General features: G+C 43.3%; 3 protein-coding genes across 3 annotated transcripts; 2 read left to right on the plus strand and 1 right to left on the minus strand.

Moving 5' to 3' along the window:
• Window positions 1-4,738: 4,738 nt before the first annotated feature.
• LOC116511216 (TRPM8 channel-associated factor homolog) lies at window positions 4,739-18,030 on the plus strand. Its single transcript, XM_032221084.1, has 8 exons — window positions 4,739-4,801; window positions 7,062-7,696; window positions 8,845-9,860; window positions 9,993-10,087; window positions 13,888-14,101; window positions 14,832-15,071; window positions 15,978-16,315; window positions 17,779-18,030. Exons 1-8 carry the CDS (start codon window positions 4,739-4,741, stop codon window positions 18,028-18,030), a joined length of 2,853 nt encoding a protein of 950 aa, XP_032076975.1.
• Window positions 18,031-19,435: 1,405 nt separating this feature from the next.
• On the plus strand, window positions 19,436-31,883 carry LOC116511217 (TRPM8 channel-associated factor homolog). The gene is made up of 8 exons (XM_032221086.1): window positions 19,436-19,516; window positions 23,019-23,653; window positions 24,775-25,790; window positions 25,922-26,016; window positions 29,315-29,528; window positions 29,816-30,055; window positions 30,747-31,084; window positions 31,632-31,883. The coding sequence occupies exons 1-8, from the start codon at window positions 19,436-19,438 to the stop codon at window positions 31,881-31,883; spliced, it is 2,871 nt and encodes a 956-aa protein (XP_032076977.1).
• Window positions 31,884-35,562: 3,679 nt separating this feature from the next.
• Window positions 35,563-48,724, minus strand: LOC116511417. Its single transcript, XM_032221422.1, has 6 exons — window positions 48,472-48,724; window positions 43,258-43,446; window positions 41,404-41,481; window positions 40,577-40,804; window positions 39,254-39,328; window positions 35,563-36,595 (listed from the first exon to the last, which is right to left on the minus strand). Exons 1-5 carry the CDS (start codon window positions 48,545-48,547, stop codon window positions 39,282-39,284), a joined length of 618 nt encoding a protein of 205 aa, XP_032077313.1. The 5' UTR covers window positions 48,548-48,724; the 3' UTR covers window positions 35,563-36,595; window positions 39,254-39,281.
• Window positions 48,725-71,633: the final 22,909 nt, after the last annotated feature.

The raw sequence follows: 71,633 nt of genomic DNA on the forward strand, positions 1-71,633 counted from the left end.
CCTTTCGGAATTGAGTGAATTCTGGATCTATCATGTTGCTTTACTTTTTTTACTTTTTTTTCAGTTTCTGCTCTCGTTTTGACTATGTAAGAAATCCATTTTTTAATGCTTTCTTCTTTGTGATTTTAGAAAACTTGGAAACCCTATTTTATAAAAAGGTTTAATTGTTCCAAAATGCCTCCATGGGTGGCAGCAGAGGTGGGTTGCTACCGGTTCGGCCCGTTTCAGCCGAACCAGTAGTGGAATTCAGGTCTGGGTCACAGAACCGGCTGCGACCCAGGCCGGTCACGCCCCTGAACTGGTTCCCTCGCTGCCGCCATTTTGTATTTTACCAACTGCGCACACGCAGTTCACCGTAAATTGTTCTGCGCATAGGTGAAGAACAATTTACATTGAACGGTGCAGGCGCACGAGTGTTGCGCATGGCTTGCGGGCCGGTAGTAAAACCGGTAGCAACCCACACTCTGGGTGGCAGCCCTTGAATGAACTTGTCTGGGGTCAGAAAGTAAGCAGGGTAATAAGAACATGGATGGGAGACCACCAGCAAAGCCCTGGCCTGTGCAAATCTAGTTGATAAAATGACAATTCTGGCGCATGATCTTAAAACAGAGTTTAAAAATTCAAAGGTCTAAAAGGGGAAGAAGGCAGACAGCATGTCCTCAAGCCACCAGCTCTCACCAAGGCTGAATCTCTCTCTCTCTCTCTCTCTCTCTCTCTCTCTCTCTCTCTCTCCCTCCCTCCCTCCCTCCCTCCCTCCCTCCCTCCCTCCCTCTCTCTCTCTCTCTCTCTCTCACACACACACACACACACAAAAAAAAAAATTGAAATTGGCAGCTGACTTAATTGAGTCAGAGTTCTCTGGAAGAGGAAACACTTCAGTAACCTTCGGTATGAGGAAGGAAAGCATTTTAAGCATAAGAGGCTATTCTGTGTTGAATATGTGCAACCTATGCATTAAAATCTAGTTAATTGAAAACGGGATTGGCCAACAAATTTCCCTAGAAGGCATGAGTAAAAATCCTCAAAATCTCATGGTAACTTTGAAAAAGAAGCTAGAAATAAAAGAATGAAAGTGTAGCGAGACAAATGCGGGATTTCCCACTTGTGAAATTCTATACTTGGGTCTCGGGTTGGGAGACATAGATGAGGCATATAAGAGATATTGGAATTGTGGCTGATCACATGCTGAGTCTCAGCCAGGAGAGTGATGTGACTGCTAATAAGTCAAATTCTATTGTCGGGATGGTGAACAGGTGGCACGCGGAGCCGTTTCTGAGGGCGTTGCCCTGTCAGCTCTAGCGCGCATGCGCGTGCTGGCCAGTTGATTTTCAGCCTTGATTTTCAACCGTTTTTCGCTTTCTGGAGGCTTCCCTGAAGGCTCCAGAGGTAAAAAAAAAAACTTTTGGCAGGCCTCGACAAAAGATTAGCCTAATCACTATTGAGCAGAAATACATTGTCCAAACCATTATACATTATTTTGGATTAATAGATCCTACCTCAAATGCTTTGTCTTGTCCTTAGATTCACAATCTAAGAACAATTTAGACATAGCTATCTGGATTTGGAGAGGGGCAACAAGGATGTTCAAGGAAGAGAAAGTCTTGCAGAAAAGATTAGTGGAACAGATGCAATCAGTTTTGAAGAAAATATGCTAAGGGACAATATGATTATACTCTTTATTTACATGTGTTTAACCAAGTCTCTACCCCCATTCATACTTCTGACTTGAGATTTGGTACTTTTACCACATTTTTGGTAAAATGGTATTGTCCATTCCACATTTTTGGTATTGTCCATAGAAGCGCAAACTTTTCGGGTCTATGTGCCATGTCGCAACGCACAGAGAAAAGCTTAATTTGTTTGTAAGAGCCGAGGTGGCGCAGTGGTTAGGGTGCAGTACTGCAGGCCACTTCAGCTGACTGTTATCTGCAGTTCAGCGGTTCAAACCTCACCGGCTCAAGGTTGACTCAGCCTTCCATCCTTCCGAGGTGGGTGAAATGAGGACCCAGACTGTGGTGGCAATATGCTGACTCTGTAAACCGCTTAGACTGCTATTAATTTGTCTTGCAAAGGCTCAAACGATTGATTCCTCATTTGCCCCGTCTTCCACTGGATAATACACACAAACACAGCATGAGAGGGGAGCATAATCCCCACATACCGAGGCAACACATATGCACCTATTCTAATCAGACCCTCACAGGCAAAATGTACAGGCACACTGATTAGCCCTTCAAGGGGAAGAACAGAAATGCAGACACAAAAAAGCATATGCAACAGGCAGGCACCGGTACACCATACCAGGGCATACTGCCTGCAACCTACCACTGGTGCTGAGAGAGAAAAATATCAGCCTCTATCAAGGATTGAACTCACAGCCTCCTGATTGGGAGGTAAGACCTCCACCTCTGGACCATCGCACCACCCCAGAATTCCAGTAACCCATGTTCTGCATGAATTACCTACCTTGTTTATAACCTTAAATATTTTGTGTAAGTGACACCAGGAATCATTCTAACCCCTGAACAATCGGGATATTTGCATTTGCTCAATTCAGTGTTGACTGCTAGATAGTGATAGAAAACAGGAACTTAATGAGGTCATCGTAGGCCGTGTTGTCACAAATGGCAGAAGGTTAATTATAAATGTCTCCTACAAAGGAACTTGATTTTCCTCTGACTGTTGTCTGGCTTGGGTTCATCTAGACTTCTTTACAAACAAATAACCAGAAGTGGATTCAGTTTCTGAGAGGATGGCTGATGGGACCAGCAGCATGCCCAGCCTTCTAGATTGAATTGTATAGGTAGAGACTCTCAGAAAGAGGCAGTCCATGAACTAACCTGTTCTCAAGCCATATAGGGCTGTAAAGGTGATCACAGCACCTTGAATTCCACCTGAAAACATGCCAGTAACCAATGTAGCCCATGCAATAGTGGTGATATTACGCGTGTTGTCTATTTGGCACCATTTACCACTCACGCTACTAGATTTTGCACCGGTTGAAGTTTCCGAATGCTCTTCAGGGGCAGCCTCATGTAGAGTGTGTTGCAGTAGTCTAAATGAGAGGTTACAAAACTGAGTAGAGACTCGTGGTCCAGAAAGGGGCACAACCAGAGGTGGTATTCAGCCAGTTCTGACTGGTTCTGATGTCATCAACCATGGTATCCTTCTGCGACGGCTGGAGGAGGTGGGAGTGGGAGGCAGCGTTTTATGGTGGTTCTCCTCTTACCTCTCCGACAGGTCGCAGTCGGTGTTGGTTGGAGGGCAGAGGTCGACCCCTAGGCCCCTTAATTATGGGGTGCCACAGGGGTCGGTCTTGTCCCCCCTCCTATTTAATATCTACATGAAGCCACTGGGTGAGATCATTTGCCGGCACGGGATTAAATACCACCAGTACGTGGACGACACAGTTGTATCTGTCCGCCCTGTGCCAACTCAGTGTAGCGGTGGAAGTGATGTGCCAGTGCCTGGAAGCTGTTAGGGTCTGGATGGGAGTGAACAAACTCTCACTCAAGCCTGACAAGACCAAGTGGCTGTGGATGTTGCCCCCTAAGGACAGCCCAGCTAGTCCGTCCCTAAGCCTGGGGGGGGAGAAAATTTACTCCCCTCAGAGAGGGTCCACAACTTGGGGGTCCTCCTGGATCCGCAGCTGACGTTAGAACATCACCTGTCGGCTGTGACCAGGGGGGGCCTTTGCCCAGGTTCGCCTGATGCACCAGTTGCGGCCCTATTTGGACCGGGAGGCACTGCAAACAGTCACTCACGCCCTCATCACCTCAAGACTGGATTACTGTAATGCGTTCTACATGGAGCTGCCCCTGAAAAGTGTTCGGAGACTACAATTAGTCCAGAATGCAACCACGCTAGCGATACTGGGTGTACCAAGGTACACCCACACTACACCTATCCTCTGCGAGCTGCATTGGCTCCCTATTGGTCTCCGAGCACAATTCAAGGTGCTGGTTATTACCTTTAAAACCCTACATGGCCTAGGACCCGGATATCTACGAGACCGTCTTCTGCCGCACACCTCCCTACGACCGATAAGATCGTACAGGGTGGGCCTTCTCCAGGTGCCATCAACTAGACAATATCGGCTGGCGGTGCCTCGGAGGAGGGCCTTCTCTGTTGCCACTCTGGCCCTATGGAACGAACTACCCCCAGAGATCCGGATACTACCCACTCTCATGGCCTTCCGAAAAGCTATCAAAACCTGGCTATTCTGGCAGGCCTGGGGCTGTTGACCTCTTGACCGAGGTCCAGTCCCGATTAGACTCGGTGCTTTATGTGTTTTCTTTTAATCTGCTTTCTTCTGTTTTTTTTTTTAACTTTTCTCTTAAAATTTTATTTTCTGTAAGCCGCCCGGAGTCCTTTGGGATTGGGCGGCCTATAAATTTAATAAATAGAAATAGAATAGAAACCTATAGCAGAAACTTTGAGTCATTTCAAATACTACCTCTGGCTGACTCCGCCCCAATCTATTAGCTGCTTCCTGTGTCCCAGCTGATCGGCATCCCAGTTGATTGGCTGGGTGGTCTTCTGTTGCCCTTGACAGGAGAATGGAACTGGAAAGCAGGTTAGTGGGGTGGAGAGGGAAATGGGAGTTTTGCAGTGTCCTTCCCCTGTCACGCCCACCAAGCCACACCACGCCCAGAGAACCGATAGTAAAATATTTTTGAATCCCACCACTGGGCACAACTGACACATAATATGAAGCTGTGCCAAGGCCTTTCTAACCATGGCTGCTATCTGCTCTTCGAGTCTAGGAGGATCCCCAGATTGTGCTTTGAATGTGTCCAGGGTAGCGCAATCCCATCCAGCACTAAAAATGGAAGAATCTTGTTTCTAGAGGGCCCAAATAACTACAGATATTCAGTGTTGTTGGGATCGAGTCAGAGCCCGTTTCACTCTGTCCAGTCCCCAACAGCCTCCAGATACTGGGATAGGACAGTCACATCATCACTCAAGGGGCTCCGGGTAAAGATATAAAGTTGGGTGTCATCGGTATACTGACAATATCTCATCCAAAACAACAGATCACCTCACCCAGCGGCCTCATGTAAATGTTAAATAGAAGGGGAGAGGGAATTGAACCTTACAATGTAGGGGCTGTGGGCTGGATCTCACTCCCCCAATTAACACTAAGTGGACCTGACTGTGGAGAAAGGAGGAAAACCAGCACAATAGGGTGTTGCCCGTTCCCAGTCCCGGAAGCTGGCTCAGAAAAATACCACAATCAAGAGTAAAATCAATATAATAACGGAAACTTTGCTAAGGATCAAGTCTTTCGATTTCAAAACAATTCTGTGGAAATCTGAATTCTGGCTCCTCCTTTGCACTTTAAAATTTTTTTGGATTTGCTCCAATTCATAAAATGAACATGTCATCCGCCCACAATTTCCACTCCAACAGGGTATAAATAATGTGCCCAGGAATGCTTAGCCTCACTTTACAGAGAGGCACTTGGAGGACTCCCACCTAGGTTGCAAGAGCTTCTGAAAAGGTGAGTTAAATCATTCATATTTAAATCGAAATGCAGAGCGTTGTATTCTTTTCTAACAAACTGCCTCATAATAATCTTTTTCCATAATTTTTCTTGGTATCAATGAGTTTTGTAGTTATCTGGGCCTCTGCCCTTCTGCGTTTTTGAAGATAGAAACATTTGCCTTTTGCAAGTGTAGGAAGTTATCATAGGTTTATAGGTTTTATAGGTTTTATTAGTATTTGTAGGCCGCCCTTTTCCCTGAGGGGACTCAGGGCGGCTCACACAAAAACCAGGGAGGGGGGGGATACAACATTGAGATAACAACATATAATAAAATAATAAGCACCATACATTCATCATTCGGGCGGGGTAATAATTCTTATCCCCAGGCCTGACGGGCGAGCCAGTTCTTCAAGGCTGTGCGGAAGGCTTGGACGGTGGAGAGGGTACGAATCTCCACGGGGAGCTCGTTCCAAAGGGTCGGGGCTACTGCTGAGAAGGCCCTCCTCCTTGTAGTTGCCAGCCGACACTGGCTGGCCGATGGAATGCGGAGGAGGCCTAATCTATGTGATCTTATAGGTCGGAGGGAAGTAATTGGCAGAAGGCGGTCTCTCAAGTATCCCGATCCACTGCCATGTAGGGCTTTATGGGTGATTAATAGCACCTTGAAGCGCATCCGGAGATCGACAGGTAGCCAGCGCAGCTCGCGGAGGATAGGTGTTATGCGGGTGAATCGAGGTGCACCCGCATAACACCTCTCCCAGAAAAATGAAATATCCTAGGAAATATTGAAAAGGCTGAATATTTCTCTGGATGTGAAAAGAAACATGTTTTAAAAGACAATAGTTGCCTATAGCTTTCTGCCCCTCCCCAGTTAATGGGCCATTAAGATGGCCAGGCTAGCCCACTTTACATAATAAAGACTTCTCCTCACTGCAGCTGTAGGGGGAAGGGATATTACTCAACTGACCACAAGGCAACTGAGAACTCATCACAGCCTAGAGAGTAGCCCCCTGCATGGCACCATGGGAGTCTGACAACCAGTCAGAATACATTTCTTACACAGGAACAGGAAACAGAGAGGTGGGACTGAACAGGGTATAAAAGCCTAGCAAGCCCCTCCCTCAGCCCTTCTCTTCTTCTCCATCAACATTGAAACATGTGATCACCTTTTCTGGCCAGGGCTCAAGCCATGTGGCCCTGTCCAACAATAAACCATCTTTCCAAGCATGTCTCCAGTGTCTTCTTCCCCACTTGGAGCTGAACCCAGAAGGACATTTCTTTCAACACAAGCATTGATAATCTCTGACTTCTCAACAACTATTACAAGAGACTCTAAGGTAACGTCCATCCAAATGGAAAAAAAAACCGTTGGAAACTGAGCACAGCCAGTAGTTTAGAAAATGATATAGCTGTACTATAACGTCCAGCAATACTGCAAGAAAAATCACAGCCCATCGCTTGACACCACATAGGTATCTGAATCTTTCTGTGAATGTTTGCATGTCCTGTTACCTCTTGCAGCATTATATGCAACGTAAAATATACTGAGAGAAATTTAAACTTTCTTTTTCAGATCCAGCGGCACAACGTTCCAATGAATCCCCAAAATTCTTACGATTCTTTAGTAAGGGGCATTCTGTCCATCGATGTCACGGGAGATTTCAATCCTTGTGAGCTTTTGCTCACAGGAGACCAAGCCTTCCCAGTGCTTGTAGATTCCAAGGGCCAGGTTCTCATGGCTGCATCCCAATATGGGAAAGGCCGGATGGTGGTCACTGCCCATGAATCCATGATACAGCTTCCACAGTTCTTGCCGTTCATTAAAAATGCCTTGGACTGGCTCAGGCCTTCCCCAACGGCACTCATAGGAGTCCATGGAAGTCTGCATGCCCTCTCCAAATTGCTCCTCAGTAATGGCATTAAAGTTCAACCGGACGCAACACTTGGAGACTGCAGAGTATTCTGCAGAGATGCCTACAATGATGTCCAGGCTGATGACCTTGTGCAATTTGTAAAGGGAGGTGGTGGTCTGCTCATGGGTGGCCAGGCCTGGTATTGGTCATATCAACATGGGAAGGAAGCAGTCCTGGTTCAATTTCCTGGAAACCTGGTGACCAGTGTGGCTGGAGTGTATTTCACTGCCAATATGGGAGAAAATGGTATTTTCTCTGTACCTGAAAAAATTCCCAGGATTCCCCTCATCACTGAGTAAGTATTAATCCATCTCTTTTTCTATGGTTATTAATCCTATATATAACAGTGGATTTTGGGGGGTGACCCGTGTCCCAATTATTTAAGGTTTGCAAAATGAGCTACTCCAGATTAAGCAATTGTCTCATTCCAACAATTATTTTTTGTATGCCATGTGCTTGTATGTGCTTGTACAAATACACTGGCTGCTAACTTGTATAGCAGTCTCCACGAAGAATGGGATTATTGTACTAGACTGGGAAGGGAGGAACAAACTATCATATATCTAATTTAATAATCATTAACAAGGGGATTGATTGAGAATGACATTTTAATTGTATTTTCTGTTTATGCTTTATAAGCAAAGATATTGAATACAATAAAGTCCAATGTCCCTCAAATTGAAAAGACTTTCAGTTTCATATACCGTCACTGTATACATTAGTTTCATTCACCCAGTTTGAACTGAGTCGACTGGGGAAAATGCATCCAGCCTTATGGGTTTCCTCAATTATTTGGCAGAAACAGGAGTGATGCATTTGTTTTGGAATTATTTCTACAGATACTTTAAATTCCACATATTCATATATAAAACATATTCAGAGTTAAAAGAATATTTATATTTCTTCCCTGTCAGAAATGACACTCTACAGATACGATAGGACCAATAAAACAGCAGATAGCTTCTTAAGCAGATAGCTTCTTAAGCATGGAAGATCTGAGGCTTCCATCCAATTCTTCCAATATTATTATGTCAGCAAGCATTGCCTTCAGTTTAGGGAAATAGAGATTCTTAGGCTTATACCTTACCAAAAAATTATGGTGACAAATTTGGGAAGGTTCAGCACAAAAATTTGAATAAGTGTCCATTCAGTCTGCAATACTTTTCTCATCCAGTATCCATTTAACAACAAACTAGCATCTTTCTCCTTCTGCTTCTTCTTCTTCCCCCCCCCCCTCCTCCTCCTCCTCCTCCTCCTCCTCCTCCTCCTCTTCCTTCCCTTTCTCCTTTTGTTTCCCCCTCTCCTCCTTCCTCTCCTCCTCCTCCACTCTGTAGTGCTGATGATTGATATTACAACTTAATCAAGCCATTCTTCCAATGTTAGGATTCTAGTCTGAAGACTATCATACCCATGGAAAATATAATTTTACTTTTTTTTTTTAAGACATGGATTAGATATTCAAAGGGATTTACAAACTCTTCTGAAAGGAGTGGAGAGATTCAATGTAAATGGTGATGACCTCCAGAATCAAATTGTTCCTTCTCCCTTGCTTATCCATGGAGCCTTGGCATTTCCAGTTGGCATAAGTGATACCTACGACGCCTTCCTGGCAGCTGCATACTACGGTCAAGGACGCATTGTAGTTGCCTCTCATGAAGGCTTCCTCAACATATCATCAATGAAATCTTTCCTCCTCAATGCCATCAGTTGGCTTTCTGCCGGAAAGGAAAGAAAGGTGGGCATTGGAAACAACATGCAGAAACTTTACTCCATGCTAAACCAAGCAAAGATTCCCTGTGAGCTAACCAACTTTAAGAAAAGCCTAGGCATATACTGTTGTACAGCCTATGATGCCAAAGAGATGGAAAGCATCCATGAATTTGTCTCTGAAGGAGGAGGACTCCTAATTGGGGGTCAGTCTTGGCATTGGGCTTCTGTGAATCCTGACTCCAGTGCTATTGCAGAATATCCAGGAAATAAGATCCTGAATAAGTTTGGGATTGGAATTATTCAGCACTATTTGAAAGTAGCTGGAAACAGCTGTCCTGCTGGAGAGCCCAGTGAAGTTGCTTCCACTTATCATTTCCGGAAAGCATTCTTGAAGTTCAAGGAACATATTCGAAACGAGCAGATTCTACAACCACCATATTCCTTGTGGTTCCAGAAGTTGGCGCAAGACATTGCGATATTCCTTGAGATCCCAGCTACAAACTCCCGTCCTTTCTCCTCAGTTCATGATGATGCTCTAGAGTTGGTTCAGATTAAAGGGATTCCTGAAGTCAGTGTACGTAACCCAATCCAAGCTAATTCAGTGCAAGCCATCTTACTTCAAATAGCTTCTGTGCTCTATAATGTTCTGCCAGAGTTTCAAGGCTTAGTACCCAGCCTGATGCCAAATGATCCAAATTCTTATCCTACAGCACCTCCTCAAAACATTCAAGTAAATGGAAGCAATACAGGTAAGAAATGTTCTTCTTAATTTTGAATATAGTGCTTCTTCTTTCAAGATAATGATCTGTGTGTGCTGGACATTATCTTTCATTTATGTATATAGAAATGAGCATCTGAAAAAAATTATACTTTGTTTTTAGGTGAGGAAGCTTGGAGAAGCACTGGCATGTATGCTCCCCCAGCAACAACAGTCACTTTATCATTCCCAGCCTCCGCTCTCAAAGCAAAATTACAGGTATTATTAATCCTATATTAGACATCATGATTGATGGTTAAAATTCTGCATGTCCTTAACACACTACAATAAGATCCCGTCCCCCTCTCCACCCATGCATCTTGCTCCCTCCTCCCCATCTTTGTCCATTTTAAGCTAATCGAATATTACTATTTTGCCTTGATGATTTAATGTTTCTTTTACATGATTGTAAGCCATTTAATGTCATGTCCAGGTGAGAAGGGCTTCATGGAAGTTGTATAAATAAAGAAATGAATGAATGAATGAATGAATAAATAAATATGAACTGATGTCAAATGAATGTTGAGATCTTGTTGCATCTCAGAGAAAAGGGCAAGTGCAGGAAAAGAAAAGGAGGAATATTTTTTTATTTTCCAGAAAGAAAGCTTGCAAAAACAAGTAGAGCAGAAATTAATCTCAGCAACAAAAAAATATCTATTAATATATTTTCTATAGGCTCTCACACTACAATTACACTACATTCTTTAAGTCCAACTTCTGCAATGTTTGTGTCTGTGTGTGTGTGTGTGTGTGTGTGTAATATTTTGGAGATAAGGAATATGTATGTATGTATGTATGTATGTATGTATGTATGTATGTATGTATGTATGTACGGATGGATGGATGGATAGATAGATAGATAGATAGATAGATAGATAGATAGATAGATAGATAGATATAACACACACACACACACACACATTCAATAAATATCCAAAATATTTGCTAATGGCCAATAAATATCCAAAATATTTGCTAATGGCCAAATATTTGTCTTAATTTGTCACTCGCTAAAGAATTATACTTTTTCCTATTTTGTTCACATTTTGGCTTTTTATTCACCCCTTCGTGACAGGGCTTAAAAATTGTTCCCCTCTGCCCAGTCCTGGAAAACCTTTCCCTCATGCAGCTCTGAGGGAAGGAAAAATGCATTTTCCTCCCCAGTTTCCTCAATCGCTCTTCCATTGCCACTTCTTATCAAAGCTGCCTATCTCTTAATTCGCCTGTTGATTTGACTCCCAAGCTTTGGCTTGGCTTATTCAGTCCTCACAAGGCCTGTGGTTAAGGTGACCAGACATCCGCCGCCGTTGCTTGGAAAACTCTCACAGCCTCTAGCAGGTGTCAGATGTGGGAAGTCAGGTTCTGCTCTATTCTCAACCAAAGAAACTCAACACAGTAGGTGACTTTGGTTATTCCTCTATCTTCACTTAGCTTAACTCAGAAGGTGATAAAAAATTGGAGGAGATGGCACCATGCAGGCCACCTTGAGTTGGGGGGGGGGAGCAGGATATATATTTAATTAATACATAAGGTAATAGCTTGTAATTTCATACTGACATTTCTATTTTTATAAATCTTTGCTCTGTGCATTTATTAGCCAGAGCACATTTATTCCTTTAGAGTACTATACTATTCTGTTCATTTGTCCAATTTCCTCTCCTAGCTTTCATTCAAAAGTTCCTGGTGTACATAAACTTTTATCTTCAGAATAAACCTATCTACCTATCTACCTATCTACCTACCTACCTGTCATCTATCTATTGAAAAGTAGCAACAAGTGACCCTACATTAGAACAATTGAGACTGTATATTGAAACTGCCAAGTAGGAGTGTAACAACTTTTTTATTCTATTCATATGCAGCAAACATCATCACTTTAGTGACCAAAGTTACAATGGCATTGAAAAAAGTGGCTGATGACCATTTTTCACACTTAGCGACCGTTGTGACCATTTTTCACACTTAGCGACCATTGCGGCATCCTCATGGTCGCGTGATCAAAATTTTGTTTGGCCACAGATTCGTATTTATGCTGGTTTCAGTGTCCTGGGGTGACCTTTTGACAAAATATAAAATTTTTAATCCAGCCCCCCCACCGTCAATGGTGTCCCTCTTTACCAATCTGAAAGTCTGGTCACCTTACCTGTGGTGGCAGAGCTCCAGGCAGCCATCTTGTCTTCCTTCCTCCTCACCACGTCCTTGGCCCTTCTATTTCATTGGCCCCTGGCTTCTCCTTGGCTTTGTCTTTCCTCCTTATTTACTTCTGGACTAGGCTTCCAGACTTTTCTCTTCTGAATCTTGGCTCCTTCTGAGGGAAATGGCTTGAAAAATGTTTCCTTCATGCCAGATCCTGAGGGAAGAGGGGGGAAAAAACACTCCTCTCTCCTCAGATTCCTCAGTTGCAGCCTCCTTCCTGGTTGCCTCTCCTCATCAGGGCAGTCTGTCTTTTAATTTGCCTTTTTATTTGGCTCCTGAGCTTTGGCTTTGTTTATTTGGCCTGGTCTTCATGAGTCCTTTGGCTGCAGAGCTCCCAGGCAGCCATCTTGTCTTCTTTCTCCAAAATGATTCTGTTTGATTGGTCGCCGCTGTTTGATTGGCAGCTGGGTTGTCCTGACAATGGGGGAGGGCAGAGAAGGAGCACAGGTGCTTCTCACCTGCTCAGGTATGTTGTTGTCCTTCCATAGGCCTTAAATAAATAAACTGCCCTCCATCCGAAAAGCATTTAAACTCTTTCCCAATGTTTTTCATCTCAAAAATGTCACTGGAGGTACTCAAATACTGAAGTGAGCACAGTGTAAAAAACAAGGAGACTTTTATTTATTAGAAATGTATCCATATATTTTTTATGGTTCAGATATAATGTATATTTTATATTAAAAATAGTTTTAGTATGAATATAATATACAGTTGTATTAGTGTTTGTGTGTGTGTGTGTGTGTGTATGCAGTTATCTAATATGCAGTTGTATTACGTGTGTGTGTATGTGTGTGTGTGTGTGCGTGTGTGTATACACTGGGTTTTGGGCTTAAAGTGTGTTCGGAGCTGCCGTCTTTCTATAAATCTTGGTGTGCATGTGTGTGTGGAGTGCTGGCTTTTTTTTCAGTAAATGGAATGATTGGTTGTGTGGCTGTATCATGATTGGTAGATTGATGCTGATTGGTGCTGGCTGTGTGTCTATTGTTGTTTCGTGTTGTAATGGCCTGGGTGGTGGGTGGGGCTCGTTTGTTGACTAGAGCTGCTTTCCAGATGTCTGGTAGGCGGTAGGTATCATCACATTTATACATGTTGTGGGGTGTTTCTCTATTTCAATAGCTTCCAAATAGAGAAACTCCCCCACAACATGAATAAACGTGACGATAATATTTAGTATTAATATAAAGTAAAGGTAAAAAAGTTCCCCTCGCACATATGTGCTAGTCGTTCCCAACTCTAGGGGGTGGTGCTCATCTCTGTTTCAAAGCCAAAGAGCCAGTGCTGTCCAAAGACGTCTCCATGGTCATGTGGCTGGCATGACTAGACGCCGAAGGCACATGGAACACTGTTTCCTTCCCACCAAAGGTGGTTCCTAGTTTTCTACTTGCATTTTTAGATGCAATCGAACTTCTAGTTTGGCAGAAGCTTGGACAGATAATGGGAGCTAGCTCACTCCATTATGTGGCACTCGGGATTCGAACCACCGAACTGCCAACTTTCTTAACAACAAGCTCTGCGTCTTAGCCACTGAGCCACCACGTCCCTAGTATTAATATAGTAGCATTGAATTATAAATATAAGATGTATGGATTTCAGGTCTCAGAATTTCCCTGCCAACCAGCTGAGAAATTTGGGAGGTTGAAATCCATACCTTTTAAATGCTGCCAAGATGGAGAAACACCAATTTTATACTATTTCTAATCAAAGTCAGAGTTAGTCTTCCATGTTTTAGATGTTTGAAACACACACCACCTCATTCAATGTCACCATTAAGCCATTTCTCTTTAGAGTGATTTATTCATTTCAAGGGAGGTTGTTTTCCACAGGTGCAGATTGGGTGCCACACCGATAGTTTAGTTAAACTTCAGAAATGGAAGCGTCCTCCAGTGGTGACAAGGCTGTTTCCGGTGCAGAGGGAGAAGATGGAGATCTCCAGTTTGTGGGGAGGCCTCCTGTACATCATTGTACCAAAGAATTCTTCACTGGGCTCCTTCTCCGTCACCATCCAAGGGGCCACCCAGGCGCCTTATTTCAAGCATGGTAAGACAACTCCTTCCTCAATTTATGAAGTTCAAAGTTGTTGCATAGAAATACATCCCAACAATGAATTCCAACAACAAAAAATATATCAAGAACATTTCCCAGGACAATGGATGCAGCAGAGATTTGCTAAAGAACACCAGTGGAAAATAAGGATGAAATTTCTGTACCTCTTTGCCTTTTCATGGAAGGTATCAGAGGTGGGTTCCTACCAGTTCGCACCAGTTCGGTAGAACCGGTTCGTTAAATCTACCGAACCGGTTAGAATAGATTCCACCAGAAAGCAGGCCACACCTACAGAAGAGGTTCCAAAATTTTTTGAAACCCACCACTCACAGACAGACAGACAGACAGACAGACAGACTCACACAGAGAGAGAAAGAGAAAGAAATGAAGAAATAAATAAATAAAAAAAGAAAGAAAGAAAAAGTGAGAGAGAGATGAAGGAAAAAAGGAAAAAGGGACAGAGAGACAAAAGGAAGGAAGGAGAGAGAGAGAGAGAGAAAGAGAGAGAAAGAAAACACATGGCCGGCAAGCCACTCCCACCAGGTCACATGGCCGGCAAGCCACTCCCACAAAGGAGGCCACACCCACAGAGTAGGTTCAAAAAAAATTTGAAACCCACCACTGGAAGGTATCATTGGACGCACCTATGATTTTTCCTCCTTCCACTTATTTTTCATTTAAGAAAATATTATACCCAGATGTTCTGTTTTAAATGTTTCTTCAGGTGAAACCAGCATCCAGGATTGGCAAGATACTATCCGCCACTATCCCGCTCCCTGGGCGGAACTGGAAACGGAAAGTATCATCCTCACACTGCCCTCAGTTGCTGTACGTAAACACGATGGGATCGCTCCCCTGCTCCAGACCTGGGCTCAGATGATGAGGGCCATCACCCACTTAGCAGCCATCCCTTCTATTTTTGCCCGACCAGAGAGGATTGTGGCAGATATTCAGATATCAGCAGGCAAGTATAAATAGTTTACATCACAATCTGTAGAGGAAAACCATAAAATATTATTGCTCTGCTTTCCTAGTCAAAATGTGTTATAATAGAATTATTGTACTAATGCAATTCACGTCGTTCCCCAATGCACCGTAGCAAACTTATAAGTGCATCCTGGGATGTTTTACTACTTCATAAATGAAATTATAAACCTGTGAGATCTGCATTGTCCTAGGTTGCTACAGGGCAATGCAGTTGGAAAATCATTTGTAAAATCACCAACATCATGAAAAAAATTACTGAAATACTAAGGGCATTCAGAACTGAAAACATTTGGGAACAACTCCTTCTTCTTCTTCTAGACCCGTTAGATCGCACAGGGTCGGCCTCCTCTGGGTTCTGTCTACCAGCCAATGCCATCTGGCTACCACCCGGGGGAGGGCCTTCTCTGTAGCAGCTCCGGCCCTTTGGAATGAACTCCCCGCAGAGATCCGGACCCTCACCTCTCTCCAGGCCTTCCGGAAAGCCGTGAAAACCTGGCTGTGCCGGCAGGCCTGGGGTTGATGAGTTCCCCTCCCCTCTTGACTTCTATGGTTATATAACTCTTGTGTATTTTAATTACGTATATTGTGTTTGTATCCCCTTTTCCCCTTTTGAGTTGTTCGCCGCCCTGAGTCCCTCCCGGAGAAGGGCGGCATACAAATAAACTAAATCTTAATCTTAATCTTAATCTTAATCTTAATCTTAATCTTCTTCTCCTTCTCCTTCTCCTTCTCCTTCTCCTTCTCCTCCTCCTTCTCCTCCTCCTCCTCGTCCAAAGGCCAAATCAGTTAGTTCTGGGCTAAAAGTTGTCTACCCAATCTTATTTTCTTCCCCCTCCGCAATGAAAGATCTATGTAACTGTATCTATCCCAACTTTTTCCTTAGGTTGGATGCACTCTGGCTATCCAATCATGAGTAATGTAAGGGCCCTACCTGAGATCATAGATGTACAAGCTTTCCACGCCAAAGGAACCTGGGGCCCAATCCACGAACTGGGTCATAACCAGCAGAAAAGCGGGTGGAATTTCCCACCCCATACCACAGAAGCCACCTGCAACCTCTGGTCGGTTTACGTCAATGAGACCGTACTGAGTATCTCCCGAGAAATAGCCCACCCAGACCTTCAACCGCATGCAAGAAAAGAGAGGATTGAGAAATACATTAGAAATGGAGCTAATCTGAAGGATTTTGAAGTGTTCACTGCACTTGAACCCTACTTGCAGGTAAGAAAGCTGCAAATTCAATAAATCAGTTAACAACTATGGCAAGGAAGATAATAAAATGGGGCAAAACCAGGGGTGAAATTCAGCGGTTCCACCACAAAACCGCGGTAGACAAAAGCGCGCTCGACAAAAGCGTGTATGTGACGTCATCATAGCGCGACGAAAACATCGCGCTGTGATCGATAAATGTAAAAATAAAGCGAAAACCTTACCCTAACCCCCCCAAACCTAACCCTAAACCTAACCCTAAACCCAATCCTTCACTTAACCCTAAATCTAAACCTAAACCTAACCCTTAACCTAACGCTAACCCTTAACCTAACGCTAAACGTAACCCTAACGCTCTAAACCTAACCCTAACCCTTAACCTAACCCTAACCCTAAACCTAACCCTTACCTTTATGTGAATCGGCTTGCTTTAATTTTATTTTTATTTCAATTTTTAATTTTTTTCATCCTGCTGTGATGACGTCAAATGCGCGCTTTCGTCGAGCGCGCTTTTGTGGACCGCGGTTTTGACGGGTCATGAAATTCAGCAGGTTCTGGAGAACCGGTAGTGGAAATTTTGAGTAGTTTGGAAAACTAACAAATACCACCTCTAGCTGGCCCCAGAGTGTGGTGGGAATGGAGATTTGAGAGACCGCCTACTGCCAATTACCTCCACTAGACCGATAAGATCGCATAGATTAGGCCTCCTCCGAATTCCATCAGCCAGCCAGTGTAGACTGGCAACTACCCGGAGGAGAGCCTTCTCGGTGGCTGCTCCGACCCTCTGGAACGAACTCCCCGTGGAGATTCGGACCCTCACCACCCTCCAGTCCTTCCGCGCCGCCCTTAAAATCTGGCTGTCCCGGCTGGCCTGGGGTTAACGATTCTAACCCCACTCGAATTGTATGACTGTTGTGTTCTTAAATGATGTAGTGTCTGTTGTAAATTGTTTGTCCTCCCCCCCCCTTTTGAACTGAGCCGCCCTGAGTCCCCCCAGGGAAAAGGGCGGCATACAAATAAAGTGAAAATGAAAAAAAAAATGATTTTGCAATATCCTCTCCCCAGGAGTGGGGAGGGAATGGAGATTTTGCAGTATCCTTCCCCTGCTATGCCCATCAAGCCACGCCCACAGAACCGGTAGTAAAAGAAAATGGATTTCACCACTGGGCAAAACTCACTTAACAAGTAGCTTGCTTAGCGACAGGAATTTGGGGCTCAGTTGTGGTGGTAAGTCGAAGATTACCTGACCTTAGGATGAGTAGGGTTGGGGGAATATCTTCTTCAAAGAGTGGAAGAAAATGCTGTCAGTTGAGGTCATATCTTGCAATCAGTTAAAGGTGTAGAAATGGGTTTGTTTTCCCTGTTTTTTCTACTGGTGGCCTTTGATCTAGACAGCATAAGGTCATATAATGTAAAATAATGTAACAGCTGAGATCTAGATCAAGTATCTATAAAATTACTCTATTTGTCTTCAGCTGCAGGAAGCCTTCGGTTGGGACCCCTATGTCCGCATTTTAGCGAAATACCAAACCATGAGTAACATCCCAAATGAGAAAAAGGCCAAGATGAACCTGTGGGCGGAAACCTTCTCTCGGGAAGTCAACAGAAACCTGGGTCCTTTCTTCAAAACCTGGGGGTGGCCCATTGAGGACAGTGTCTCCGAGAAGTTGGCCTCATCCTACCCTGCCTGGGCCGAGGATCCCATGATAAAATACCGGCCCTCTTGAAGGACCAGAAGCCAATATCATCCTCACTGGGGAACACTGGAATTGGGAGGATGCATTACTCAAAAGTGAGTCTGATAATATGAATGAACTTGGAAGAGTCTTCAGCTGTAGCATCAAGTCTTCTTCAGCTGTTCAATCCCCAAATTGGCATTTCCTGTATTTTTTCACAAAGAATTCTCTCTAACGATGCCACACTTTTGAAATAATGACGATTAAGCTCTTTGCTGGTCTAAATAAATATTGTGCATATTAAAAAAATATAACTGCTTGATCTTTCTCAGTGGCTTGTGCCCTCCAATTTACTTGGTCCTTTCGGAATCGAGTGAATTCTGGATCTATCATGCTGCTTTACTTTTTTTTACTTTTTTTTTCAGTTTCTGCTCTTGTTTTGACTATGTAAGAAATCCATTTTTGAATGCTTTCTTCTTTGTGATTTTAGAAAACCTGGAAACCCTATTTTATAAAAAGGTTTAATTGTTCCAAAATGCCTCCATGGGTGGCAGCAGAGGTGGGTTGCTACCGGTTTGGCCCGTTTCAGCCGAACCAGTAGTGGAATTCAGGTCTGGGTCACAGAACCGGCTGCGACCCAGGCCTGCCACGCCCCTGAACCGGTTCCCTCGCTGCCGCCATTTTGTATTTTACCAACTGCGCACACGCAGTTCATTGTAAATTGTTCTGCGCATGGGTGAAGAACAATTTACATTGAATGGTGCACGCGCACGATTGTGGGCCAGTAGTAAAACCGTTAGCAACCCACACTCTGGGTGGCAGCCCTTGAATGAACTTGTCTGGGGTCAGAAACTAAGCAGGGTAATAAGAACATGTATGGGAGACCACCAGCAAAGCCCTGGCCTGTGCAAATCTAGTCGATAAAATGACAGTTCTGGCGCATGATCTTAAAACAGAGTTTAAAAATTCAAAGGTCTAAAAGGGGAAGAAGGCAGAGGGCATGTCCTCAAGCCACCAGCTCTCACCAGGGCTGAATCACACAAACACACACACACGCACACATACACACACACATACACACACACCCCAATCCCATGTTATGGGGCTGAAATTGGCAGCTGACATTTGGGAGGCTTACTTAATTAATTGAGTCAGAGTTCTCTGGAAGAGAAAAAAGAAGAAGAAACACTTCAGTAACCTTCGGTATGAGGAAGGAAAGCATTTTAAGCAGAAGAGGCTATTCTGTTGAACATGGGCAACCTATGCATTAAATTCTAGTTAATTGAAAACGGGATTGGCCAACAAATTTCCCTAGAAGGCATGAGTAAAAATCCTCAAAATCTCTTGATAACTTTGTAAAAGAAGCTAGAAATAAAAGAATGAAAGTGTAGGGAGACAAATGCGGCATTTCCCACTTGAGAAATTCTATATTTGGGTCTCGGGTTGGGAGACATAGATGAGGCATATAAAAGATATTGGAATTGTGGCTGATCACATGCTGAGTCTCAGCCAGGAGAGTGATGTGACTGCTAATAAGGCAAATTCTATTGTCGGGATGGTGAACAGGTGGCACGCGGAGCTGTTTCTGAGGGCGTTGCCCTGTCAGCTCTAGCGCGCATGCGCATGCTGGCCAGTTGATTTTCAGCCTTGATTTTCAACCGTTTTTCGCTTTCTGGAGGCTTCCCTGAAGGCTCCAGAGGTAAAAAAAAACGCCCAATGGGCAACCAGGAAGGCAATTCCTGAACTTCCATTTCTAATGTTGGGCCTTTTTTCGCCCTCCCCAGGCTTCAGGCGGCTTTTCTGAAGTCTGAGGAGGGCATAAAATGGAGTCCAGAGGCTTTAGTGAGGCCTACCTGCATGGGCGGGGTAGCGGTGTTGTGCACACATGTGTGGGGGAGGGCATTGTATTATGGGTGTTGGCACGAACATGTGCGAACCCCCCCCCCCCCCGGCCATACTCTCCTCACTTTTGGCACACCTCGGCAAAAAGATTAGCCTAATCACTATTGAGCAGAAATACATTTTCCAAACCATTATACATTATTTTGGATTAATAGATCCTACCTCACATGCTTTGTCTTGTCCTTAGATTCACAATCTAAGAACAATTTAGACATAGCTATCTGGATTTGGAGAGGGGCAACAAGGATGTTCAAGGAAGAGAAAGTCTTGCAGAAAAGATTAATGGAACAGATGCAATCAGTTTTGAAGAAAATATGCTAAGGGACAATATGATTATACTCTTTATTCACATGTGTTTAACCAAGTCTCTACCCCCATTCATACTTCTGACTTGAGATTTGGTACTTTTACCACATTTTTGGTAAAATGGTATTGTCCATTCCACGTTTTTGGTATTGTCCATAGAAGCGCAAGCTTTTCGGGTCTATGTGCCATGTCGCAACGCCCAGAGAAAAGCTTAATTTGTCTTGCAAAGGCTCAAACGATTGATTTCCTCATTTCCTGGTCTTCCACTGGATGATACACACAAACACAGCATGAGAGGGGAGCATAATCCCCACATACCGAGGCAACACATATGCACCTACTCTGATCAGACCCTCGCAGGCAAAATGTACAAGCACACCGATTAGCCCTTCAAGGGGAAGAACAGAAACACAGAAACAAAAAAGCATATGCAACGGCGAGGCACCGGTACGCCATACCAGGGCATACTGCTTGCAACCTACCACTGGTGCTGAGAGAGAGAAATATCAGCCTCTATCGAGGATTGAACTCACAGCCTCCTGATTGTGAGGCAAGATCTCCACCTCTAGGCCACCGCACCACCCCAGAATTCAACAAGAACTTAATGAGGTCATCGTAGGCCATGTTGTCACAACTGGCAGAAGGTCAATTATAAGTGTCTCCTACAAAGGAACTTAATTTTCCTCTGACTATTGTCTGGCTTGGATTCATCTAGACTTCTTTACAAACAAATAACCAGAAGTGGATTCAGTTTCTGGGAGGATTTGTGCAAGTATTAAATATTTCATATGGTGGTTTTTAGCCAATGTCCTTTGCCCTGAGATGCCAAGGTGGATATTCCACAGGCAGGGGCTATTGCAGAATAGGCCTATCTTCAAATTCTGGCCAGTGGATACTCTTTGGCTGATGGGACTAGCAGCATGCCCAGCCTTCTAGATTGAATTGGATAGGTATAGACTCTCAGAAAGAGGCAGTCCATGAACTAACCTGTTCTCAAGCCATACAGGGCTTCAAAGGTGATCACAGCACCTTCAATTCCACCTGAAAACATGCCATGCAATAGTGGTGATATTACGCGTGTTGTCTATTTGGCACCATTTACCACTCACGCTACTCGATTTTGCACCGGTTGAAGTTTCCAAATGCTCTTCAGGGGCAGCCTCATGTAGAGTGTGTTGCAGTAGTCTAAATGAGAGATTACAAAACTGAGTAGAGACTCGTGGTCCAGAAAGGGGCACAACCAGAGGTGGTATTCAGCCAGTTCTGACCGGTTCTGATGAACCTATAGCAGAAATTTTGAATCGTTTGGAGAAGCGGCAAATACTACCTCTGGCTGGCTCCGCCCCAATCTATTCACTGCTTCCTGTGTCCCAGCTGATCGGCATCCCAGTTGATCGGCTGGGTGGTCTTCTGTTGCCCTGGACAGGAGAACGGAACTGGAAAGCAGGTTAGTGGGATGAAGAGGGAAATGGGGTTTTTGCAGTGTCCTTCCCCTGTCACGCCCACCAAGCCACACCACGCCCACAGAACCGATAGTAAAATATTTTTGAATCCCACCACTGGGCACAACTGACACATAACATGAAGCTGTGCCAAGGCCTTTCTAACCATGGCTGCTATCTGCTCTTCGAGTCTAGGAGGATCCCCAGATTGTGCTTTGAATGTGTCCAGGGTAGCGCAATCCCATCCAGCACTAAAAATGGAAGAATCTTGTTTCCTGAGGGTCCAAATAACTACAGATATTCAGTGTTGCTGGGATCGAGTCAGAGCCCGTTTCACTCTGTCCAGTCCCCAACAGCCTCCAGATACTGGGATAGGACATTCACATCATCACTCGAGGGGCCCCGGGTAAAGATATAAAGTTGGGTGTCATCGGTATACTGACAATATCTCATCCCAAACAACAGATCACCTCACCCAGCGGCCTCATGTAAATGTTAAATAGAAGGGGAGAGGGAATTGAATCTTGCAATGTAGGGGCTGTGGGCTGGATCTCACTCCCCCAATTAACACTAAGTGGACCTGACTGTGGAGAAAGGAGGAAAACCAGCACAATAGGGTGTTGCCGGTTCCCAGTCCCGGAAGGGGGCTCAGAAAAATACCACAATCAAGAGTAAAATCCATATAATAATAGAAACTTTGCTAAGGATTAAGTCTTTAGATTTCAAAACAATTCTGTGGAAATCTGAAATTCTGGTTCCTCCTTTGCACTTTAAAAAACTTTTGGATTTGCTCCAATTTATAAAATGAACATGTCATCCGCCCACAATTTCCACTTCAACAGGGTATAAATAATGTTCCCAGGAATGCTTAGCCTCACTTTACAGAGAGCCACTTGGAGGACTCCCACCTAGGTTGCAAGAGCTTCTGAAAAGGTGAGTTAAATCATTCGTATTTAAATCGAAATGCAGAGCGTTGTATTCTTTTCTAACAAACTGCCTCATAATAATCTTTTTCCATAATTTTTCTTGGTATCAATGAGTTTTGTAGTTATCTGGGCCTCTGCCCTTCTGCATTTTTGAAGATAGAAACATTTGCCTTTTGCAAGCATTGATAATCTCTGACTTCTCAACAACTATTACAAGAGACTCTAAGGTAACGTCCATCCAAATGAAAAAAAAAACTGTTGGAAACTGAGCACAGCCAGTAGTTTAGAAAATGATATAGCTGTACTATAACATCCAGCAATACTGCAAGAAAAATCACAGCCCACCGCTCGACACCACATAGGTATCTGAATCTTTCTGTGAATGTTTGCATGTCCTGTTACCTCTTGCAGCATTATATGCAACGTAAAATATACTGAGAGAAATTTAAACTTTCTTTTTCAGATCCAGCGGCACAACGTTCCAATGAATCCCCAAAATTCTTACGATTCTTTAGTAAGGGGCATTCTGTCCATCGATGTCACGGGAGATTTCAAACCTTGTGAGCTTTTGCTCACAGGAGACCAAGCCTTCCCAGTGCTTGTAGATTCCAAGGGCCGGGTTCTCATGGCTGCATCCCAATATGGGAAAGGCCGGATGGTGGTCACTGCCCATGAATCCATGATACAGCTTCCACAGTTCTTGCCGTTCATTAAAAATGCCCTGGACTGGCTCAGGCCTTCCCCAACAGCACTCATAGGAGTCCATAGAAACCTGAATGCCCTCTCCAAATTGCTCCTCAGTAATGGCATTAAAGTTCAATCAGATGCAACACTTGGAGACTGCAGAGTATTCTGTAGAGATGCCTACAATGATGTCCAGGCTGATGACCTTGTGCAATTTGTAAAGGGGGGTGGTAGTCTGCTCATGGGTGGCCAAGCCTGGCATTGGTCATATCAACATGGGAAGGAGGCAGTCCTGGTTCAATTTCCTGGAAACCAGGTGACCAGTGTGGCTGGAGTGTATTTCACTGCCAATATGGGAGAAAATGGTATTTTCTCTGTACCTGAAAAAATTCCCAGGATTCCCCTCATCACTGAGTAAGTATTAATCCATCTCTTTTTCTATGGTTATTAATCCTATATATAACAGTGGACTTTTTGGGAGTGACCTGTGTCCCAATTATTTAAGGTTTGCAAAATGAGCTACCCCAGATTAAGCAATTGTCTCATTCCAACAATTATTTTTTGTATGCCATGTGCTTGTAGAAATACACTTGGCTGCTAACTTGTATAGCAGTCTCCATGAAGAATGGGATTATTGTACTAGACTGGGAAGGGAGGAACAAACTATCATATATCTAATTTAATAATCATTAACAAGGGGATTGATTGAGAATGACATTTTAATTGTTTTATTTTCTGTTTATGCTTTAGAAGCAAAGATATTGAATACAATAAAGTCAAATGTCCCTCAAATTGAAAAGACTTTCAGTTTCATATACCGTCACTGTATACATTAGTTTCATTCACCCAGTTTGAACTGAGTCGACTGGGGAAAATGCATCCAGCTTATGGGTTTCCTCAATTATTTGGCAGAAACACGAGTGATGCATTTGTTTTGGAATTATTTCTACAGATACTTTAAATTCCACATATTCATATATAAAACATATTCAGAATTGAAAGAATATTTATATTTCTTCCCTGTCAGAAATGACACTCTACAGATGCGATAGGACCAACAAAACAGCAGATAGCTTCTTAAGCATGGAAGATCTGAGGCTTCCATCCAATTCTTCCAATAAAATTATGTCAGCAAGCATTGCCTTCAGTTTAGGGAAATAGAGATTCGTAGGCTTATACCTTACCAAAAAATTATGATGACAAATTTGGGAAGGTTCAGCACAAAAATTTGAATAAGTGTCCATTCAGTCTGCAATACTTTTCTCATCCAGTATCCATTTAACAACAAACTAGCATCTTTCTCCTTCTGCTTCTTCTTCTTCCCCTCCTCCTCCTCCTCCTCCTCCTCCTCCTCCTCTTCCTTACCTTTCTCCTTTTGTTTCCCCCTCTCCTCCTTCCTCTCCTCCTCCTCCACTCTGTAGTGCTGATGATTGATATTACAACTCAGTTTTAATCAAGCCATTCTTCCAATGTTAGGATTCTAGTCTGAAGACTATCATACCCATGGAAAATATAATTTTACTTTTTTTTTTAAGACATGGATTAGATATTCAAAGGGATTTACAAACTCTTCTGAAAGGAGTGGAGAGATTCAATGTAAATGGTGATGACCCCCAGAATCGAATGGTTCCTTCTCCCTTGCTTATCCATGGAGCCTTGGCATTTCCAGTTGGCATAAGTGATACCTACGACGCCTTCCTGGCAGCTGCATACTACGGTCGAGGACGCATTGTAGTTGCCTCTCATGAAAGCTTCCTCAAAATATCATCAATGAAATCTTTCCTCCTCAATGCCATCAGTTGGCTTTCTGACGGAAAGGAAAGAAAGGTGGGCATTGGAAACAACATGCAGAAACTTTACTCCATGCTAAACCAAGCAAAGATTCCCTGTGAGCTAACCAACTTTAAGAAAAGCCTAGGCATATACTGTTGTACAGCCTATGATGCCAAAGAGATGGAAAACATCCATGAATTTGTCTCTGAAGGAGGAGGACTCCTAATTGGGGGTCAGTCTTGGCATTGGGCTTCTGTGAATCCTGACTCCAGTGCTATTGCAGAATATCCAGGAAATAAGATCCTGAATAAGTTTGGAATTGGGATTATTCAGCACAGTTTGAAAGTAGCTGGAAACAGCTGTCCTGCTGGAGAGGCCAGTGAAGTTGCTTCCACTTATCATTTCCGGAAAGCATTCTTGAAGTTCAAGGAACATATTCGAAATGAGCAGATTCTACAACCACCGTATTCCTTGTGGTTCCAGAAGTTGGCGCAAGACTTTGCGATATTCCTTGAGATCCCGGCTACAAACTCCCGTCCTTTCTCCTCAGTTCATGATGATGCTCTAGAGTTGGTTCAGAATAAAGGGATTCCTGAGGTCAGTGTACGTAACCCAATCCAAGCTAATTCAGTGCAAGCCATCTTACTTCAAGTAGCTTCTGTGCTCTATAATGTTCTGCCAGAGTTTCAAGGCTTAGTACCCAGCCTGATGCCAAATGATCCAAATTCTTATCCTACAGCACCTCCTCAAAACATTCAAGTAAACGGAAGCAATACAGGTAAGAAATGTTGTTCTTAATTTTGAATATAGTGCTTCTTCTTTCAAGATAATGATCTCTGTGTGCAGGACATTATTTTTTGTTTATGTATATAGAAATGAACATCTGAAAAAATTATACTTTGTTTTTAGGCGAGGAAGCTTGGAGAAGCACTGGCATGTATGCTCCCCCAGCAACAACAGTCACTTTATCATTCCCAGCCTCCACTCTCAAAGCAAAATTGCAGGTATTATTAATCCTCTATTAGACATCTTGATTGATGGTTAAAATTCTGCATGTCCTTAACACACTACGATAAGATCCCGTCCCCCTCTCCACCCATGCATCTTGCTCCCTCCTCCCCATCTTTGTCCATTTTAAGCTAATCGAATATTACTATTTTACATTGATGATTTAATGTTTCTTTTACATGATTGTAAGCCATGTAATGTCATGTCCAGGTGAGAAGGGCTGCATGGAAGTTGTATAAATAAAGAAATGAATGAATGAATGAATGAATGAATACATATGACCTGATGACAAATGAATGTTGAGATCTTGTTGCATCTCAGAGAAAAGGGCAAGTGCAGGAAAAGAAAAGGAGGAATATTTTTTATTTTCCAGAAAGAAAGCTTGAAAAAGCAAGTAGAGCAGAAATTAATCTCAATAGCAAAACAAATATCTATTAATATATTTTCTATAGGCTCTTACACTACATTTACACTACATTCTTTAAAGTCCAACTTCTGCAATGTGTGTGTGTGTGTGTGTGTGTGTGTGTGTGTGTTTGTGTGTAATATTTTGGAGATAAGCAATATGTATGTATGTATGTATGTATGTATGTATGTATGTATGTATGTATGTATGTATAGATAGATAGATAGATAGATAGATAGATAGATAGATAGATAGATAGATATAGACACACACACACACACATTCAATAAATATCCAAAATATTTGCTAATGGCCAATAAATATCCAAAATATTTGCTAATGGCCAAATATTTGTCTTAATTTGTCACTCGGTAAAGAATTATACTTTTTCCTATTTTGTTCACATTTTGGCTTTTTACATAAGGTAATAGCTTGTAATTTCATACTGACATTTCTATTTTTATAAATCTTTGCTCTGTGCATTTATTAGCCAGAGCACATTTATTCCTTTAGAGTACTATACTATTCTGTTCATTTGTCCAATTTCCTCTCCTAGCTTTCATTCAAAAGTTCCTGGTGTACATAAACTTTTATCTTCAGAATAAACCTATCTACTTATCTACCTATCTACCTATCTATCTACCTACCTACCTACCTACCTACCTGTCATCTATCTATTGAAAAGTAGCAACAAGTGACCCTACATTAGAACAATTGAGGCTGTATATTGAAACTGCCAAGTAGGAGTGTAACAACTTTTTTATTCTATTCATATGCAGCAAACATCATCACTTTAGTGACCAAAGTTACAATGGCATTGAAAAAAGTGACTGATGACCATTTTTCACACTTAGCGACCATTGCGGCATCCTCATGGTCGCGTGATCAAATTTTTGTTTGGCCACAGATTCGTATTTATGCTGGTTTCAGTGTCCTGGGGTGACCTTTTGACAAAATATAAAAATTTTAATCCAGCCCCCCCACCGTCAATGGTGTCCCTCTTTACCAATCTGAAAGTCTGGTCACCTTACCTGTGGTGGCAGAGCTCCAGGCAGCCATCTTGTCTTCCTTCCTCCTCACCACGTCCTTGGCCCTTCCATTTCATTGGCCCCTGGCTTCTCCTTGGCTTTGTCTTTCCTCCTTATTTACTTCTGGACTAGGCTTCCAGACTTTTCTCTTCTGAATCTTGGCTCCTTCTGAGGGAAATGGCTTGAAAAATGTTTCCTTCATGCCAGATCCTGAGGGAAGAGGGGGGAAAAAAACACTCCTCTCTCCTCAGATTCCTCAGTTGCAGCCTCCTTCCTGGTTGCCTCTCCTCATCAGGGCAGTCTATCTTTTAATTTGCCTTTTTATTTGGCTCCTGAGCTTTGGCTTTGTTTATTTGGCCTGGTCTTCATGAGTCCTTTGGCTGCAGAGCTCCCAGGCAGCCATCTTGTCTTCTTTCTCCAAAATGATTCTGTTTGATTGGTCGCCGCTGTTTGATTGGCAGCTGGGTTGTCCTGACAATGGGGGAGGGCAGAGAAGGAGCACAGGTGCTTCTCACCTGCTCAGGTATGTTGTTGTCCTTCCATAGGCCTTAAATAAATAAACTGCCCTCCATCCGAAAAGCATTTAAACTCTTTCCCAATGTTTTTCATCTCAAAAATGTCACTGGAGGTGCTCAAATACTGAAGTGAGCACAGTGTAAAATACAAGGAGACTTTTATTTATTAGAAATGTATCCATATATTTTTTATGGTTCAGATATAATGTATATTTTATATTAAATATAGTTTTAATATGAATATAATATACAGTTGTATTAGTGTTTGTGTGTGTGTGTATGCAGTTATATAATATGCAGTTGTATTGCATGTGTGTGGGTATGTGTGTGTATGTATACACTGGGTTTGATGCTTAAAGTGTGATCGGAGCTGCCATCTTTCTGTAAATCTTGGTGTGCTTGTGTGTGTGGAGTGCTGGCTTCATTTCAGTAAGTTGAATGATTGGTTGTGTGGCTGTATCATGATTGGTAGATTGGTGCTGGTTGGGGCTGGCTGTGTTTCTGTTGTTGCTTCATGTTGTAATGGCCTGGGTGGTGGGTGGGGCTCGCTTGTTGACTAGGGCTGCTTTCCAGATGTCTGGTAGGCGGGAGGTATCATCATTTATTCATGTTGTGGGGTGTTTCTCTATTTCAATAGCTTCCAAATAGAGAAACTCCCCCACAACATGAATAAACATGACGATAATATTTAGTATTAATATAAGGTAAAGGTAAAGGTTCCCCTCGCATATATGTGCTAGTCGTTCCCAACTCTAGGGGGCAGTACTCACCTCCGTTTCGAAACCAAAGACAGCCAGCACAGTCCAAAGATGTCTCCATGGTCATGTGGCTGGCATGACTAGACGCCGAAGACACATGGAACGCTGTTTCCTTCCCACCAAAGGTGGTTCCTAGTTTTCTACTTGCATTTTTAGATGCAATTGAACTTCTAGTTTGGCAGAAGCTTGGACAGATAATGAAAGCTAGCTCACTCCATTATGTGGCACTCGGGATTCGAACCGCCGAACTGCCAACCTTTCTTAACAACAAGCTCTGCGTCTTAGCCACTGAGCCACCACGTCCCTAGTATTAATATAGTAGCATTGAATTATAAATATAAGATGTATGGATTTTAGCTCTCAGAATTTCCCTGCCAACCAGCTGAGAAATTTGGGAGGTTGAAATCCATACCTTTTAAATGCTGCCAAGATGGAGAAACACCAATTTTATACTATTTCTAATCAAAGTCAGAGTTAGTCTTCCATTTTTTAGATGTTTGAAACACACACCACCTCATTCAATGTCACCATTAAGCCATTTCTCTTTAGAGTGACTTGTTCATTTCAAGGGAGGTTGTTTTCCACAGGTGCAGATTGGGTGCCACACCGATAGTTTAGTTAAACTTCAGAAATGGAAGCGTCCTCCAGTGGTGACAAGGCTGTTTCCGGTGCAGAGGGAGAAGATGGAGATCTCCAGTTTGTGGGGAGGCCTCCTGTACATCATTGTACCAAAGAATTCTTCACTGGGCTCCTTCTCCGTCACCATCCAAGGGGCCACCCAGGCGCCTTATTTCAAGCATGGTAAGACAACTCCTTCCTCAATTTATGAAGTTCAAAGTTGTTGCATAGAAATACATCCCAACAATGAATTCCAACAACAAAAAATATATCAAGAACATTTCCCAGGACAATGGATGCAGCAGAGATTTGCTAAAGAACACCAGTGGAAAATAAGGATGAAATTTCTGTACCTCTTTGCCTTTTCATGGAAGGTATCATTGGACGCACCTATGATTTTTCCTCCTTCCACTTATTTTTCATTTAAGAAAATATTATACCCAGATGTTCTGTTTTAAATGTTTCTTCAGGTGAAACCAGCATCCAGGATTGGCAAGATACTATCCGCCACTATCCCGCTCCCTGGGCGGAACTGGAAACGGAAAATATCATCCTCACACTGCCCTCAAATGCTGTACGTGAACACGATGGGATTGATTTCCTGCTCCAGACCTGGGCTCAGATGATGAGGGCCATCACCCACTTAGCAGCCATCCCTTCTATTTTTGCCCGACCAGAGAGGATTGTGGCAGATATTCAGATATCAAAAGGCAAGTATAAATAGTTCAAATCACACTCTGTAGAGGAAAACCATAAAATATTATTGCTCTGCTTTCCTAGTTTACAGGTCAAAATGTGTTATAATAGAATTATTGTACTAATGCAATTCACTTCGTTCTCCAATGCACCGCAGCAAACTCATAAGTGCATCCTGGGATATTTTACTACTTTATAAATGAAATTATAAACCTGTGAGATCTGCATTGTGCTAGGTTGCTACAGGGCAATGCAGTTGGAAAATCGTTTGTAAAATCACCAACGTCATGAAAAAAATTACTGAAATACTAAGGGCATTCAGAACTGGAAACATTTGGGAACAACTCCTTCTTCTTCTTCTTCTTCTTCTTCTTCTTCTTCTTCTTCTTCTTCTTCTTCTTCTTCTTCTTCTTTCTTCTCCTCCTTCTCCTTCTCCTTCTCCTTCTCCTTCTCCTTCTCCTTCTCCTTCTCCTTCTCCTTCTCCTTCTCCTTCTCCTCCTCCTCCTCCTCCTCCTCCTCCTCCTCCTCCTCCTCCTCCTCCTCCTGGGGTCACTTGATCAGATTCCTGAGAAGCAAAGTGAATGGGGAGGCCAAATTCGCTTAACAACCGTGTTCTGGGCTAAAAGTTGTCTACCCAATCTTATTTTCTTCCCCCTCCGCAATGAAAGATCTATGTAACTGTATCTATCCCAACTCTTTCCTTAGGTTTGATGCATTCTGGCTATCCAATCATGAGTAATGTAAGGGCCCTACCTCAGATCATAGATGTACAAGCTTTCCACGCCAAAGGAACCTGGGGCCCAATCCACGAACTGGGTCATAACCAGCAGAAAAGCGGGTGGAATTTCCCACCCCATACCACAGAAGCCACCTGCAACCTCTGGTCGGTTTACGTCAATGAGACCGTACTGAGTATCTCCCGAGAAATAGCCCACTCAGACCTTCAACCGCATGCAAGAAAAGAGAGGATTGAGAAATACATTAGAAATGGAGCTAATCTGAAGGATTTTGAAGTGTTCACTGCACTTGAACCCTACTTGCAGGTAAGAAAGCTGTTCGTGGGCGGTCACTGGTGTAGTTCAGATAGTCCTCAACGTACGACCATTCATTTAGTTACAATGGTTTTGAAAACAACAGCTTCTGACTGTTTTTCACACTCACAGACATTGTAGCATCTCCAAGGCCACATCATTCAAATTTGGATGCTTGGCAACTGGTTCATATTTATGACAGTTCCAGTGTCCTGGGGTCACTTGATCAGATTCCTGAGAAGCAAAGTGAATGGGGAGGCCAAATTCGCTTAACAACCGTGTCACTAACTTACAAATGCTCAGTTGTGGTGGTAAGTCGAAGATTACCTGACCTTAGGATGAGTAGGGTTGGGGGAATATCTTCTTCAAAGAGTGGAAGAAAATGCTATCAGTTGAGGTCATATCTTGCAATCAGTTAAAGGTGTAGAAATTGGTTTGTTTTCCCTGTTTTTTCTACTGGTGGCCATTGATCTAGACAGCATAAGGTCATATAATGTAAAATAATGTAACAGCTGAGATCTAGATCAAGGATCTATAAAATTACTCTATTTGTCTTCAGCTGCAGGAAGCCTTCGGTTGGGACCCCTGCATCTGCATTTTAGCGAAATACCAAACCATGAATAACATCCCAAATGAGAAAAAGGCCAAGATGAACCTGTGGGCGGAAACCTTCTCTCGGGAAGTCAACAGAAACCTGGGTCCTTTCTTCAAAACCTGGGGGTGGCCTATTGAGGACAGTGTCTCCGAGAAGCTGGCCTCATCCTACCCCGCCTGGGCCGAGGATCCCATGACAAAGTACCGGCCCTCTTGAAGGACCAGAAGCCAAGATCATCCCCACCAGAGAACACTGGAATTGGTCTGCTAAAATGAATGAAGAGGGAAGAATTTTTTAATATTTAGCTTTTGCCCATGGAGGCTTTCAGCTGTACTATTTGATTTCTACTTTTTAACAAGAAATATGTTTTATATTGTCAGACACCCTGACAATTAAACAGGAAACCCTATACCATTTCTGACAAATTTTAATCATTGATTTGATATAAGGAAATGGAAGTGTGAGCTATTTGTTAGCTATATGAAGCTAAAAGTAAAGAGAATCTCGTGTTTTTATTATAATCTTTCATATTCTATTTTGATAATGGCACAGATTACTATTAAACTCTTTGCATCTCTAAATCATAGTATTTTATTTTCAGAAAAATAACTGCTTGATCTTTCTCAGTGGCTTGTGCCCTCTGATCTACTTGATCTTTTTTGAAATGTATGGATTCTGGATTCTGTCACGTTATTTTATAGCCTATCCACGACGCAGTTTCTATTGTCACTCTATGACTATAAAGAATAACATTTTAAATGCTTTCATTTCATTTCATTTATTATATTTATATGCCGCCCTTTTCCCCCGAAGGGGACTCGTCTTTCTGTGGGTTCTTAAGAAAATTTGGAAACCCTATTTTATAAAATGTGCAATTGTTCCAGAATGCCTTAGCAGATGGCAGTCCTTGGAAATCTTTGGTAGGTCTGTGGTAAGAAGAACATGGATCGGAGACCACCAGGAGATCCCAGGACTGTGTAAAAATCTAGCCTCTAAAGCAGTGTTTCTCAACCTTGGCTACTTGGAGATGTCCGGACTTCAACTCCCAGAATTCCCCAGCCAGCCATGCTGGCTGGGGAATTCTGGGAGTTGAAGTCCGGACATCTCCAAGTAGCCAAGGTTGAAAAACACTGCTCTAAAGCATTCTCTGACATTCAGAATGGGAGAATTCATTGCGGCTGACTCACCCCAGCCGACTTGCCCTGGCACCACCACAGCTGACTTGCCACAGCTAACTAACCATGGCCAACTCGCTGCAGGACAATCCAATGTGGGATAACTCCAGGGGTGGGATTCAGCCGGTTCGGATCAGTTCGGACGGTAGCTCCGACAATCAGCTGGGAGCAAACCGGTTCACTCTGACAATCAGGTGCCCCCCCCTGCGCTATACTGACCTATATCTTCTCAGCTGATTTGTGTGGCAGAACCTATTGCCGCGCCTCAGTTGTGTTACTCCTCAGCAGTAACGCAGAAGGTAAGTGTCCTTAAAACTTCACATGCACGGGGAGCGCGCAATCACCAAACCGGTTGTTAAACTGGCAGGATCCCCACCACTGGATAACTCAAGAGAGGAACAAGTGAATTGGAACCTCGCTTCGAGGACTTCCAAATTGAGAACGTTCAAACCTACAGCAAAATAAGGCTTGTTGTTTATTAGTCTTGTATGCCGCCCACTCCCGGAGGACTCCGGGCGGCTTACAATAAAAAGGGGAAGGGAATAAATAAGACAAGCAAACAATTTAAAATACAACAACATTCATAGTTACCGTGGGGCTGGATACTTCAACAGCCCCCCGCCAGCCGGAGCAGCCAGGACTTAGTGGCTTTACAGAAGGCCGGGAGGGTCGTAAGGGTCCGGATCTCCACGGGGAGCTCGTTCCAGAGGGTCGGAGCTGCAACAGAGAAGGCTCTCCCCCGGGGGGTTGCCAGCCGACATTGGCTGGCAGATGGAATCCGGAGAAGGCCTAGTCTGTGCGATCGAATGGGAGGTAATTGGCAGGAGGCGGTCTCTCAGGTACTCAGGTCCGATGCCATGAAGGGCTTCCAATTCACTTCGCTTCAAGTGAATTGCAAGCCCTTCATCTCTTGGGATGTTAAATCCATCCAAGGCAAACGGAATTCCTATCCTCTATTTTGCCCCAAGCTGACCCAGAATCTCTCTGGGTTTGGATAAATTTCTGTGCTCTCATCCATTTCATGGCCGACAAGAACCATTCATATAGATATTGGATCCGCTGAACTGATAGTGGCGGCAGCAGCGGGAGCCTCCGCCCACCTTCCTGGATGCTTCTGCGTGACTACGAGCAAACCCGTAGCGCTGGATTTTGAAACCCACCTCTGACCAGGTAGCTGTCCAACAACCTGCAATTAGAAATCCTGAATTGATCTTAGAAGATACAGTGCAGATAAAAATGGCTTCTCAGCACTTTCCAGGACCTCTGTTGGCATTAAATTGAAGTCAGAAGGGGGCAGCACCATGCCAATTAATTAAACTCACAAGCACCCTTTAAAGGTTTACTAAGAGTAGAAGAGGGAGAACAGCAGAAAAAGAATGTGAGGGAGAGGCAGAATAGAGAACAGGGAGGGAGAATGAGAGGGAGAGGACCCCCGTACAAAGGCTACACCCAAAAGCCCGAAGCAGATTCCTGGTCCTGACAAAACCCCTTTTATTAAATGAATGAGCAGCTAAGAAATCAGGTTCAACTTGGGAGTAAAGCCACAGGTGGATGGTGAATGGCCCCTCCCATAGGGAATAAAAGAGGAGCGAAAGGGGAGGGGGCTTTTGCAGGAAGCAATTTGTTTGTTTATTCGTTTCAGGAGTGTGAAGATCTGTCCGTGAATCTCAGAGACTCTGTGCCAAGACTTTCTCTTGCACAGCACTGCGTTTGGACAATATTTACATGGCAGCTTTCCAAGCTAGATAAGGTCTGTGCTCATAAATTCACCTTTGAAAGACTCTACCAGGCCTTTGCCAAATATGAATGGGAGAAATCCACATTCGCTTAATAAAAGGGGTTTTGTCAGGACCAGGAATCTGCTTTGTGCTTTTTGGAAAAAAAAATCAAACTCTTTGCTGCCATCAAATAATTGTCTCCAGTTTTGCATTAACCACAAGACAAAATGCCCTGGCAGCGTTTCTCCCCCTCTCCATTCCCCGAATCTTCTTCATGATATTATCTTTATTCCACCCATTATAAATAAATGATGTTTATGTGACAAGCAGGTGACAGTCAAAAATAAGGAGTCATGTTTGAGGCTTGGTCAACACATCTTCTGTTAAGAGGACCATTCTAGAAAGCAGAGAAGAGATTCTCGAGTCCTCGGACTCTGAATGAAGTATTTTCTACTCTGTCAGTTAGGCAAAGGACAATTCGTTTACAAAGATGACTCAGAACTATAACTGTAACTATGCCATTTCCTGCCAGTTCAGCGGTTCGAATCCCTAGCGCTGCATAACGGGGTGAGCTCCCGTTACTTGTCCCAGCTTCTGCCAACCTAGCAGTTCAAAACCACGTAAAAATGCAAGTAGAAAAATAGGGACCACCTTTGGTGGGAAGGTAACAGCATTCCGTGCGCCTTCAGTGTTTAGTTATGCCGGCCACATGACAGTGGAGACATCTTTGGACAGCACTGGCTCTTTGGCTTTGAAATGGAGATGAGCACTGCCCCCTAGAGTCAGGAACGACTAACACATATGTGCGAGGGGAACATTTACCTTTACCTAGGGAAGGTAAGTGAATCCCACCACTGAAGAGGAGCATTCTAGAAAGCAGAGAAGATATGCTTGAGTCCTCAGACTCCGAATGAAGAATTCCCTGCTACATTTGTCAGTTAGGAAAAGAACAATTTTTTTACAAAGATTTTTAATAGAAAGTTAATATTTGACATGAAGAACCAAGAAAGAGACAATGAGTTACTTCTAAGTAGCTTCTTTTATTATTCCTCACCTACAGAGAAAAATCCAAAGTAAAGCTAAACTAAACTATGGTTACCAAACTAAAGCAACTATTTGTATCAAGAATGATATGTTCTGAGAATTAGTAAGGGGGCGCCGTCTTAATTCTCTGCCTCTCAACTAAGCTATCTAAACTTCTCCGTCTCTTGGTCCTCTGGAATGCAGCCTCTCCCTTCTGGGAATCCAGATTACGTTCCACCACAATGATTACTTTTTGTCCCTCCTTATAGTTCCATAGCTTAAAACGTTGGTTACACTTTCATTTAGTCTCATCAAAAAGAAGACAGAGACCTTTGCTTTAAACAGCCAGTCAGTCTATCAATCATGTCAGCTGGTCATATGAATAAACAAAAAATAATAACAACAAAACCCTGCCTCTATAAAGCAAGAATATAGTCACAGTAAAAAAAAGAAGGAAAAATAACAAAAGAAGTTGGTGAAGAATCTGGGCCATCGGAAACTCTTATGGAGAAGTCCTCCTCAAGTTCTAACAGCCAGCTGGAAAGCGAGCAAGAGATCCTCTATAGGAAATGAGATGGTTGGGGGCCATTCCTGAAAAGGCTCTGCAACGTTGGTTTACTTCCAAGGGTGGGTAGCAAACATGGTTTTCAGGAAAGATTTGGAAACCCGTTGGCAGGGTTTCTATAACACATCCAACCGGCTCAGTTAAAAATTCCAGGGGCTTCATTCTTAGAACAAGCTAAGCCTAATCAGCTTTAAACTTAGTTAGTTTTTTGTGTGGTTTGTTATACAAAGTCAGCCTGTTTCGTTCATTTGTGTCTTCGCGTATTGTGTAAACTGCGAAAGTGGGTTAACCAGTAAACGTTAAGCATGTGGTGTGACCTCAATCATTTCAGGTCATACATGTATATATGGAGCTCTGGATCTTCCATTTCTGTTTCTATTTTCCTTCTGTAGAACTGAATTACAGAATTATACTGGATACGTATCTTCCCAGGGAGCTTCCTTGTGCCTGCAGAAACATAATAATAATAAATAAATAAATACAGGATTTAAAATTGCCTGCCTTCAGGACAATAGCTTTTTTTTAATATATGTTTTTATTCTTTTTCTTAAAAAAAAAACACATACAAAACAAAAGCAAGAATGCTTTATCTATTGAGTTGTCCAGCCCCACTTCAGGTTTGTGACTGTCGTGTAATTTTAAACTGTTGTTTATTTTTTAATATATCCCCCCTCCCTTTTATTGTAAGCCGCCCTGAGTCTCTTTTGAGAGTGGGCGGCATACAAAATCTAATAAATAAATAAATAAGAAGAAAAAAACAACTTTCCTCCATTTCATCAAGCATATCATTTGGTTACAAGTTTTTGTGCATCAATTCTTAAGGTTAAGAATAACATCACTGGTTTTGCGTTAAACATAACTGAATATTTCGCTGTCATTGAGCATTATGTGTTCAAATTACCATTAATATTCTTTCATTTGCAACAACCCTTATTTCCTTGAATTCATCATTATCTATCAAATAACAATGAGTCTTTAAAGTATTATAATATTACCTATCTCCAAGGAGAAAAAGCGGAGATTAGAACAAAGAATTTCCATTAATTTGTACGTGGCATGACAAAACCGCGCTCGACTAAAGCGCGCCCGATTAAACCGCGTCGCTGATGTCATCAACAGGGCGACAACAGCGAGCGCGGAGAAAGAAGGGCGCTTTAAATAGCGCTTTGAAAGCAAGCTGATTCAAGTTAAGGTAAGGGTTAGGTTTAGGGTTAGGTTTAGGGTTAGGTTTAGGGTTAGGTTAAGGGTTAGGGTTAGGATTAGGTTTAGGGTTAGGTTAAGGGTTAGGGTTAGGTTTAGGGTTAGGTTAAGGGTTAGGATTAGGTTTAGGTTTAGCGTTAGGTTAAGGGTTAGGGTTAGGGTTAGGTTTAGGGTTAGGTTAAGGGTTAGGTTTAGGGTTAGGTTTAGGATTAGGTTTAGGGGGGTTAGGTTTAGGGGTTAATTTTAGGTTTAGCGTTTACAGCGTGCTTTTTTCTCCACGCTGTTGTCGCGCTGTGATGATGTCAGTTACGCGGTTTCGTCAAGCGCCCTTTAGTCGAATGCGGTTTTGTGGTGGAACCAATTTGTAATATACATTCATATTTTCAATTGACCATAATGTCACCAATCATCCAGAGTTCCAAGAATAGTTTTCCATTATTAATTATTAGTCCATATAGTGGTTAAGTATTTCAAATCATATGTATATCAATTGTTCATTACATCATCATTGGTCCGCTTAATATACAAATATCTTTCTAATATAAAATGGTCACTACATACAATTATACCAAAGTGTTCAAATCATCCCACTCTTATACATTGAGATCATTATTGTCCTTTATATATCATGTGAATAGTGCTCCATATCATAACAAGGGAAAAAAAGCTTCATAACAATAACTATAACTTTCTATTACTACATAAGTAAACAGTTTCATTCCCAGGTTTTTTTAATCTAACCATTGGTAAAACAAGTCCCATACTTTATAATATTGCTAGGATGATAGCTTTAAAGTACTACTAGGCAGTGCTCGGCTTACAACTGGCTGCTTAATGACTGTTCAAAGTTACAATAGACCTCCCCAGAGCTACTTATGAACCATTTTTGAAGTTACAGTCAGAGGTGGGATTCAGCCGGTTCGGACAGCTTGATGTCACCAGGATGTTAATTTTACATCTTGTTCACTGAACTGGCAGTTGTAAGGACTGCCTAGCCCCACCAGCCCCTCACCTTCCAGGAGTCTCCAAGAAGCCCATTTCAGAGGCCAGGTAACTGCAGGGCCCACACGGAGGCTCTGGTAGGGCGAAAAATGGGCCTCCCAGAAGTTCTGGAAATCAGAAACAGGCCTGTTTCTGGCCTCTGAAGGGCCCTCCGGAGCCTGGGGGAGGCAGTTTTTGCCCTCCCAGAGGCTTGAGGAAAGTGTCTGGAGCAGTGTTTCGCAACCTTGGCAACTTGAAGATGTCTGGACTTCAACTCCCAGCATTTGCTGGCTGGGGAATTCTGGGAGTTGAAGTCCAGACATCTTCAAGTTGCCAAGATTGAGAAACACTGGTCTGGAGCCTGGGGAAGGCAAAAACAGCCCCCCCCCCCGCCCCGCCATGGTGCCGCCACGCCAGTGGTGGGATTCAGCCAGTTCGCACTTTTTCGGGAGAACCAGTTGTTAACTTTCTAAGCAGTTCGGAGAATGGGTTGTTGGAGGAAATCTCCTTTTGTTTTTTCCCACTTTACAGGGCTAATCCTGTAAGGAAGGCAGGAAGGAAACATTCTGGTGTTGTTTCTAGCCTCATCTTTATTGCCCTGCTTACAGAAACTGTTTCTCTGGTTAACCCTTATTACCATTGTAACAGCTAAGGCGAAGTGCCCATCAACCTGAGTGACATTGACTTGGCCACGCCCACATGATCACATGACCACCGAGCCCCTCCTACCCGGCTGGTCATTAGGGCAGAGAAATTATTTGAATCCCACCACTGAGCCACGCCCACCATGGCCACGTCACTCAGCAACCGGGTAGAGAACCCATTGCTGAATTTTTTGAAACCTTCTCCGTGTTAGGGGTGTTGGGGGAAATTTGTGAAAAGATGTACATTTTTGTTTACATCTCACATGTCATTGAAAGTTACCTGGAGCTCTTCAGCTGGCAAGGAACCCTTATAAAATGAAGACCATCATCCCTGCAGCCAGAATGAATAAAATAGCTAAGAGAGGAAGAGGAAAAAAAGGAAAGCCATAAATTTCATGGTAACTAAATGCAACAGTCACATCCCACTTCCTCAATATCACCATGTGGGAATGAACATGGTCTAGGGATGACGTCACAAGGCTAGAAACCAGGAGATGTGAGTTCTAGTCTCACCTTAGTTACGAAAGCCATTGGGGTGACTTCAGACCAATCACCAGGAGACTCTGAGTTCCAGTCCCGCCTTAGGCATGAAAGCCATCTAGGTGACTTGGGGGGGTGGGGTGGGGGGGGTCCCTCTCTCTCAGCCCAACCCAGTTCACAGAGCGGTTATTTTGTGGGAAATAAGAGGTGAAAGGAATATTAAGCATTTTCACCACTTTGTGTTATTTATAAAAATAATAAATGCAGGAGATAAATAGTAGATAGATAGATAGATAGATAGATAGATAGATAGATAGATAGATAGATAGATGATAGATAGATAGATGGATGGATGGATGGATGGATGGATGGATGGATGGATGGATGGACGGACGGACAGTTAGACAGATAGACGGAATACAGATAGCTGGATGGATGGATGGACAGTAAGACAGACAGACAGACAGACAGATGATAATGATATGATAGATGATGGATGGATGGATGGATGGACAGTTAGACAGACAGACAGATGATAGATTGATGGATAGACAGACAGACAGACAGATAGATAGATAGATAGATAGATAGATAGATAGATGAATAGATGGATAGACGGATGGATGGATGAATGAATAGATGATAGAGAGAGAGAGAGAGAGAGAGAGATGGATGGATGGATAGATGGATAGACGGATGGATGGATGGATGAATAGATGATAGATAGATGGATGGATGGATAGATAGATAGATAGATAGATAGATAGATAGATAGATAGATAGATAACTGGTAGGTAGGTAGAGATATAGAAATAGATAATAGATAAATGTCTTCGTTCCAATTTCACTACCTCTTTTCATTAGTATTAATGATACATCAAAATACAGTTTTAGTTATGCAGACGTGAGGTTTGGTGGTACCTTCAATGACAACCTCCTTTATCAGGCAGAAGCCTCCATATGAAGGTGCAAATGAAGTTGGTACCCCAAGTAATCGGCGATACCGACAACGCCAACTGCGCCACAGATGTTGTTACTTCCCAGTTTACATGGCCTGTAAACTGTCTTTTTTTCAAACTTCAGGACTAAAGGGTGCAGCGGATGTCTTCCACCGGCCTCTTACCTGGATTGAGACACTGCTTCCCTGAGGGCCAGTGGACACAATCGGTGCTTTCTAGCTTTGAGCTGGACCAAACCGCAATTCCGGTTGAGTTCTCACATGTCATGATACCATTGATGGGAGCCTCTGCTTGAGATTCATTCAAGCCTTTAAATTTCAGTTCTTGTCCCACTTTATACTTCATCACTTTAACAGTGGTGTGCTTCAATGGGACAGGAGGTCCGCAAAATCCTATTTGGGGGGAAGGGCAAAGAGAAAATGAGAGGACCGCCTCCCCAAATACGGACAACCCTGAATTCATCAGAGTTTAGCCGGTGACTCAACGTGACAGTCAGAGCAGGATAAATTTACTTACTGATTCATCGTCCTTAGAGAAGTTGGTGATGTAATAATATTACTCAGCTGGATAATTTAACAGGATGATAGATGGGCAAGAACATTTAATTAGGGACAACGGCAGAGGAAACATAGGCTGATTGAAATTGTAGAGACTAGATAGAATCTATCCAAATTGTTGTGGCTGCACATAACAAGCTAATTCACACTTAACGAAATGTTATTGTTGCATTCACGATCTCGCAACCCCATTAGAGCACGGTGCAATGGCCTACCATATTTTTCAGAGTATAATACAAACCTTTCGCCCTCAAAAACGGTGAAAATCTGGGTGCATCTTATACACTGAATACATTTTTGGCCTCCCAAAACCAACGTCCTCAAACTTTGTTGCATGAATGGAATTCATTGGTTTGGGCTCAGATGGATCCATACAGATAATTAATTTGCTATTATTGCAAGTGGTGTTTCAACAAGAAAATACTTGGAGTTACCTTCTATGGCTGTTGGGTTGCTGGTACTGATTTGGGGCCCAATGGAACTAGTCTCCCATTTTCCGGTGGAAGGCAGCGCTGAAAGAAAACCAACCAAAATTGGGTCAATATGGGTGTATCTCGGTACACCCAATATCGTTCGCGCGGCTGCATTCTGGACTAGCTGTAGTCTCCGAACGCTTTTCAGGGGTAGCCCCATGTAGAGCGCATTGCAATAATCCAGCCTTCCCCTTCTCTTTCCCCTCTCCCAACTTTCCTACTATTTTCTTTTGTATTTTTATATTTTACAGTATTAATACATCAGTACACTAAAAAATATTACACATAAACTGCGCAGTTGGAGTAGTCATAGCTCTCTGCCGAAGCAGACACACACTTCCTGGAGACAGTAGAAGATAACCACAATGTTTTTCCTACAGCGATGATATCAGCTTCACGATTGTCTGATAAAGAATTAGCGGGGGGGGTGTTTCTCACTGAAGCAAGTTCAGAGGTCTGGGGACAGGCGGAAAAATGTGCCACCGCCCATGTTGGTCCACGTTAGCCTTACGCAGCTGTTGGTGTGTTGCCTCTCTTTTAACCAAGCCCCCAAACTTTTGAGAATTGGTAAGAAGGGGAGCCAGATAAAACCTACCGTTGGGCAGATATTCTTATCAAACTAGCCACTTTTTTTCCCCTTTTGCTCAGATCTTTTTCAGATCCGTGGCTCTGTGCATAAAAGTTGAGAAATAATGCAAGATGGGTGTGGCTTGATGAATTAGAGCTGAAATTTGTGTAGAAAGTCAGCAACCTACCCTCCTAAAAGAAGGAAATATTTTGAGGAATATTTTTTTTTAAAGGAAAATTCTTATATTTCTCTAAAAGAGAAATGGAGAAACAGGCTCTTGGAGGCAGGAAGCAGCCTCCAAGTCTTTCTTAATAGCCCCAGCAGGAGCCAGCTGAGTCCAGCTCCTAATCCTACCATTCTGCCTTTCTAAACACCTCACCATGGTGTTTTGTGCCTTCCCCAGGCTCCAGTGGCTTTCTTTGAACCTCAGGGAGGGGGGAAATGGCCTCCCCCAGGCTCTGGAGGCCCTCTGAAGGCCAGAAACAGGCCTGTTTTCAGACTTCCAGTAGGCCTGTTTTTTGCCCTCCCCAGGCTCTGGTGTCAGGCCTGCAATTATATTCCTTTTAGATTTTGGCCTGCCACACTTTCTCTTATTTCATTATGCTGTTTCTTTAGTATAGTTGATGGGAGGGGGGAATAGACAGGAGTAGGATTGTGGAATGTATTGTTATCATTCTTTCCTCGAAGACCAAGGTCATCTTTTGTCTCCGGACTTTTACACCTGACCGGAAGCAGCTGGGTGGAGACGCCAGCATGGAAGAAGAAGATTGGACCATGTGATGGATTGTGGGTATGGGGACAAGATCATGAACTTTTAACTGGGTGGGATTCTGATGTCATTTCCAGAATTGGGATTCCATAACACAGCAGTGCTAAGATGTCTGCTTTATTAAATTGGAACTTTAAGGATTGTTTTGCCTTGGACTCTGATTTAATTCTACATGATACTTGGAACGCTGACATCTCGAGCCTTTCCTCAAGCCTCCAGGAGGGTGAAAACGTCCTCCCCTGGGCTCCGGAGGCCAGAAATGGGCCCATTTTTCATCCTCCCAGAGCCTCCACGCAGGCCCTGCACTTACCTGGCATGACGAACGAGCCGCATTGAGATTCCTGGGAGGGGGCCAGCTGATCCTTGCAACAACCAGTTTGGTGAACTGGATGTAAAATTATCAGTGTGAACCGGCTGAATCCCACCCCTGCCCAAGACCCAGGCTACCAAAAGGATTCTCAGCAATCCCACCTCTTACCTATGCAAAGTGGTTTGGATATGTCCGTCCATTGAGCAACTCCAGAAATCTTCTTGCATCTGATAATGTTACTTACTCCTGCTGCTCTCTGGGAGCCGGGATTGCAATAATATCGAGCCCAGGTACCCACAATATACCAATCTATGTGATACTCTGCAAATTTAGTTGTATCGGGTTCAGGACATTCATCTGTAAATTAAAAAAGAGAGAAACTATAAACATGGTGCTTCTTTGATCATGTCAGCTTGAAAGGCCACATTGGATGGATCCATTGCATTCTTCCACCATTCTTCCAGAATGGAAAAGATCCAAGGAAGCAGAAGCGCCTTCATATCATTCCTTAGGACAGGCGTCTTCACCGAACTAGGCCGTGGATCGGTCCCGGGCCGTGACGGCAGAGGTGGGTTGCTTAAGGTGACCAGACGTCCCAATTTCGGCGGGACAGTCACGATTTCTAACAATTTGTCCCGTGTCCCGGGGCATTTTTAAAAAGTCCCGATTTTCTGGCTTCATGTTGAAAGCCCAGTGGATTTGCTTAAGAAATCCTAACTGGGGCAAGACAAAAGACACTCTGTCTAACTAACCTATCTCTCTGTCTCAGTACTTTCATTGAAGATATAATTAAAATGTTAAAGCAAGAAAATGGACACACACACCCCGCCCTTTTACCTCATTTTATAAGAAAAAATGACCCAGTACCATAGAGCTCCAGGAAATACATTGGCTAGAGAAGTCGTGAGTGTTCCTTCCTGGATTTTCCAGAGGGGAGGGGCACGGAGGTTGGAGATCGGCTCGTGTGGAAAAAATGGTGGCAAAGTTTCTTTGAAAAATATTTCCCTAGGACTAATAATTTCACCATTTTAATTTGCTCAGTTCTTTGTATTAACATCTACATCATTCTGGATTGACTTGGAGTGTCTGCCTGCTGGTAAGTGAGCTGGGTTTTTTTCTTTTATTTTTTTAATGTATTTTAAAATAATATTTTATTTATTGTGCATAGGATTTTTCAAAATAGTTTTATTCTGTGTGGATTCTTTTTTTAAATTGTCTTAGACGATTTAAAAAAAGATTCTATCCAAAATACAAAATACCAGCTGCAGTTATTCACTTAAGAACTGTGGCAAGAAAGGTGGTATAGTGACCAAAGTTACAATGGCATTGAAAAAAGTGACTGATGACCATTTTTCACACTTAGCGACCATTTTCACACTTAGCGACCATTGCAGCATCCTCATGGTCACGTGATCAAAATTTTGATGTTTGGCAACAGTTACAATTTATATTTGTAAATTGTAGTTATGTTGAAATAAACAAAAATATTACAATACTATTTTTGCGTTATATGAAAAATTTTGTTGCTCCGTATAAAATTTTTAATCAAGCCCCCCCCCCCCCCCCCCCGGTGAAAGGTGTCCCTCTTTACCAATCTGAAAATCTGGTCATCTTAGGGTTGATGCCGGTTCGGCCCAGTTCAGCCAAACCGGTAGTGGCCCGGAGCAGCTGAGAGGGAACCGATACAGTGGCTTTTTTGGCACACTTGCCCGCCGGTGCTCTCTACCTGTTTTTATGGCAAAAGGCAAATTGCACACCAACACAGCATGTTGCACCTGTGCGAGCTCCGACAATCAGCTGGTTGTCACAGGGCCGGTGGATCACGCACACATGCGAACAGAAGCCTCACATGCGCGATCAGCAAACCAGTAGTGAAGATAAGTGCAACCCACCACTGTGTAGCCTGTTAGGAATCAGGCCAAACAGGTGAAGGTGAGTGGCAGGTGTATGTGCAGGATTTAGGTTGCATGTTTCTCCTTACACCGCCAATTTGTGGGTAAAAAATGTCTTCTAGAAAATTGGTCCCTGGTGTTAAAAATGGTGGGGACCTCCTCTGCCTTATTTTTTTTTATTCTTCTTCTCATCTCTCCTATTACCTATCTCCCTTTCTACTTATGACGATAACTTTGTTGCTTGGGTCTTTACGATTATATATATATATGTGTGTGTGTGTGTGTGTTATTTGTGCTGATATATATAATATTCCCTTCAAAATTAATTTCATGTCCTGTAGCTTTAAGGTGCTGGAAAAGGGAGAAAGTTTTTTCTTTTTTTCTTACTGCATTCTGTGATGTGTGCATTTATTCTCCTGTTCATTTGTCCTATATATGTTGCAGGACAGATTTTGCATGGTATATATATGTACATACATACATACATATATATATACACATATACACACACACACACACATACATATATATATATATATATATCTTATATATAAATATTGCGCGCGCACACACACACACACATACACACACACACACACACACACACACACACACACACACACATATATATATATATATATATATATATATATATATATATATATATATCTTGTATTTGTGCTGATAAATAAATAAAGGGAGGGAGACTAGTATAGATCTATTTCAAGCTATTTAGCTCTCATCAGCTAGCCATACCCTTACTGGGAATCGAACCTGGGCTGTCTCAGTAAGGGTATGGATATCTGATGAGACCTAAATAGCTTGAAATAGATCTATACTAGTCTCCCTTTATTTATTTATCAGCACAAATACAACAAAATGTAACAAAAAGGCAACAGTAAAAATATTGGGTTTCTGTCTGGATGGTCTCTTGTGACGAGCCGAAGGACAGAGAATGGAAGTAGTCATCTTCCTCCCATACTTGGGCATACCAGGGGTTGTGACTTTAAGTATATACCTCCCACCCTGGCTGGCTGATAAAGGAGTCGTTCTCTGTAGCTCAAAAGGTTAACTCCCTGCCTGGGAGGCAATGGAGCACAGGTTCGATTCCCAAAAACTTGGGTATGGCTAGCTGATGAGAGCTAAATAGCTTGAAATAGATCTATACTAGTCTCCCTTTATTTATTTATCAGCATAAATATAACAAATATATATATATATATATATATATATATATATATATATATATGTATGTATGTATGTATGTATGTATGTATGTATGTATATATATATATATATATATATATATATATATATATATATATATATATATATATATATATTCAAAGATAGTACAATGAAAAAAAACAATCTTCAAGTGAAACCAGCCGTGTGCGTAACTAACTCTCACTTTCCATCAAAGTCAGCCGCCTTTCTCTCAAGAGTTCAAACAATTCTTTGAAGCTGCTGCTTGATGGAACCACATTTTATCTGCTCCGTAGCTTGCACTTATGTCAGCCAGGTTTTACTTTCGACCAGGTCTTACTTTCAGTCCCTTCCCTTTCACCCAAAGTCGTCTCTGTGAACAAAAAAAAAATGGAAGAACATGCCTTGGGAGACTCCTATCACAAGCCTTGTAGGTTTCCTGACTTCTTAATGAGGTTAAGACTCCTTCTTCCCAAAATCAGAAAAGTTAAAGAGGAAAGAAGAAAGAAAGGTTTTTAAAAAAAGCCCACAAGTAATTTTCAAGAACTAGGTAAGTTCTTGTCTTTGGTTTTGTAACTTAATTCCCTTTTCTTTCTCAATGTTTCTGGTTAATAAAACTCTGGAAATCTACTTTTCTTGTCTGCGGGTGGCTGCTAAAGACTTGTCATTAATCAGATGTGGGTTTCCTCCTTCTGCAACTGGATTCCCCATTTCTCCTTGTCCTGCGAAAATACATGAAATTGTGTAGAAACTCAGAAACTCCCAACTTGCAGTGGTGGGATCCAACCAGTGTAACAATTGGTTCGCTGAGCGCACACATCTGATTGTCGGAGCGAACCGGTTCGCTCTCAGCTGATTGCCGGAGCTACCGGTTCGCCTGAACCAGTCCAAACTGGCTGAATTACACCCTTGTTCCCAAGATTGTTGGTTGGAAAGGATAGTGGGGGCTTTTTAAAAAGAAAAAAACATCTAGGAATAAGAAAATTGCAGGGCATGTACTCCCTTATCCAGGTTTCTGGATAGAACAGAATAAGAGTTGGAAGGGATCTTGGAGGTCTTCTAGTCTAACCCTTGCTCAACCAGGAAACTCTATACCATATACCGGTATATAAGTCTAACTGCTATTTCAGGTAAATGATTGTCCAATTTTTCTTCCAGTGATGGAGCATTCACAACTTCTGAAAGCGAACCATTCTACGGTTCTTTCGGAAAATTTCCCATTATTCCTAGGTTGCTTCTCTCCTTCATTAGTTTCCATTCATTGCTTCTTCTGCTTTCAGGTGTCTTTGAAAATGGATTGATACCCCACATCTTTGTGGTGGCCTTTCAAAGATTGGAAGACTGGTATTCTGTCACCCCCCTAATCCTTCTCTTCGTTAAACCAGACATAATGCAATTCCAGCAACTGTTCTTCTTCCTATGTTTTATCTTCCAATCCCCTAGTCATCTTTGTGGCTCCTCTCTGCACTCTTTCTAGAGTCTCCACATCTTTATTATATCATGGGTACAGACACCAAAGTTGGATTTACCTTGAGGCTAATTTTACTGTGCATTTCTCTTTCTTTCTCTCTCATTTTCAGTAAAGGGCTAACTCTACCAGTGATTTGTGAACTACAATTCCCAACACCCTTCAGCATGAGACAAACTGATTGTTCCTGCTGGAAATGGTAGTTCAGCAGCCAATTCGCTACCAAGAATGGGACAAACTTATTTAATAAACTTTCTATCAGCTAAAAACATCCTCAGGGACAATTAGACCACAAAATACGATTCCAAGAGCGTTGTTCTGTACAAGCAACATTTGTAGATGTTGGCGCAGTGGTTAAATGCAGCACTGCAGGCTACTGCTAGATCAGCAGGTCAGCGGTTCAAATCTCACCGGCTCAGGGTTGACTCAGCCTTCCATCCTTCCGAGGTGGGTAAAATGAGGACCCAGATTGTTGGGGGCAATATGCTGACTCTCTGTAAACCGCTTAGAGAGGCCTGAAAGCCCTATGAAGCGGTATATAAGTCTACTGCTATTGCTATTGCTAGATGGATCATGTGAAGCTGCCACCTGATTTGGCTTCCCGGGAGACACGCAACCATTCTCCCATCCTGCCAACTACGACTTAAATCATCTGCAAAAGAAAAATCATCTTCAATTCTTCGCTTCAGAATTTTGATTTCAATTCACAGGCCACGTTCCGAGACAAATCCACCCACGGGAAATGGAATTCGCTAGAATAGTTTGCCTTCCCTTATTATATTTTCAGAATTGCAAACGGAACGCAAGTTAACTCACCGTTTCCAGCCCCTTCGCTATATTGGAAAATGCTCCAGGACAGAAGGAGCCCAGACATAAGAAATAAAGCATTCATTGCCTTCTTGAGTTGAAGTTCAGATCAATTTGAAAGGGAGTTTTAGCTCACAAATCCGGTGTCTGTAGATCTCTCTTCTGGAGATCCAGAGCAGGAGGCAGTTTGATCATATCTCGCCAGCTCTATGTCCTTTTCACTCACTCACCCACCCCGCAAGGAGCTGAAATTGAAAACAGGCACAAGTCCTACTCATCTAGGAAGTTGCATTTTCAAACAATGTTCTTTTAGCTGAGCTACGGTGGAAGGAAGTGGTTGGCCCGTGCGGTTCAAAAACGTGACCAACGGAGTGGACAATTTTTACCACCTCTTTTACCAACTCCTAAAAATCAAGAGGTGTCTCGCTGAAGTTTGAGAACCAATTTCTTTTGGTCAATTCGTTTGCGTGCTGTGCCAGTGACAAAGAAGGAAAACTGGCACGCCAAAGGACTGTAATATGCAAATAGTGATATTCCTGACTTCATCTTTCAATTCATCCTGCCAACACAGGAAATAACAATTACTGTAGCTTAGGATACAGAAGTCTCTGACTTACGACCACAACCGAGCCCAGGATTTATGTTGCTGAAGGAGCTGGTACAATACTGGTACTCCGTTGGTCAGTTCTTTCAACCACTTCTTATGAGACAGTCGTTAAGTGAGTTTCGCCCCATTTTATGACCTTTCTTGCCACAGTTGTTAAGTGAATCCCTGCCGTACTTAAATTAGTAACATGGCTGTTAAGTGAATCTGTCTTTTGCTTGTCAGAAGGTCACAAAAGGGGATCGTGTGAATCCCCCAAGACACTGTAACCATCCTAAATGTATGCCAGTTGCCATGCCAAGCATCCGAAGTTAGGTCACGTGTGACCCTGGAGAAGCTGCAATGGTCGTAAGTATGAAAACTGGTCATACTTTTTTCAGTGCTGTTGTAACTTTGAGTGGTCGCTAAACAAACTGTTGTGAGTTGAGGACTACCTTCGCTATACTTCATCTAATGCAGTGTTTCTCAACCTTGGCAACGTGAAGATGTCCGGGACTTCAACTCCCAGAATTCCCCAGCCAGCGAATGCTGGCTGGGGAATTCTGGGAATTGAAGTCCGGACATCTTCACGTTGCCAAGGTTGAGAAACACTGATCTAATGAATGAGGCTGCAGTCCATGAGAACTTGGTCTACAACTTCCATGGTGTTACCTAGTTGGGTAATGAAACATCTGCAAGCCAACAGCCAAGCTCAGAGAGCACCAAGGACCTCACAGTTCGAGCTATTCTATCGGAAATCTATCCAGGGTGCTGGATTGGCAGGATACACTAGACCAGGGGTGAGCAAACTGCGGCTCTGGAGCCGCATGTGGCTCTTTCATCCCTCTGCTGTGGCTCCCTGTCGTTCAAAATGTGTGTCACAACTGCCAATGTGTGACACCCCGCCAGAACGTGATTTATTGAGCTCTTTGACCCCGGAAGGCCAACCATGGATAAATCCAAGAAGAGAAAAGTTTCAGAAGAAAACAGAACGTTTAATTCAACTACACATGCTAGTTTTGTGGCTGCTCAGGAAATAGTCAGGCAAGGGAAGGGTTTCTGTGGCTCCCGGTGTTTTCTTTTCTGTGGGAAACGGGTCCAAATGGCTCTTAGAATGTTTAAGATTGCCGACCCCTGGTCTAGGTAAATGCTTTTGCTGCAGAAAATGTACTATCTATATATCAGTGACAGCTAATCTTTTTGGCATCGTGTGTCAGCAACCATAATGCAATGTGCGTGTGACAACCCCCTGTGCCCCTCCCCATGCGCATGCATGCATGACCTCCTTGCATCCTCCTGGGAGGCTGCCCCCCTGAAACCCCCCATGCCCCACGCACATGCACGCATGACCGCTGTGCATGCACACCCATCTCCCGCATGCCCCCTGCCTCCGTATGTTCATGGCAGAGACCCTAAAACAATCTGGCTGGCTAGAGGCGTGCATGCACATTCACAGGGGATCTGAGCTGGGCGACAGCTCGAGTGCCCGCAGAGAGGGCTCTGCGTGCCACCTGTGGCAAGCATGCTATAGGTTCACCATCGTGGCTCTAGGCCAGGGGTGTCAAACTCGATTTCATTGAGGGCTGCATCAGGGTTGGCCAGCTTGACATCCCTTGTTTCGGGGGCGCCTATAGTGGCACGAGCACTCAGCTAGAGAAAATGGGCTCCTGAGCTCCGTTTTCAGCTGCGATGGCCTCCTGCAGTCCTCAGTAAAAACAGAGCGGGCGGCCCTCCAGAGCTCCATTTTTGCTGGCCAATGCACCGTGGGGTGGTCCTTCACTGTTTCCAGAGTGGCCTTGTGGACCAGATCTAACCACCTTGCGGGCCAGATTCAGCTCCCAGTCCTTGAGTTTGACACCCCTGCTCCAGACTCAGCCAAAAATGACTCAAGATTATGGCGAGGGTTGTAAAGAAGGGCCTAACATTTCCAGTGCTACCTCTTTTTTATCCAGAGTCTCAGTACCCCGAGAAACCAATGTAATCTTAATGTTTGTTGCTTCTGAACTAAAGGTTTCACTCGAATTATCTACTTCCTATCATACTCACATCCATATCTACTAGAGGTAGGTTCCTACTAGTTCGCACCTATTCGGTAGAACCGGGTCGTCAAATCTACCGAAGCGGTTAGAAGAGGTTCTACCAGTGGACCCGGAAAGCAGGCCACACCTACAGAAGAGCTTCCAAAAATTTTTTGAAACCCACCACTGGTCCTTGGATATGATTATTCTACACTATCATGCTCCTATTTATAAAACTCAGTGCCTCTGTGAAAGGTGAGGATGACTACTGTGTTTGTGGTGCAATCAGAACATTGCGTGTGGTGAAGTTGTTTTAACGCAAACCAAAGATGCCTTTTAAAAAACAAGTTTACATCCTATTCTTATGCATGCCAGTGCTGTGTGTGTGGTAATTTAAGGTGGTTCTGACAAGTGTCGTCGGCATCTTCATATCCGGTCACATGGGCGGCAAGCCACTCCCATCCGGTCACATGGGCGGCAAGCCACTCCCACAAAGGAGGCCACACCCACAGAGTAGGTTCGAATAATTTTTGAAACCCACCACTGATCCATATCTATCTAATTTATACTCTGGCTACCTTTGAATTCCAGCAGAATCAAAGAAGGTCCAATCAGACCAATCAGGTCACCTTTGGGTGATTCCTCTGAAGTCCCATAATTCCCATCCTATAGCCAATAAAGGCTTGGCCAGTCCTAGTTTAGCTGTAGCACTTAGACTTACATACTGCCCAGCAGTATATAGAGCAGTTTATAGAATCAGCACATTGCCCACAACAATCTGAGTCCTCATTTTGCCAATCTCAGAAGGATGGGAGGCTGAGTCAACCTTGAGTCCCCTTAGGATCGAACTCCAGGCTATGGGCAGAGTTAGTCTGCAATACTGCCTTCTAACCACTACACCATCACAGTTCCCAGAGTGTCATGTCTCCGTCTTCACTCTCCTGAAATGAATGAATGAACAAATGAATGAATTGTTTCCTGCAAAACCCAACTCCCCTTTCGCTCCTCTTATATGTCCTATGGGAGGGGCCATTCAACATCCACCAGTGGCTTTACTCCCATGTCAACCCCGATTTCTGAGCTGTTCTTTTCTTCTGGCAGCTCTGCGCATGCACACACTGGGAACATGCTCCAGCTGTTCCTCTGCCTCACTGCTTCCCGACTCCGAAGGCAGCTGAGATCTGCCAGACGGCCCTGGCCCCATCTCTGCCTCTGATGCAGAGCCCTCATCAGAGTCTTCCCCAGACTCCAGGACTGGACCATGTTCCTCCCCAACCTCCTCTCTGTCCAACTGTGCTCCATTGGCCACTGACGGGACACAACAGATGGAAGGCCAAAAGAAGAAGCAGACAGCAGAGGATGAGATGGTTAGATAGTGTCATCAACGCAACGAAAATAAATTTGGTCAACTGTGGGAGACGGAGGAGGACAGAGGGCCCTGGTGTGCTGTGGTCCACCGAGTTACAAAGTGTTGGAAATGACTTAGTAACTGAACAACAACAATCTCCTGTTGAATTTTTGTAGGAGTTTTCATTCTGGTCTTCCTTCCGCACCCCTATACAACTTCACGGAACAAGGCCCACTGTTTGCATAGAAACCAAACAACTACAAAACAGTACACAACAACAAGGTGATAAGAACAGTAGTTTTGTGGTTCACCATCTTTGGAGAACCAGCAAATGTGTCAGGATGTGAGGCATCATCCTTTAAAGCCACCCTGAGCTGGTTTGCTTGGTTATTAGTGAGTTATGTGAACACAGCAACTCCTCTTTGCTAATCCAGTTTTAGTGTTAGATATCTGGAATGTTACAAGACTCTATGAGCAGAATAACAGAGTTGGAAGGGACAGATGTTCTAATCCAACCTCCTGCCCTGGAAGGAAACAGTATACCAAATGTTTGTCCAATCTCTTTCTTAAAAACTTCCAGTGTTGGAGCATTCACAACTTCTGGAAGCAACTTCTGTTCCGCTGATTAATTGTTCTGACTGTCAGGAAATTTCTCCTCAGTTCTATGTTGCTTCTCTCCTTGATTGGTTTCCACCCATTGCTTCTTGTCCTGCCCTCAGGTGCTTTGGAGAATAGGCTGACCCCCTCTTCTTTGTGGTAGCCCCTTAGATATTGGGACAGTGCTATCATGTCACCCCTAGTTCTTCTCTTCATTAAACTAGACATACCCAATTCCAGAAATCATTCTTTGTGGCAGCCCCTCAAATATTGGGACACTGCAGTCCCATTAATCTTAATCCAGATGCAAAAACTCTAGTGTAAAATGGGATGAGGATAGCTAAGAAGACAAAGGAATGGCCAATCTCAAAAGAAGAGATATAAAACCGTTCAGGTTGGTTTAATAATGTCAGTGGAGATAGCAATAGCCACAGCACTTAGACTTATATACTGCTTCACAATGCTTGACAGCCTTCTCTAAGTGGTTTACAGAGTCAGCCTTTTGTCCCCAACAATCTGGGTCCTCATTTTACCAACCTTGGAAGGATGGAAAGCTGAATCAACCTTGAGCCGCTCAGGATCGAACTGCTGGCAGTGGACAGAGTCAGCCTGCAATATTGCATTCTAACCACTGCGCCACCAAGATTCCTTTGTAAATGTTACAAGGCCCTTAATAAATGTAGGATTGTATTGTAGGATTTGAGGGAACGCGGTTAAGACGCTGAGCTTGTCGATCAGAAAGGTCGGCAATTCAGTGGTTCAAATCCCTAGTGCCGCGTAATGGAGTGAGCCCCCATGACTTGTCCCAGCTTCTGCCAAACTAGCAGTTCGAAAGCAGGTAAAAATGCAAGTAGAAAAATAGGAACCACCTTTGGTGGGAAGGGAACAGCGTTCCGTGCGTCTTCGGCATTGAGTCATGCTGGCCACAGGACCACGGAGACATCTTCGGACAGCGCTGGCTCTTTGGCTTTAAAACGGAGATGAGCACCGCCCCCTAGAGTCAGGAACGACCCGAAAATCCATCAGCGAAAGAAAACAAGCAAGAGCAACAACGAAGGGAGAGGAGGGAAAAGAAGAAAGCGTAAAGGAGAGGAAGCAAGGGAGAGGAAATAAGAGTAGGAGAGGAAGGTAAGAAGGAGAAGAAGAGAGGATGAGTGGGGGAGAGGGAGGGGAGGAAGAAAAGAAGAAGGAGAGGAGGAAAGAAGAAGGTAGAGAAGGGAGGTTGGGAAGAAAGAAGGAAGGAGCAGGGTTGTTGCAAAATAAGATGGGTGGCAAGAAAGTGATCCCAATTGTGTTTTTTATATTCACAATCAGATGGTGATAAATGCTAGAAGTCAACAGAAAAATGTTAATAGTACGTACGAGAATGTACGTATATTTGTGCATGCAAAATAAAACCTTTTTAAAAACTACATGCCAAGTGTTCAAATTTTGATCACATGACCACGGGGACGCCGCAATGTGAAAAATGGTCCTGTTGTTGTAGGAAAAAAACAGGACACGCAAGCCAGCTCTTCAGGGAAGGAATAGTTTATTGCGCAGGTCCAGAGACAAAGGCCTGAACCCCGGATGACATCAGGAAATTCCTTTTTATAGTCCTTAGCTTTTAGCTAAGCCACCTGCTAGATTTTGGATACCCCCCCCCCCCAAGATGTGCCCTTGAATTACAGTAAAATTATGTCTCCAGGATGTAATAATACACAGTCAGCTAACAGCCAACATAGCATACATTTGAGGAAGTAAATTGTGTCCTTTCAGGCAGTTTTTACAGTCAAGCCAGCAGATATATTAAAATAGAGACTTTTGCTACAGCAGCTTTTATGTGCAGACTTCCTAAAAGCGAACGTTTGCAATTTCTACATAGGAACAGCTAAAGCTTAATATCATGAGACCCTAGTTTGGTTCAGGCTTGAGGCCTACTCTGGTTCAGCCTGCTCTCTCAGTCTCCCCCTTTGTGACTCATCTTCACCTGCAAGAAGAGTCACGTAATTTGATTCAGGCTGAAGGGTAGTATATTCAGATTCTTGGTGAGCATATTCCCACATAGCCATTACCTTAACATCAACTCCATTCTATATCTGGTCAGGATTGTCTGTGAGTTGTCGCATCCTCGTTGTCAATTATTTGATTAACATCTTTTTGTAGACAACAGTTTGAGAGATTGAATTTTCCACAGAAACCACCTTCTGTTGCCAACAGATAGTCCAGGGCTAGCCTATTTTGATATACAGCAGTTCTGATTTTGTCTGTAGCTTCCGATAAAACATTAAGAGCTTTATCTATTCTTTGTCCAGCCAAATCCAGAACTGCCTGTAGTTCAGGGGTGGGTTTCAGGCGGTTCGCGGCGGTCCCCGCGAACCGGTTGGTCGGCGAACCCGGAAGTAAGTAACTTCCGGGAACGCCGAAGGATCCACCCGCCCGCCCGCGTTTCTTACCCGGTTTTGACGAGTTCTGCGCTTCCACGCATGCGCAGAACGCATACAGCGCCTGCGCGATCCTCCAGGAGCAGCTGGAGCATCGCACAGGCGCTAGTACGCATGCGTGCACTGCGCGCGTGCACGAGGACGCCGCCGGCCCCATTCCAAGCGAACTGGTTGGAACGGGGCGAGAAACCCACCCCTGCTGTAGTTGTATGATACGATTCAACATATATATATATATATACGGGTTCGGTATCCCCAGGATCCATCTTCAGCCTAGTTAGCCCTTCCATATGTGCACACAATTCTTTCAGAACTCCACATATTACTTCTTTCATATTCAGCTAATTCTTTACATGGGAAGCTCGAGAACCCAGTTTCTGTCTCACCTTTTTCCTCTTTTGACCTATCTGCTCATACAATGGAATCCCTAATACCTGGCGAGACTTCATAGGTAAATGGAAAAAAATGATGGTTGTATCCATCCCAACACACATGGCTCAGACCAATTTTTAGGTAGAATTCAATACATGTTTTTAGGAGCCATCCACTCATCATCTATGGATGCTGAGTGTAAATAAGATAGATATATCATGTTGGGAGGGAGGAGTAGAAGGAAAGATAGGAAGGAGAGGAGAAAGGAGAGGAATAGGAGAAAGGGAAAGGCAGAGGAAGAATGGGAGGGAATGTAAGAGTAGGAAAGAGGGGAGGAATGGGAAGAAGAGGGGAAGGGTAAAGGGGAGGAAGGGGAAGGAGAGAAAGGAAAGGAGAGGAGGAAGGAAGGAGAGAAGAAAGAGAAGAAAGGGGGGTAGGAAGGAGGGAGGGAAGGAGGGAGGGAAGCAAGGAGGGAAGGAAGGAGGGAAGGAAGGAGAGAAGGAGAGAAGAAAGGAGGGAAGGAAGGAATGTAGGAGAGAAGGAAGGGGGGAAGGAAGGAGGAAAGGAAGGGGGAAAGGAAGGAGAGAAGGAGAAAAGAAAGGAGGGAAGCAAGGAGGGAAGGAAGGAGGGAAGGAGAGAAGGAGGGAAGGGGAAGGAGGGAGGGAGGGAAGGGGAAGGAGGGAGGGAAGGAAGGGGAGTAGGAGAGAAGAAACGAGGGAAGGAAAGAGCGAGGGAGGGAAGAAGAAGTAGGACCGTTGTAAGATAAGATGGATCTATGGGATGTTAAAAAAGCAATTTTCAAGTATATTGTCAACAGTAGGGAAAAATTGTTATAAATACATATTATTAATAACAGTTATGAGATCATATAATTGTGAATGTATATATGAAATTGATAAAATAAAATAAAATAAAAAAAGAGATATCATGTTGAATGTAGTGGGTCAGTCGCATTACTTGGAGAAGACCAGCTTTGGTATTTCATGTCCCAAAATCCCAAACAAGTTGAATCTCCTACATTAACAGTTCCTGTTCTCACAAAACACTTTCTTCCTACTAAATTGGTGGAAATAGTCCACGCTATTCCAGGGACTTGTTATATTACCTGCTTGGGAGAGGTTATGAAAAACCATGTGGGGATAGAACGTGGATCTGGTTCAGCCTGCTCTCTCACTGTCACTTTCTTTCAGTGACTTTGTAGTTTCAAAGAGCCACTAAATGAATCGTTGTTAAGTCGAGGTCTACCTGTAAAACTTTCCTCCACTGTTCTACTACCCCATTTTTACTAAAAAAATTAAAAATTAAAAATTCAGAAGGGAGCCTGTTTGTAAGAAAATGAAAGCAATGATTCATTGCAGGCATTGTGGTATGTACCTTCATTCCTCTGTTCATTCTCACCACTCCTGAGCTCTATTTTCCCTTTCTCACCTCTCTTGAGCTACATTACTGTGAAAATGTGAAAATGTGCAGTATTTGCTTAGCCAAACTAAGAAACAGCCAATGAATAAGGTAAGTGCAACCAAAACTACCTCTTTCCTTATTAGTAACTTGTTTTCTCCGATCTATTTTTTTACATTATAGTGAAATTTAGCTAAAATACCAAGTACAGATGATACAAGTTTACGAGTTTACAGGTTTAATAAAATTTGTATGCCGCCCACTCCCATTGGGACTCTGGGCAGCTCAAAGCAAGACAAAAGGAGATTTAAAATTTAAGAATAAAAAATACAATTAAAAGTCCACATCATCCATTCCATCTAAGCGGGGCTGGATATCAATCAACAGCCCCCGGCCTGCCGGAACAGCCAAGTCGTGACGGCTTTACGGAAGGCCGGGAGAGTGGTAAGGGTCCGGATCTCTACGGGTAGTTCGTTCCACAGGGCCGGCGCAGCAACAGAGAAGGCCCTCCCCTGGGGGGCCGCCAGCCGGCATTGTCCGGTTGACGGCACCCAGAGGAGGCCCAACCTGTGCGATCTTGTTGGTCATTGGGAGGTAAGTGGCAGGAGGCGGTGTCTCAGGTAGCCAGGTCCTAAACCATGTAGGGCTTTAAAAGTAATGACTAGCACCTTGACGCGCGTCCGGAGACCAATGGGGAGCCAGTGCAGCTCGCGGAGGATAGGTGTAGCATGGGTGTATCTAGATACAGCCCATATCGCTCGCGCGGCTGCATTCTACAATAACACACACACATTAAGATTAAATAAATGCTTAGATATCTTAACTTAACCGAATTAATTTTAGAACATGTCATAAAGGTGTAATGGTATTGGAGATCTATTGAAATTGCAAATGAACGCCAGTAGGTGGTTGTGTCTTCTAACATAAATGATTCTAGATAAAAAACCTGTTTAAACAATGGTAACCAAATGAGAATTATGGTACAGGGATTGTAAAATACATAACTTTTCTTTCTTGACTTAAAATGTACAACATGATTTGAATGAAGTATATGTAAGGACCGTGGAAGAAACACATGGAATATATTTGTAACCAATCTATACGCTTTCAACAAGATGTAACGAAAGATGGGGGGTTTTTTCTTATTTTTTTTTCGTTTAACTAAAACAATGAAAAGTTTTCTCAAAGCTAAGGATTAATACAAACAATTAAAAGTTCACATGTACAGGGTCCGCTCGTCTTGGATTCAATAAATCAAATTTTGTTCTGAGGATTTGAGGTTTGCCTTGTGCTGCTAATGCAGCAGGAATTCCTGGCACGGAGACAATTCTGCCGTCGGCTGGCCTCCCCCCCCACCTCCCAGAGACAATCTGCGAGAGTTAGTTGGCACGTTCCCCGGCACAATCAGCTCACCTTATCTTCTTGGCCCGAAGAAAAGGTAAACAAGCTGTCAGATGGCTGATGGATTGCTCATCAGACAGTTAAACGCGAGCAGGATTCTGGAGCTGTAATGACCAGCTCCCACCAGCAAGCCTCCTCAAACCGGAAGCCAAGATTAAATAAAGGAAAACCTTTTCTAAAAGGAAAAAAAGGACAGTTCTCTATAGTATCAATGCTGTTGTCCTCAATTCTGGTCTTAGCCTGGTGCCGAAGCCAATGATGGACGCCAGACAAGAGGTGCAGGTTTTCTGATTGCTATTTATTGGAGTTCTCCAAGGAAAAGGGTTCCGGGTCAAAAGGCCAAGAGAACCAAGAACAAAGAATTAAGGAAGCTTTATACATTTTCACTAAAGGAGGAGGCGGGACAAGGTGAAATAATAAGGAATATCCTCTAATAAACATTTTAGCAATAATACTACAATTTGTTCTATTTGGTCTGTAGCTGTCCCATTCCTAAGCCTTGGCTAATGAATGCCCCAGGAGCAGGGCCGGATTTTCCTATAGGCTAACTAGGCTTCAGCCTAGGGCCTCGAGATCAAGAGGGGCCTACATTCAAATTGTTAGCAAAATTAAAATTACACTATTCTAAACACAGTGAACACTAAAACACTGAACCGAAAATAAGGAGAAATTCTACGCATATGACTAATAAACAAATATAAAAATGTATTGGTTAAGATCGTTCCAGCGCCGCAGCAGTTGGGGAGCCCGCCCAGGTTCCCGGCACCGGCGGTCGGGCGAGAGGCGCAGCCGCTCCCAGTAGCCGCCCCGTCGACGCGGAGCCCACCAGGCAGATGAGGGCGAGGCTGGCCTCGCTGCCTTTGCCGCAGAGCAGAGCCGCCCTCTGTCGGGAGGCCAGCTATATATATTGATATATCACAGTAATGATGTATTTTATTGTCTGTCATGTAATTTACAAACTTAAAAATGGGAGGTGAAAGGGCCTCATAAGTGGAATAGCCCTGAGATATTGGAAGACTGCTATCCTGTCACCCTTAGTCCTTTTATTTTTAAAATCACAAAAATGGCCCAGGAGGAATTTACCTCACACAGTCTTCCATGCCTCCAGGAAGCCATTTTCTCCTCAAAATTTTATTCTGTCATCTCAAGTGTCTTCCCATCGCCTCCAACCCTCCCCAAAAAGGGAACGTTGTTTTCAAACTGAACAACCGCTTCTCGTTTTTTGTGACGATCCGTCGTTTTGATAAGGAGCGTGTTTCTCACACAATCTGATTCTGCGGTGCACAGATATAAATACCCTGTGCCCATCCTCTTATGGCTGAGGGAGAAATAAACAAAAAAATCCTTTATGAAGTCTACCAAGGAAGCTTTGAGTATGGGTAGTCCTCCACTTACGACCATAACGGAGTCTAAAAATTCGCACTGCCAGGCAAGAAAGTTCTTAAGTGAGGCTGCAATGTGTTTTGCGACCTTTCTTGCCATCGTTGTTAAGCAAATCACAGCCACCATTAAATGAATCATGCGGTCGTTAAGTGAATCTGGGTTTCCCCCCTTTGGCCTTGCTTGTCGGAAGCCGACTGGGAAGGGTACAAATGGGGATCACGTGACCCTGGGACACTGCGACCGTCATAAGTATGAATCAGTTGACTACGGCCTGAATCTTGATCACAAAACCATGGGGATGCTGCAACAATCACAACTGTGAACGGAATAGAATACAGAATAAATAACTTTATTGTCACTTTAAATGTAGATTAATCGGCATACATTAAAATGAAATTTCGTTGCGTGCAGCTCTCACAGGACCTATATGACACAGAGAAACGACACTGTCCAGTTCGGATGTATATGTGCGCATGCAGAGAAAAATGAAACTTGACCATAATAAAACCATTGTGATATTTGGGGGCACCAGAACCTTTGACGTATTTCCCCAGGCAGCCATCTTCTCGTGAAACACCCCACAAACTCTAGAGAGGATAAATGAGGATCACTCTTATTTAAGTCAATTCTACATTTTCTGGGGAGGGTGGAGTCTCCACAGTCTGCAAAGTGGTAATTTGGAGAAGGAAGATAACAGAATGAGAGAGTTGGAAGGGACCTTGGAGGTCTTCTAGTCCAACCCCCTGCCTAGGCAGGAAACCCTACACCACTTCAGACAAATGGCTATCCAACATCTTCTTAAAGACTTCCAGTGTTGGGGCATTCACAACTTCTGGAGGCAACTTCTGTTCCACTGATTAATTGTTCTCACTGTCAGGAAATTTCTCCTCAGTTCTAAGTTGCTTCTCTCCTTGATTAGCTTCCACCCATTGCTTCTTGTTCTGCCCTCAGGTGCCTTGGAGAATAGCTTGACTCCCTCTTCTTTGTGGCAACCCCTGAGATATTGGAAGACTGCTGTCATGTCTCCCCTGGTCCTTCTTTTCATTAAACTAGATCTACCCAGTTCCTGCAACCGTTCTTCATATATTTTGATCATTTGATTATTTTATTTATTCTTTACATTCTTTATTCCTTCCTTCCTCCCTCCCTCCCTCCTTCCCTTCCCTTTCTTTCCTTTCCTTTCCCCTCCCTTTCTCCTTTCCTTTCCATCCCTGTTTTCTATTCTTCATCTTTTTCCTTGTTCCTTTCCTCATTCATCCCTTCTCCCTCCATTTCCATTCTTTCCTTTCTGTTCCTTTCCTCTTCCGTTTCTGTTCCTTTTCCTTTCCCTCCTCTTTTTTCCTCATTCCTTTCCTCCTTCCTTCCTCCCCTCCCTTCCCTTCCCTTCACTTTCTCCTCCCTTTCCTTTCCATCCCTGTTTTCTATTCTTTGTCTTTTTTCCTTGTTCCTTTCCTCCTTCCTCCCTTCTCCCTCCATTTCCATTCTTTCCTTTCTGTTCCTTTTCCTTTCCTTCCTCTTTTTTCCTCCTTCCTTCCTCCCCTCCCCTCCTCTTCCTCCCCTTCACTTTCTCCTCCCTTTCCTTTCCATCCCTGTTTTCTATTCTTTGTCTTTTTTCCTTGTTCCTTTCCTCCTTCCTCCCTTCTCCCTCCATTTCCATTCTTTCCTTTCTGTTCCTTTTCCTTTCCTTCCTCTTTTTTCCTCCTTCCTTCCTTCCTCCCCTCCTCTTCCTCCCCTTCATTTTCTCCTCCCTTTCCTTTCCATCCCTGTTTTTTTATTCTTCGTCTTTTTCCTTGTCCCTTTTCTTCTTCCTCCCTTCTCCCTCCATTTCCATTCTTTCCTTTCTGTTCCTTTTCCTTTCCTTCCTCTTTTTTCCTCCTTCCTTCCTCCCCTCCCCTCCTCTTCCTCCCCTTCACTTTCTCCTCCCTTTTCCTTTCCATCCCTGTTTTTTTATTCTTCGTCTTTTTCCTTGTCCCTTTCCTCCTTCCTCCCTTCTCCCTCCATTTCCATTCTTTCCTTTCTGTTCCTTTTCCTTTCCTTCCTCTTTTTTCCTCCTTCCTTCCTTCCTCCCCTCCTCTTCCTCCCCTTCATTTTCTCCTCCCTTTCCTTTCCATCCCTGTTTTTTTATTCTTCGTCTTTTTCCTTGTCCCTTTTCTTCTTCCTCCCTTCTCCCTCCATTTCCATTCTTTCTTTTCTGTTCCTTTTCCTTTCCTTCCTCTTTTTTCCTCCTTCCTTCCTCCCCTCCCCTCCTCTTCCTCCCCTTCACTTTCTCCTCCCTTTCCTTTCCATCCCTGTTTTTTTATTCTTCGTCTTTTTCCTTGTTCCTTTCCTCCTTCCTCCCTTCTCCCTCCATTTCCATTCTTTCTTTTCTGTTCCTTTTCCTTTCCTTCCTCTTTTTTCCTCCTTCCTTCCTCCCCTCCCCTCCTCTTCCTCCCCTTCACTTTCTCCTCCCTTTTCCTTTCCATCCCTGTTTTTTTATTCTTCGTCTTTTTCCTTGTCCCTTTTCTTCTTCCTCCCTTCTCCCTCCATTTCCATTCTTTCCTTTCTGTTCCTTTTCCTTTCCTTCCTCTTTTTTCCTCCTTCCTTCCTTCCTCCCCTCCTCTTCCTCCCCTTCATTTTCTCCTCCCTTTCTTTCCATCCCTGTTTTTTTATTCTTCGTCTTTTTCCTTGTCCCTTTCCTCCTTTCTCCCTTCTCCCTCCATTTCCATTCTTTCCTTTCTTTCCCTTTCCTTCCTCTCTTTTTTTCTCCTTCCTTTCCTCCTTCCTCCCTTCCCCTCCCCTTCCCACTTTCCTATCTTGTCTGCTACCCATCTCTTTCTTACATGTTCATGCTGCCAATAACTGCTCTCTTCTGTCAGAAAACTGTTGAGAGAGGCTGGTGGGTTTTATTGATTGGGGGAGTGCTGCCACCTTCTGTCTGCAATTGTCATTTGGGACATTTTTATTTATTTATTTGAATTAATTAAACAGAATTGTTAAATTGTCCTGCAAACACAGCAAATGACTTAAAAGCCACTCATCAACACACCCCAGTCAAAATCTAAAAAGCCACATATAACAGGCACTATAAATAGAATGGAATGGAATGGAATCTCTTCTCTTCCCTTCCCTTCCTTTCCTTCGCAGGACAGGTTGTAATATATTAAGGCAATCAGAACTTACCTACTTCTTTCAACTCTTCCGCCTTTTCACGCGCCTCTGGATATTGTTCTTCTCTGGATACCAGGGCCGGATTTCCCTATAGGCTAACTAGGCTTCAGCCTAGGGCCTCAAGATCAAGAGGGGCCTACATTCAAATTGTTAGCAAAATTAAAATTACACTATTCTAAAAACAGTGAACACTAAAACACTGAACCGAAAATAAGGAGAAATTCTACGCATATGACTAATAAACAAACATAAAAATGTATTGGTTAAGATCGTTCCAGCGCCGCGGCAGTTGGGGAGCCCGCCCACATTCCCGGCACCGGTGGCCGGGCGAGCGGCGCAGCCGCTCCCAGTAGCCGCCCCGTCGATGCGGAGCCCACCAGCGGCCAGGCAGGTGAGGGCGAAGGGGCCGAGCCGGGCAGCTGAGCGCAGCAGGGGAGGCGGCTGGCCTCGCTGCCTTTGCCACAGAGCAGAGCTGTCCCCCGTCGGGAGGCCAGCTATATATATTGATATATATTGATATATATCACAGTAATGATGTATTTTATTGTCTCTCGTGTAATTTACAAACTTAAAAATGGGAGGTGAAAGGGTCTTATAAGTGAAATAGCCTAGGGCCTCTTTTCATCTAAATCCGGATATGCTCTGGACTGCTGATATGCAAGATGTATTTTCATTATTACAAATTGAACATAATTAAAGCATAGTTGAAAATTTTGAAAAAAAAACCTTTTACAAATATTTACCTCCCTCCCCCTCCCCTCCCCACCCAGACCCCACCCCACCCCCAACCTTCCCCCCTCCCCGACTTCCCAGAACCAATACAGGGTATAAATCTTTAACAAAAATATTCTAAAATAAACTTTAAAAAGTTAATATCATCTTTCATTTGAGCTTTAACTCCTCTTTGCTAGGCTAGCTCTAAACAGATTATATCATTCCTTGTTTCTTCAGTCATAAGCTATCTGGAATTTCTTAGTCCCATATTTATTTTGAGTATAATCAATCCATCTTCTCCACTCCAATTTATATCTCTCATTGGAATGGTCCTTGAGATATGCTGATATTTTAGCCATCTCTGCTAGGTTTGTTACTTTTAATGTCCATTCTTGAATAGTAGGCAAATCTTCCTTCCTCCAGTATTGCGCCACCAGCAGTCTTGCGGCGGTTATTAAATGCAAAATCAGGTTAGTCTCTATAACTGTACAATCAGTAGTTATACCTAACAAAAATAACTGAGGGGTAACCTTTATCCTTTTTTAAAGAACATTTTGCATAATCCACCATACTTTTATTTTTATGCTTTAACCTTTTTACAAGTCCACCACTCTGGACTGCTGATGTCCCTTTTAATGGGCTACTCAGAAAAAAAGAAGGGGGGGGGGGGGCTTTTGTGATAATTTTTTTATTTTAAACACATAAGCACATCAACAAAAACAAACACATAACTTAAAAACAACATAGGAACAATAAGTTCCATCGTATATCATACCGCAGTTCCGAATCGGTTTCTTTGCAGTTAGCGTTTTCCCTTCTATACATTTCTATCTTGCATTCATAAGCTCCTTATTCGTTATCCATTTTTATGTACATTTCTTTCTTTATTTAAACTTAGCTACTTATGACCAAATATTATTTACCTATATTATGCTTTATGTTTTTACTGTCATTTATTCTCTTACATACAGATTATAGATATAGATATTATATTATAGATATTTACATAATTATTCTTTTTCTTTGCCATTCTTATATTATTATTATTTATTATTGTGTTTGTATCCCCTTTCCCCTTTTGAGTTGTTCGCCGCCCTGAGTCCCTCCCGGAGAAGGGCGGCATACAAATAAATTAAATCTTAAATCTTAAATCTTAATTATTATTATTCCATTTGGAAGGTTACAAGGTATAGTTTAAAATGCTTTGTTTATCATCCTTTGCACCTGCTAAGACACCCAGAAGGGGGGTGGGGGCTTTTGGTTCTGATGTCACAACGCCATATTTTCGTTGCGGCATCCTAAACTTACCCGGATTCTTTTCCAGAAGTGACAAATCCCCAGGCAGGAAACCCAGTTATGGAGGCTAGTTTCCTGTCTAAGAAAGGAAGACACTTTTGAGAACTATTGAGAAGAACCACTGAGAACACTAAGCCGCAAGCTTTTGTGTCTCAATCTCTTTGCCCACATCAACCACAATTAGTTTTAACTGCTTTCAAAGAAAACAGTGACGGAAAGGCTGCCTCATATGGAGTAAGTGGTTGAATATATCCGGGGTTTGAAAAGCTCAGTTCAGAGATTTACACAAAGTGGGCCTGACAACGTAGCATCACTCATGGGCAGAAGACTCACAAATATAAGTCCTTGGAAAGGCCACACTTGGAATCCTGCATTCAGTTTTGGTCGCCACGATGTAGAAAAGATGTGGAGACTCTAGAAAGAGTGCAGAGAAGAGCAACAAAGAGGATTAGGGGACTGGAGGCTCAAACGTATGAAGAGCGGTTGCAGGAACTGGGGATGTCTAGTTTAATGAAAAGAAGGACTAGGGGAGACATGATAGCAGTCTTCCAATATCTCAGTTGTTGCCACAAAGAAGGGGGAGTCAAGCTATTCTCCAAAACATCTGAAGGCAGGACAAGAAGCAATGGGTGTAAACTAATCCAGGAGAGAAGCAACTTAGAACCAAGGAGAAATTTCCTGACAGTGAGAACAATTAATCAGTGGAACAGAAGTTGCCACCAGAAGTTGTGAATGCCCCAACACTGGAAGTCTTTAAGAAGGTGAGGGAGGGATGGAGGCGGAGCCTGGGCCATCCATCAACCCTCCGATGGAGAGTCAACAGCCCCCAGGTCTGGAGGTGGCTGATGAGGAAGAGGAGGAACAGCTGGGTCCAGTGTCTGACTCGTGGATGTGCAGAAGGCAGAGGAGAGGAGAGCAGTGGAAATCTATGGGCTGGTCCTCGGGACGGAAGAGCCACCGCGGGCTAGTGAAGCCACACCCTAGCTCTGGGGATCAAAGGCAGGGGGATGGAGATGAATACATGCAACAGACAACTATTCATCTCCCTGCTGGAGGGACTTGTTAGCCTGCGGTGAGAGAGAAACTTTTTGCCGGCGCTCCTAATAAAGAAATAATAGATTTAACTACAGAGGGTTTGTTGTGTTTGAGGAGCTGGGTCAGAACAGACACACATAGGATATCCGGGGCGGGACCTTGCTGATGGCGGCAGCTTAACGAGCTGCCCCCGGGTTCCTGGCCGCGTTATCTGCCTAAATACCTGGTAGATACCTCATTCTTCAGGCAAAGAAGAGTGAGAGAGAGATCCAGCTGGTAAGAGCTTTTCTTTGAAGTTTGCAGCTTTTTTTTTTTGCTGCGAATGGAAGGGGGGGCCGACCGAAGGCTGAATCACATCTCCGTGCCAGAAACTTCTGCTGTAATCATTACGGCGCAAAGTAAGGAACCCCCGCTTAGGACAATTTTTGATATATTTATTTGAGATTAATACAAGCAGAGTTATTGCACAAACTAAAACAAAATGCTATTGAAAAAGAATTCTAACACCTACGCACAGGTAGTCTTTCCTTTGCAATTGCGTAAGTCACAGTTTGAGACTTTTTCCTGCATTTGTTAAGCAAATTATGTGCTTGTGAAGCAAAGCCAGAGTCTTCCTTGACAGAATCCTCCTGGGATATGGCAATAATGCAACCCTGGGATGCTGCAACCATTGTAAATATTTGCCAGTGGCCAAGCACCCAAATGTTGATTATTTGATTGCAGGGAGACTGCAACTTGGAGAAGTAAGGTAGGTGAACTGCTACTACATGGTGTTGCTTGGAGCCTTGTACAACATCCATTTCTCTCTTCCAGGAGCTGGAAGCACGAAGCCTGAAGATGACGAATGAGACTTCGACGAAACGTCGCCAAGACACTTCCAATTTTACGCGGGAGAAAACCCGAATAACCAAAGACATATATATATATATCGCATCTAATCTATATCTATCAATCTATCTATCATCTATCAATCTATTGACCTATCTAGTTATCTGCATCTTTCTCTCTCATCTATCTATATCTACTTACCTACATCTATCTATCTATCTATCTATCTATCTATCTATCTATCTATCTATCTATCTATCTATCTATCTATCTATCTATCCTGTCATTCTTTCTACCTACCTGCCTATAATCCATCTATCACTTTATCCCATCATATCTATCTATCTATCTCTCTCTCTCTCTCTCTATCTCTATCTATCTATCTATCTATCTATCTATCTATCTATCTATCTATCTATCTCTATCTATCTATCTATCTATCTACCTCTATCTATCTATCTATCTATCTATCTATCTATCTATCTATCTATCTATCTATCTATCTATCTATCTATTCTGTCATTCTTTCTACCTACATGCCTATAATCCATCTATCACTTTATCCCATCATATCTATCTATCTATCTATCTCTCTCTCTCTCTCTCTCTCTCTCTCTCTCTCTCTCTCTCTCTATCTATCTCTATCTATCTATCTATCTATCTACCTCTATCTATCTATCTATCTATCTATCTATCTATCTATCTATCTATCTATCTATCTATCTATCTCTAGCTATCTATCTATCTATCTATCTATCTATCTAGCTAGCTAGCTAGCTAGCTAGCTATCTATCTATCTATCTATCTATCATCTATTTATCTATCTATCTATGTATCCTGTCATTCTTTCTACATACATGCCTATAATACATCTATCACTCTATCCCATCATATCTATCTATCTGTCAATCGATAGATAGATAGAAAATATGTGTAGGTGTAGATATAGATATGTATGTATACAGCATGTGTATATGTGTGTAATTTATGTGTGTGGGTAGATATATACTTTGTTTTGACAGCAGGCAACAATATCATTTTTAAGGTGGGCCAGGTTATCTTATCTTATTTGGTGACCTTTCTGACTACAGTTGTTAAGTGAATCACTGAAGCTAGATTCGCTTAACAACCATATGACTAACTTATCAACTGCAGTGATTCATTTAGTAACCGCAGCAAGAAAAGTCACCCAGGGGGCGAAACTCACTCAACAAATGCCCCATTTAACCACAGAAATGTTGGGCTGGATTTGGGGGGGGGGGGTTTCCATACATTGAGGATGATCTGTAATAGTTAACTGCATTTATTCTGTATCTTATACGAGTAAGCTGCTAAGTTTGTAATCTGGTTGCATTTGCTGTGTGAAATTCTTTGGCCATGTTCCCCCCGAATAACAAGCACGGTTGAAAAGATTAATCTCCTTCTTCTTGTAAAGTTTAGCAAGTTGTTCTTCCAGCTTCCTCAGGTTATGCGATTCTACCTTATTCTGATCATTTTTTGCAATGACTGCCCAGGATCTTTTGCGATCGTCTTGAGTCACACAACAACCTGCAGCCCAGATATGACTGGGTATGTTCACTCTGTGATTCAGAAGTTTACGCCCGGGCACTGCACCCACAAGGACATACGTATCCCGGCACCCCCTAGTATAGTCTGTTATATTGCTTTCATATTCATTCCATTTTCTTTGATTGAGTTGGCGAAACTGGGGCACGATGTTGGTTAAGGTGAAGGTCGCATCTTTGCTACTCTGGTCCGGTTGATGGGACACAGGAGTCAAGTGTCCTCGGTCGTATTGACGATTCCCCTTGTAATCCTTAGAAACCGCCTGGCTGTTTTCAAGGTCCGTACGGTCGATTTTGCAAGTCGTTTCCAATTCCATGCTTTTTCGGTTACGGTCCTCAGGCTTGGCAAGCTAAGAATAAGGAAGGACAAGGAATGGGCTTGGTTAACATTCACACAGCGCCGAATCAGGCACTCTGAACCTGGGGAAAGAGGAGTCAGACGTGGAATGGGATACTCTATAATAGGGCGTTGCATATTTTGGCCATACATTTGCATAGACCGGACAACTATTTGACTGGGATGGTATAAGGCTGATCTCTTGAACAGGGGTTGGACTAGAAGACCTCCAAGGTCCCTTCCAGTCCTTTGATTTTATGGTGACCTCCAGATTGTGTCAGGCCTGCAATATTATTCCTTTTAGAATGTTGGCCTGCTACACTTTCTCTGATTTCATTATGCTGTTTCATTAGTATAGTTGATGGGAGGGGGGAATAGACAGGAGTAGGATTGTGGAATGTATTGTTTTCATTCTTTGCTAGAAGCCAAAGTCATCTTTTGTCTCCGGACTTTTACACCTGACCGGAAGCAGCTGGGTGGAGACGCCAGCATGGAAGAAGAAGATTGGACCATGTGATGGATTGTGGGTATGGGGACAAGATCATGAACTTTTAACTGGGTGGGATTCTGATGTCATTTCCAGAATTGGGATTAACACAGATGTGCTAAGATGTCTGTTTTATTAAATTGGAACTTTAAGGATCGTTTTGCCTTGGACTCTGATTTAATTCTACATGATACTTGGAATGCTGACAGATAGATTGGAATATGCATCCCAGCCAACAGGGCGCTTTCTGGGAGTTCTGGAAACTTAGATAGACCCTCTTCTGCAGCCCACTTTAAGTTGTCCTTTAGTAGAAAATACACATTGATTGAGCTTGAATTGTGGGTTGTGAGTGATCTCTGAGCTTGGTGTCAGGGTTCCAAATAGCATCCAAAAGTAAATCAGAAACCAAGGCAAAGTATTGCTCAAAGTTCCAATTCATTAAGAGAGCCACGTTGGCACATCTGGGAAAAGCCGAATCTGAAAGCTTCCCGGTTTCCCCCACCCAGTTGAAAGTTCAAGATCTTGCCCCCATACCCACAAGTCCATCCCATGGTCCAATATCTCACTGCCATGCTGGCAGTTTCCACCCATCCAGTTACGGTCAGGTGCAGAGGTGTAAAAACAAAGGATGACCTTGGCTTTCTAGAAAGAATCCTGTTATGGATACACATCACCTAACACCATACAATCCCCCCTCCCATTGTCCCACCATAGAAAATGCCTAGTAGAATAATAGAAAGTGTGGCAGGCTAAAGATCCAAAAGGAAAGATGACACTTGGTGCTTTGGGGGGGAAAGTCAGATGGAAGTAAGAATTTGCCAATGTGGACAGTGAGATTAAAAGAATTCTTATAGCCTAGTTCAAGGGTGTCAAAATCAAGGCCCGCAGGCTGGATCTGGCCCATGGGGTGCTTAGATCTGGCACAGGGTGCCGGCCAGGAAAAAGCAAAGGAGTGGCTCGCAGTGCCACTGCTAATGAAAATGTAGCTCGGGCAGTGGTGGGATTCAAATTTTTTTACTGGCTTGGTGACCGTGGCTTGTTGGGCATGGTAAGGGAAGGATACTGCAAAATCCCATTCCCACCGCAATCCAGGGTGAAGGAAACTGCAAAACCCGCATTCACACCCCACTCCTGGGGAAGGATACTGCAAAATCTCCATCCCCTCCCCACTCCAGGTGAAGGATGCTGCAAAATCTCCATTCCCTCCTCACTCTAGTGGAAGGATACAGCAAAATCCCCATTCCCTCCCCACTCCAGGGGAAGGATACTGCAAAATCCCTATTCCCTCCCTACTCCAGGGGAAGGATACTGCAAAATCCCTATTCCCTCCCCACTCCTGGGGAAGGATACTGTAAAATCCCCATTCCCACCCCACTCCAGGGGAAGGATACTGCAAAATCCCTATTCCCACCCCACTCCAGGGGAAGGATACTGCAAAATCCCCATTCCCACCCCATTCCTGGGGAAAGATACTGCGAAATCCCTATTCCCTCCCCACTCCAGGGGAAGGATACTGCAAAATCCCCATTCCCACCCAATTCCTGGGGAAGGATATTGCAAAATCTCCATTCCCACCCCATTCCTGGGGAAGAATACTGTAAAATCCCCATTCTCTACTCACTCCAGGGGAAGGATACTGCAATCCCCATTTCCTCCCAATCAGCTGGGACTCAGGAGGCAGAGAATAGATGTGGTATTTACCATTTCTCCGAACTACTCAAAATTTCCGCTACCAGTTCTGAAGAACCAGTCAGAACCCGCTGAATACCACCTCTGAACTCAGGTTTTGTGTGTGTGTGTGTGTGTGTGTGTGTGTGTGTGTGTGTGTGTGTACGTGCGCTAAAAGCAAAACCAAAGGAGAAAGGTTTCCCCTTTTGCCTTTGAGCATGCAAGAAGGCACAGGAAAGAAGAAAGGGAAAGAGGAAAGGCAAAGAAAAAGAAGGGAAGATGGGAAGAGCACAAGGAAGGAAAAAGAAGGAAAGAGGGGAAGAAAGGAGAATGAAGGGGAAGGAAAAAGAAGAAAAGGAAGGAGATTATAATGAGAGTGAGGGAGGGTCTCAGGGAAGTCCTGCCTTAGCCCCTTGGCCACAGTGGTGGGATTCAGCCAGTTCACACCTATTTGGGAGAACCGGTTGGTAACTTTTTAAGAAGTTCGGAGAACCGATTGTTAGAAGAAATATTTTGTTTTTTCCACTTTACAGGGCTAATCCTGTAAAGAAGGCAGGAAGGAGACATTCTG

The sequence above is a fragment of the Thamnophis elegans genome, chromosome 7 (assembly GCF_009769535.1).
Source record: "Thamnophis elegans isolate rThaEle1 chromosome 7, rThaEle1.pri, whole genome shotgun sequence".
In the NCBI taxonomy this organism is placed as follows: domain Eukaryota; kingdom Metazoa; phylum Chordata; class Lepidosauria; order Squamata; family Colubridae; genus Thamnophis; species Thamnophis elegans.

Bases quoted from the DNA above. Each gene is read 5' to 3' on its own strand.
- LOC116511216 (XM_032221084.1), top strand. From the start codon at position 4,739: ATGGCTGCTATCTGCTCTTCGAGTCTAGGAGGATCCCCAGATTGTGCT. The intron at 4,802-7,061 runs GTAGCGCAATCC...TTTCTTTTTCAG, and splicing joins GTGCTTTGAATGTGTCCAGG to ATCCAGCGGCACAACGTTCC. The intron at 9,861-9,992 runs GTAAGAAATGTT...CTTTGTTTTTAG, and splicing joins AGTAAATGGAAGCAATACAG to GTGAGGAAGCTTGGAGAAGC.
- LOC116511217 (XM_032221086.1), top strand. From the start codon at position 19,436: ATGAGGCATATAAAAGATATTGGAATTGTGGCTGATCACATGCTGAGT. The intron at 23,654-24,774 runs GTAAGTATTAAT...TTTTTTTTTAAG, and splicing joins AGGATTCCCCTCATCACTGA to ACATGGATTAGATATTCAAA. The intron at 25,791-25,921 runs GTAAGAAATGTT...CTTTGTTTTTAG, and splicing joins AGTAAACGGAAGCAATACAG to GCGAGGAAGCTTGGAGAAGC.
- LOC116511417 (XM_032221422.1), bottom strand. From the start codon at position 48,547: ATGAATGCTTTATTTCTTATGTCTGGGCTCCTTCTGTCCTGGAGCATT. The intron at 41,482-43,257 runs GTAAGAGGTGGG...GTTTTCTTTCAG, and splicing joins ATCCAAACCACTTTGCATAG to CGCTGCCTTCCACCGGAAAA. The intron at 40,805-41,403 runs GTAACTCCAAGT...CCCCCCAAATAG, and splicing joins CAACCCAACAGCCATAGAAG to GATTTTGCGGACCTCCTGTC.